This window comes from Oryx dammah, unplaced genomic scaffold, assembly GCF_014754425.2.
Source record: "Oryx dammah isolate SB20612 unplaced genomic scaffold, SCBI_Odam_1.1 HiC_scaffold_25, whole genome shotgun sequence".
NCBI lineage: Eukaryota > Metazoa > Chordata > Mammalia > Artiodactyla > Bovidae > Oryx > Oryx dammah.
In genome coordinates this window covers 45,623,357-45,695,445 of record NW_024070209.1, presented here as the reverse complement: position 1 = coordinate 45,695,445, position 72,089 = coordinate 45,623,357, and the positions used below count along the sequence as shown (strand labels likewise).

The 72,089-nt window shown below is 45.1% G+C and overlaps 1 protein-coding gene across 1 annotated transcript; it reads right to left on the bottom strand.

The window, feature by feature from the left end:
• Positions 1-28,119: 28,119 nt before the first annotated feature.
• SLC20A1 (solute carrier family 20 member 1) lies at positions 28,120-43,603 on the bottom strand. Its single transcript, XM_040224222.1, has 11 exons — positions 43,319-43,603; positions 42,196-42,811; positions 41,873-42,013; positions 41,596-41,681; positions 36,566-36,662; positions 33,932-34,051; positions 31,987-32,256; positions 31,306-31,864; positions 30,574-30,759; positions 30,108-30,192; positions 28,120-29,083 (listed from the first exon to the last, which is right to left on the bottom strand). The coding sequence occupies exons 2-11, from the start codon at positions 42,539-42,541 to the stop codon at positions 28,928-28,930; spliced, it is 2,046 nt and encodes a 681-aa protein (XP_040080156.1). The 5' UTR covers positions 42,542-42,811; positions 43,319-43,603; the 3' UTR covers positions 28,120-28,927.
• Between the last annotated feature and the right edge of the window lie 28,486 nt (positions 43,604-72,089).

The window sequence follows — 72,089 nt, the reverse complement described above, 5'->3', positions numbered from 1 at the left end:
AATTTCCACACATATGTGTTGATATATTTGTTTTTTCTTTCTGACTACTTCACTCTATATGATACTTTCTAGGTCCATCCACATCTCTACAAATGATACAGTTTCATTCTTTTTTATGGCTGAGTACTATGCCTTTGTATATATGTACCACATCTTTATCCATTCTTCTGTAGATGGACATCTGTTCTCAATCCTGTCCCTCCTTGGCTCAGCCACACAGTCCCTCCCTGTGTAACCCACACCCTACTCTGTCCCCTTACACTGTTGTCCGTAAGGGAAACAGTTTGTGTTTGATAGGTAGTTGCTTTCATTATAGAGTCTTCAGTAGAAAAAAAAATCACCTAAATTCATGGATCCCATGGAGTGGTCTCTTGGTTGGCTACACTCAAGAAAAGACATTCTGAGACTCTCTCCCACCCCCAGTAGATCAGCAGGAACCTGGCGTGGGGGTGGTCTCTCTGAATGTCAGCACTGGACCTGGGAACAGGGAGGGGAGGGCCTCCAATATGGGAACGGTGTGCCTCCCAGGGATGCTGGGGGAAATACTGCACTGCCAAGGGCAGAACCACTTTTCCCTGGGTGGTTTCACACATCACTATTAGCGTTCATATTATCATTGCTGTTTTTATGGATGCCTTCTCTTCTTGCTACTGGGCATTTTAAGCCTCTCTGGTGGGGCCAAGCCTCAGTGAAACTTGAAATTCTGTGTGCAGATAAGAAAGTCACAGGTCATGGAAGACTGGCCCACGGGTCCTTGAGATGGGTCTCTGGGAATCTATTTGTCTGGGCAGCTTATCAGGGAGACCTACACAGCCACGACTCCCAGCCCAGGCCATTCGGTTGGTGAAAGATAACTTGACCTGTCTCCTCCAGGCCTCACAGCCCTCTCCCTGCTCTGAACCCCACTGCACTATCTGGCACGTCATTGCACTAGAAGTGAATTGGTTCTCTCTCCCCCCTTGCCTTTGAGTTCCAAGGAGGATGGACTGCATCTCAGGCTGTGGAGGAGGGTTGGTAGAATTGGAGAATCAGCTGAGGGGCAGAGAGAAGGCGTGGGGCCCTTTCTCTGCTCTGCTAGATGCACTGTCGATTCTCTAAGCCTCTCTTTTCCCATCTATATAAGGGGAGAAATAAGCCATACTTACCTCATAGGGATTAAAGCTGCACGGTCCAATATGGTAGCCCCTAGCCACGTGTGGCTACTGAGAATTCGAAGCGTAGCTAGTCCAAATGGACATGTGCCCTAAGTGTAAAATGCGCACCAGATAGTAAAGACTTGGATCTCTCAATGATTTTTATATTCATCACACAATATTTTTGATGTGTGTGCTCAGTCTCTCAGTCGTATCTGACTCTTTATGTCTCCATGGACTGTAGGCCGCCAGGCTCCTCTGTCCGTGGGATTTCTCAGGCAAGAATACTGGAGTTGGTGGCCATTTCCTACTCCAAGACATCTTCCTGACCTAGGGTTAGAACCCTCATCTCCTTCGCCTCCTACATAAGCAGGTGGGATGGGTTCTTTACCACTGTGCCAGCCACCTGGGAAGCCCCCATATTTTTGATATATTGGGCTAAATCAATTATATTATTAAAATTAATTTCACCATTTCTTTTTACTTCTTAAAATGTAGAAATCTAGAAAAATTAAAATTGGGACTTCCCTGGTGGTGCAGTAGCTAAGACTCTACTCTCCCAACACAGGGCACCCAGGTTCAGTCTCTGGTCAGGGAGCTCGATCCCACATGCCATAGCTGAAGATTCCAGATCCCGCATGCCGCAACCAAGACCCAGCACGGCCAAATAAATATTTGTAAAATAATCATAATAAAAATACTGGCACCCCCTCTCAAGCCTGGTTTCCAGACACCACTTTTAAAAAAGAAAGAAAAATTGCAATTACATATGAGTTTGCATTATAATACTTCTATTGGAGAGTGCTAGTTTAGAAAACCAAGAAGGCACAGTAGACAGCTGTCTGGATTGACAAAGTCATTACCCTGTTTCTTCTCTTCCCTTCTCCCTGTCTTCTCACCTCAAAGACTGTGGACTTGAAAAATCCCCATCAAACCTAACAGTCTTGGAGTTTTTCAGCTGAAAAGGCCACAGAATCCAAACCTCCTCAACCCACCCAATGCAGATAAAGAATCTGAGATATGGAGCAAATTATTAGATAACCCCTGATGATCAACCAGCAAGAAAATCTTCTCCCCACGAGTTTGGGGGACTTTTCTGTCCCAGAAACTGCTTTTGTTTCTGTCACCCATAGATTCTTTCTCCGTGTCAGTCTATGCCTGGTTTTCTTCAGTGACCTAATAATATAAAGGAACTCTGGGAACAGACTTGTGGTTGCCAAGGGGGAGGAGGGGAAGTGGGAGACAGATGGATTGGGAATTTGCATTTAGCAGATGCAAAGTAGTATATATAGAATGGATGAATAACAAGGTCCTACTGCAGAGCACAGATTCTTTACCACTGAACCACCCAAGTGACACTAGGGGTAAAGAATCCACCTGCCAATGCAGGAGACAAGGGTTCGATCCCTAGATTGGGAAGATCCCCTGCAGAAGGAAATGGCAACCCACTCCAGTATTCTTGCCTGGGAAATTCCATGAATAGAGGAGCCTTGGCAGGGGGCTACAATCCATGGGGTTACAAAGTATCAGACACAACTGAGCACCCACACAGCAGAAGCCTTTACCTCATGTTTACTTTGGAGCAGAGGCCCAGTGAAGGAATAGACATATATGTAAGTCATTTGAAAGTAAGTTATCTGTCAGAGACATGTGTGTCCCACATGCTATTAATGGATAACAAGAATGAGTGAATGCTTTGGCACAAATCCTCACAGGGCTTGTCAGCCGACAACAGCAACTGCAAACCGTAGCCATCTGAGCCTCTAAGCTCATCCATCCACATTTAGGAGGTGGGAAAATGGAGGTCACAGAGAAGGAGGGGAAGGGGCTACGCAATCCCAGAGGCCAAGTTTGCAGACACTTAGGAGCACACTCAGTCCATCCCTGGTGAGTATTTTACAACCACATTGCTTGGAAGTTTTGAAATAACATTTATTATTCAGATGTTTTTAGAATTTTTGAAAACACACAGAAAAAAATCCCATCACCCAATTCCCCCAACCAGAAACGATCCCATCAACTGCTTAGGGTCTTTAAATATCCTTTTTTCTACCCATGTAAACATATCTGTAGCAGCTTCCCAGGTGGTACTAGTGCTAAAGAACCCACCTGCCAATGCAGAAGACACAAGAGACACAGGTATGACCCCTGGGTCAGGAAGATCCCCTGCAGAAGGAAATGGCAACTCACTCCAGTATTCTTGCCTGGGAAATCTCATGGACGGAGGAGCCTGGTGGGCTGGAGTCACAAAGCGTTGGACATGATTGAGCGACTGAGCACAAACATCTATGTACTTTTTCTTTTACAAAAATATGATACTACTACAACTTTTTAAAATATTTATTTGCTGCACCAGGTCATAGCTGTGGCATGCAAACTCTTAGTTGCTGTGATGTGGGATCTAGTTCCCTGACCAAGGATGAAACCTCACTCTGTGCATTCAGAGTGCAGAATCTTAGCCACTGGACTACCAGGGAAGTCCCCTAATACAACATTTTAAATATTTTCTCTCTAAATAAAGAGTAAACATTTTTCCAAGTGAAATATCCTTTTACACTATTATTACACTATCTTTAATGGCAACATGGTATTCCATTGAATAAACTGATTCCTGATTATTGGGCATTGAGGCTTCCTCTAGTTTTTCTCCATTATAACAATACTACAGAGACTTGTCTGGTGATCCAGTGGTTGAGATTTCTCCTTCTAGTGCAGGGGGTATGGGTTAGATTCCTGGTGGGGGAGCTAAGATCCCACATCCTCCAGGCCAACAAGCCAGAATATAAACAACAGAAAAAATATTATAACAATTCAATAAAGACTTTAAAAAATGCTACAATGAAAATTCTAGAACAAAATATATGGAATGAGTCCCCCACACACAGATCTTGGCAATGATTTATTTGATGACACCAAAAGCACCTACAACAAAAGCAAAAATAAACAAGGGGGATAACATCAAACTAAAAAGTTTCTGCACAGCAAGGACACAAATAACAAAATGAAAAGGCAACCTCTAGAAGGAGAGAAAAACTTTGCAAACCATGTATCAGATAAGGGGTTAATATCCAAAATGTATAAAGAAATCATACAACTCAACTGGAAACAGTAATAATCCAATTTAAAAATGGGCAAAGGGGGCTTCCAGGGTGGTGCAGTGGATAGGAATCTGCCTGCCAATGCAGGGACTCGGGTTCAGTCCCTGGTCTGAGAAGATTCCACATGCCACAGAGCAACAAAGCCTGGGTGCCACAACTACTGCTTCCACACTCCAGGGCCCACAAGCCGCAACTACTGAGCTTGGGTGCCGCAACGACTAAAGCCCGTGCACCTAACATAAAAGGGGCCCTCACACGCCACAACTAGAGAAAGCCTGCGCAAAGCAATGAAAACCCAGCTCAACCAAAAATACATAAAATTATTTTTTTAATGGGCAAAGGAACTGAACAGATGTTTCTCTCAAGAAGACTTATGAATGACTAACAAGTATATGAAAACTCGTTCAACGTCCCTAACCATCAGGGAAATGCAAATCAAAACCACGGTGAGATATCTCACATCTGTTAAAATGGCTATTAGAAAAAAGACAAGAGATAATAAGTGTTGATGAGGTTTTAAAGAAATGAGAACATTTCTACACTTTTGGTGGGAAGGTAAATTGGTAAAGTCACCATGGAAAAGAGTAGAGAAATTCCCTAAAAATGAAACTGCCATATGATCCAGTAATCTTACTTCTTAATATATATTCAAAGGAAATTAAATCAGTATCTTAAAGCAATATGTCCACTCTCATGTTTACTGCAATATTATTCACAATAGCCAAGATATCAGAAGCAACAAAAATGTCTGTTCGTGGATGAACAGATAAAGAAATTGTGAGATATTTTATCAACACTAATAAAATGGGTAAATATACATATATGATAAAATCTTTTTCAGCCTTAAAGGAAATCCTTGTTATACTGAGTGAAGGAAGTCAGGTAGAGAAAAATAAATGTCATATGATATAGTTTATAGGTGGAATCTGGAAAAACAGAACTTATTCACAAAACAGAAATAGAGTCAAGATGTAGAAAACAAACTTACCAGGTACCAAGGGGAAAAGTAGAGGGAGGGTAAATTGGGAGATTGGAATCGGCAATACACAAGCGGCAGCTGCGTGGCAAGCTACCCCACACCCAAGGTCAGGAGCGGTGGCCAAGAGGAGCTACCCCACAAACAAGGTCAGGAGCGGTAGCCAAGAAGAGCTACCCCATGTCCAAGGTCAGAAGCAGCGGCCGAGAGGAGTTACCCCATGTCCAAGGTCAGAAGCAGCTGGCCAAGAGGAGATATCCTGCAACCAAGGTAAAAGCAGTGGCTGCACTTTGCTGGAGCAGCCATGAAGAGATACCCCATGTCCAAAGTAAGAGAAACCCAGCTAAGATGGTAGACACTGAAAGAGGGCATCAGAGGGCAGACAGACTGAAACCACAATCACAAACAGCTAGCCAATCTGATCACATGGAACACAGCCTTGTCTAACTCAATGAAACTAAGCCATGTCATGTGGGGCCACCCAAGATGGTTGGGTCATGGTGGAGGGTCTGACAGAATGTGGTCCACTGGAGAAGGGAATAGCAAATCACTTCAGTATTCTTGCCTTGAGAACTCCATGAACAGTATGAAAAGGCAAAAAGATAGGACACTGATATATGAACTCCCCAGGTCGGTAGGTGCCCAATATGCTGCTGGAGATCAGTGGAGAAATAACTCCAGAAAGAATGAAGGGATAGAACCAAAGCAAAAACAACACCCAGTTGTGAATGTGACTGGTGATAGGAGCAAGGTCCGATGCTGAACAGAGCAATATTGCATAGGAACCTAGAGTGTTAGGTCCATGATTCAAGGCAAATTGGAAGTGGTCAAACAGGAGATGGCAAGAGTGAACGTTGACATTTCAGGAATCAGCAAACTAAAATGGACTGCAATGGGTGAATTTAACTCAGATGACCATTATATCTACTACTGTGGGCAGGAATCCCTTAAAAGAAAAGGAGTAGCCATCATAGTCAACAAAAGAGTCCAAAATGCAGTACTTGGATGCAATCTCAAAAACAACAGAATGACCTCTGTTCATTTCCAAGGTAAACCATTCAATATCACGGTAATCCAAGTCTATGCCCTGACCAGTCACACTGAAGAAGCTGAATTTGAATGGTTCTATGAAGACCTACAAGACCTTTTAGAACTAACACCCAAAAGAGATGTCCTTTTCATTATAGGGGACTGGAATGCAAAAGTAGGAAGTCAAGAAACACCTGGAGTAACAGGCAAATTTGGCCTTGGAATATGGAATGAAGCAGGGCAAAGGCTAATACAGTTTTGCCAAGAGAACGCACTGGTCATAGCAAACACCCTCTTCCAACAACACAAGAGAAGACTCTACACATGGACATCACCAGATGGTCAACACTGAAATCAGATTGATTATATTCTTTGCAGCCAAAGATGGAGAAGCTCTACACAGTCAGCAAAACCAAGACTGGGAGCTGACTGTGGCTCAGATCATGAACTTGTTATTGCCAAATTCAGACATAAATTGAAGAAAGTGGGGAAAACCACTAGCCCATTCAGGTATGACCTAAATCAAATCCCTTATGATTATACAGTGGAAGTGAGAAATAGATTTAAGGGACTAGATCTGATAGGCAGAGTGCCTGATGAACTATGGATGGAGGTTTGTGACATTGTACAGGAGACAGGGATCAAGACTATCCCCAAGAAAAAGAAATGCAAAAAAGCAAAATGGCTGTCTGGGGAGGCCTTACAAATAGCTGTGAAAAGAAGAGAAGCCAAAAGTAAAGGAGAAAAGGAAAAATATACTCATTTGAATGCAGAGTTCCAAAGAATAGCAAGGAGAGATAAGAAAGCCTTCCTCAGTGATGGGTGCAAAGAAATAGAGGAAAACAATAGAATGGGAAAGACTAGACACCTCTTCAAGAAAATTAGAGATACCAAGGGAATATTTCTTGCAAAGATGGGCTCAATAAAGGGCAAAAATGGTATGGACCTAACTGAAGCAGAAGATATTAAGAAGAGGTGGCAAGAATACACAGAAGAACTGTGTAAAAAAATCTTCATGACCCAGATAATCACGATGGTGTGATCACTCACCTAGAGCCAGACATCTTGGAATGTGAACTCAAGTGGGCCTTAGGAAGCATCACTACAAACAAAGCTAGTGGAGACGATGGAATTCCAGTTGAGCTATTTCAAATCCTGACAGATGATGCTGTGAAAGTGCTGCACTCAATATGCCAGCAAATTTGGAAAACTCAGCAGTGGCCACAGGACTGGAAAAGGTCAGTTTTCATTCCAGTCCCAATGAAAGGCAATGCCAAAGAATACTCAAACTACCACACAATTGCATTCATCTCACACACTAGCAAAGTAATGCTCAAAATCCTCCAAGCCAGGCTTTAGCAATATGTGAACCGTGAACTTCCAGATGTTCAAACTGGCTTTAGATAAGGCAGAGGAACCAGAGATCAAATTGCCAACATCCACTGGATCATGGAAAAAGCAAGAGGGTTCCAGGAAAACATCTATTTCTGCTTTACTGACTATTGCAAAGCCTTTGACTGTGTGGATCACAACAAACTGTGGAAAATTTTTAAAGAGATGGGAATACCAGACCACCTGACCTGCCTCTTGAGAAACCTGTATGCAGGTCAGGAAGCAACAGTTAGAACTGGACATGGAACAACAGACTGGTTCCAAATAGGAAAAGGAGTACATCAAGGCTGTATATTGTCACCCTGCTTATTTAACTTCTATGCAGAATACATCATGAGAAATGCTGGGCTGGATGAAGCACAAGCTGGAATCAAGATTGCTGGGAGAAATATCAATAACCTCAGATACGCAAATGACACCATCCTTATGGCAGAAAGCGAAGAAAACTAAAGAGCCTCTTGATGAAAGTGAAACAGGAGAGTGAAAAAGTTGGCTTAAAGCTCAACATTCAGAAAACTAAGATCATGGCATCTTGTCCCATCACTTCATGGCAAATAGATGGAGAAACCGTGGAAACAGTGGCTGACTTTACCTTTTTGGGCTCCAAAATCACTGCAGATGGTGACTGCAGCCATGAAATTAAAAGACGCTTACTCCTTGGAAGGAAAGTTATGACCAACCTAGACAGCATATTAAAAAGCAGAGACATTACTTTGTCAACAAAGGTCTGTCTACTCAAGGCTATGGTTTTTTGAAAAGTCAGGTATGGATGTGAGAGTTGGACTATAAAGAAAGCTGAGTGTGGAAGAATTGATGCTTTTGAAGTGTGGTGTTGGAGAAGACTCTTGAGAGTCCCTTGGACTACAAGGAGATCCAACCAGTCCATCCTAAAGGAGATCAGTCCTGGGTGTAAATTGGAAGGACTGATGTTGAAGCTGAAACTCCAATACTTTGGCCACCTGACGTGAAGAGCTGACTCATTTGAAAAGACCCTGATGTTGGGAAAGATTGGAGGCTGGAGGAGAAGGGGACGACGGAGGATGAGATGGCTGGATGGCATCACCGACTCGATGCACGTGAGTTTGAGTGAACTCTGGGGGTTGGTGATGGACAGGGAGGCCTGGCGTGCTGTGGTTCTTGGGGTCACAAAGAGTCGGAAACGACTGAGCGACTGAACTGAACTGAACTGAACTACTATATATAAAATAGATAACTAATAAGGACCTACTGAATAGCACAGGGAACTCTACTCAATGAGCTATATGGGAAAGGAATCTAAAAAAGAGTGGATATATAAATATGTATAACTATTCACTTTGCTGTACACTTGAAACTAACAACATTTTAAATCAAGTATGCTCCAATAAAAATTAATTGTAAAAAACAGGAAATCTTGTAATTTGCAATCATATGGATGAATTTGGAGGGTGTTATGCAAGGTGAATGGAGAAGGCAATGGCACCCAACTCCAGTACTCTTGCCTGGAAAATCCCATGGACGGAGGATCCTGGTGGGCTGCAGTCCATGGGGTCACGAAGAGTCAGACACGACTGAGCGACTTCACTTTCACTTTTCACTTTCATGCATAGGAGAAGGAAATGGCACCCCACTCCAGTGTACTTGCCTGGAGAACCCCAGGGACGGGGGAGCCTGGTGGGCTGCCGTCTCTGGGGTCCCACAGACTCGGACACGACTGGAGCGACTTGGCAGCGGCAGCACGCAAGGTGAAATAAACCGGACACAGAAAGACAGATATCGCATGCTATCAGTTATAAGTAAAATCTTGAAAAGTCGAACTTAGGAAAACAGAAACAAGAAATGGTGTTTTCCAGGGACTTGGGAGTGAAGGAAATGGGAAGATGTTGGTTATAAGGTACAGACTTTCAATTATAAGATGAATAAGTTCTATAGAGCTAATATAGAGTATGACAACTATAATTAATAATAGATCACAAACTTAAAATGTGCTGAGAGTAGAATTTTTTGTTTTTTGGCCATGCCCCACACCTTGTGGGATATTAATTCCCCAACTAGGGACTGAACTTGGGCAGTGAAAGCGTGGAGTCCTAACCACTGGACTACTAGGGAATTCCTGAGAGTAGATCTTAAGGGCTCTCCCCTCACCACCTCTTGCACACACAAAGGTGTTGGATATGTTAATTAGCTTGACTGCAGTAATCATTACACAAGGGGTGTGTGTGTGCTCAGTCGCTAAGTCATGTCCAACTCTTTGTGACCCATAGATAGTAGCTCGGCAGGCTCCCCTGTCCAGAGAATTCTCCAGTCAAGAATACTGGAGCAGGTTGCCATTTCCTTCTCCAGGGCATCTTCCCGACCCGGAGATCGAACCAGTGTGTCTTTTAGATTTCTTGCATCGGCAGGCAAATTCTTTACCACTGTGCCACCTGGGAAGCCCATACAAGGTATACATATATCAAAACACCACACTGTAAGCCTTAAATATGTCCAATTTTTTTTCCAGTCATACCTCAATAAAGTTGGGGGGGAAATCATTGTAAAATGATGTTTAATTTCTTCCAATGCTGATAAAAGGGTGGGAATAATCAACAAGGACCTACTGTATAGCACAGGGAACTCTACTCAATATTCTGTAATAACCTGTATGGGAAAAGAATTCAAAAGAGAATGGACGTATGTTTATGTGTAACTGAATCACTTTGCTGTACAACTAAAACTAACACAATATTGTAAATCAACTATATTCCAATATGAATAAAAATTAAATTTTAAAATACATAATGGAAAAGAATCTGAAAAAGAAGGAAAAAGTGTAGGGAATAGCATTAATTTTTGTCACATTTATTGCAACTCTAGTTGGTATTTTTTATAGTGCCTTTATGGTCTTACGGTGTTTTTCGTGATTATAGGGTGAAGTCTACCAGCATTTCCTTTATTGTTTCAGATATGTTTGTGTGATTTAAATAAGTCTTTACACAATAAGGATAAAAATTTTTCTGTGTTTTCTTATAAATTTTATTAAAGAGCTTACTTATAAAAATGTATATTTTACCTAACTAGAAATTAATTTTGTTATGATTCAGAATCTAATTTCATTTTTCTTTTTCCTCCTGAATGATTCTTCCTAATATCTCATTTATCCCAAGGTTTCTCACCAGTGGCACTTCTGATACTTGGGGCCAGGTAATTCTTTGTTTGGGGGTTGTCCTGTACATTGCAGGATGTTTAGCAACATTTCTGATCACTATCAAATTCTAGTAGCATTACACCAGTTGTGACAACCAAAAATGCTTCTAGAAGCTGCCCAGGGTCCCCTGGGAAACAAAATCACCCCAAATTGACAATCACTGATTTATCCTTCCCCTGAAATGATTTGAAATACTCTCTCGACCACAAAATACAATCTTATATATCATATACACTTCAGAACTTTCTATTCAGTTCCAATTATTTGACGTCTATTTTTATACTATATAAAAAAAGAGTCCCAAACTGTTTTCATTATTGCAGTTCTGAATGAACCTTTAATCCATTTACACTCTTGTTTTTTCAGTTTCTTTTCTATTCTTCACAGAGGATACTTTATCTTATTGAGTGATTGAATGGAAAGGAACAAAAGAGACCCAAGTGGAATCCAGGACATGGGAGGCACCGCCCCCCTGACCCTGCCGCCTCCGTCATGTCAAAGAGGCCCACACTGGGTGGAACAGGCAGGCATGGGTCTGTCTGAGACTGATAAGAGGAAAGGCGCCTAATAGGATCTAGAAGTCTCAACCCCAGGATCATCTGTTGAGACCCAAAGGGAAGGAGCTACAGAAGATAAAATCAGGAAGAGAAGGCAGCCTTTAGATCTGCTGTATTCCTAGGTGGGGCTGGGAGAAGAAAGTGAGGGAACAGGACAATTATGATTATTTACAGAGTATCTGGGTTTCCCTGGGGGCTTAAATGGTAAAGAATCCACCTGCAATATGGGAGACATGGGTTTGACCCCTGGGATAGGAAGATCCTTTGGAGGAGGGCATGGCAACCCCCTCCAGTATTCTTGCCTGGAGAATCCCCATGGACAAAGGAGCTTGGCAGGCTACAGTCCATGGGGTCACAAAGAGTCAGGCACGACTGAGTGACTAAGTACAGTACAGGGTATCTAGGCTTCTCTTTAAGGGCTTCCCCTGGTCGCTCAGACGGAAAAGAATCTGCCTACAATGCAGGAGACCTGGGTTCAATCCCTGGATGGGAAAGATGTCCTGGAGGAGGGAATGGCAACCCACTCTGGTATTCTCGCCTGGAGAACCCTGTGGACAGAGGAGCCTGGTGGGCTACAGTTCATGAAGTCTCAAAGAGTCGGACATGACTGAGGGACTGAGCGTGAACACCGCTGGGAAGGACGGGTCCACCTCTGTCTGCCAGGACTATTGTTGGGATAAATAGGTCAGGGCTGCCTCCTCCCTGGAGCCAACAGCCCAGGGGTTCTAGAATTCTGTCTCCCTCTACATCAGAGACAAAAAGCTCAGATCAAAGACTCGAATGACAGGTATCCCAAGGGTACCACTGAGAATGGTTTCTGTGGCAAGAAACAGGAAACTTGACTCAAACAATAAAAGAAATTTCTAGGCCCCAGTGACAGAAAGTCCATAGGGAGGCTTCCTCCAGCAGCTCAATGACATTTCAAGGACCTGCTTCTTTCCTGCGCTATTAGTGGCATACTTGGTTAAAGGGTTGGAACTCCCAGATGGATACCCAGAGCTGCCTGGTTCCCATTGCACTGTGTTGATAATCACACAACAGAAAACTCTTTGCCCTAGAATTCCCAGCAAAAGTCCTGATGTTCACTTTGATTAGACCATACTTGTTCACAGGTCCATCTGGGAGAAGGGTGTGTGTTAGTCTCTCAGTTGTGTCCAATTCTTTGTGACCCCATGAACTGTAGCCCACCAAGTCTCTGCCCATGGGATTTTGCAGGCAAGAATACTGGAGTGGATAGCCATTCTCTTCTCCAGGGGATCTTCCTGATCCAGGGATTAAACCCAAATCTCCTACTTTGCAAGCAGATTCTTTACCATCTGAGCCACCCCAGAGAAGGGTAGAATTGGCTTCTCTTAATCAGCTTAGAGCTGGGATCACTAAACCCTGGAACCCCTGGAAATCTGGGCTAGCTGGGAAGGGGAAGAAGGAAGAGGGAAGAGCTGCTATGTGTCCACTGCACCAGGCATCCTGGATGAGCCATGAGAGAAGTCTGAAGCCTGAAATTTGGAAAGAAAAACTTCTGTTATCAGAGAAATTTGTCCCTTACATCTTAGATTCATAGCATCATTTTCCTTATAACATCCTTATCATTTCTTCCCAAGGGCTTCCCTGGTGGCTCAAATGGAAAAGAATCTGTCTGCAATGCAGGAGACCTCAGAAAGATCCCTAGGAGAACGGAATGGATACCCATTCTAGTATTCTTATCTGGAGAATTCCACAGACCAAGGAGCCTGGTGGGCTACAGTCAATGGGGTTGCAAAGAGTCAGACACGTGTGAGTGACTTTTGCTGTATCATTTCTTCCCAAGTGCAGGATTCAAAAACCCTGTCAGCCCCTTAAAAAATGTAGACCCAGGGACTTCCCTGGTGGCCCAGTGGTTAAGATTGTGTGGGTTTGAGCCCTGATTGGGGAACTAAGATCCCACATGCCACTCAGTGTGGCTAAAAACAAATAATAAAAGAAATAGAGGGCTTCTCTGCTGATCAGGTGGTTAAGAATCTGCCTTGCAATGCAGGGAACACTGGTTGGATCCCTTGTCCAGGAAGATCTCACATGCCACGGAGCAACTAAGCCTGTGGGACACAAATACTGAGCCCAACCTCACTGCAAAGCCCATGCTTTGCAATCAGAGAAGCTACTGCAATGGGAAGCCTGTTCACAGAACTAGAGAATAGCCCCCACTTGCCACAACTAGAGAAAGCCCACACACAACAATGAAGACCCAGCACAGCCATAAATAATTTTTTAAAAAAGAAAAACAAATGTACCCAGAAAAATGCATGTGACCTATATCAGGAACTAGAGCCCCAGACAAAACCAGCGTCTCTCTGCCTGTTCAGTCCAGCCTCTCCATAAAGAACACTTTCAAGTTTTAAGTGATAGGGACCATGTCACAGTGTTTTGTCTAGGAAACACTTTGCAACTATCATAGCAAAAACCGCCCTGGTGCTGCAGGCTGGTCTGTCATAACCACTGTCCTTCCTGAAACGCTCAGCTTCTTCTTGATGCCAGGAGGGCTGCTGGGGAGGAAGCAGGCAAGGAACAAGCCCTGGCCTGTCAGCCCAGTGGCTTTGCAAAAGCAATGCCTGTAACAGCCTCTCTATCTTCTCCAAACATGTTTCTCATCTCCTAGTCCCAGCACTTTGGCGTCATCAAATAGATCCCTGGCTCTTACCCATGAACTCTGCTCTGTTTAACAGAAAGTTCTGAAAGATGCAGTGGCAGGAGGCGGGAGGGCAAGTCAACACTTAGCCTGTTCTGGCAACATGATGCCTCAAGGTTCCTACTGCAGTCAGGGTCAACCAAGCTGCCATAGACCATGGGGTTGCATAGATAATGCCAGAGTTGCATGCCAGGATTTCAGAGAATGGCAGTATTGTCAATACACTTACAGTTATGCCTGCCAATCAGACTGTGTTTAGTTTAACTGAACTATGGTTCGTAGATATGGGCACTCTTTCCAAGAGTACAAGATCCCAGCAATAAAACCCCAGACATGAGGCTTCCCTGGTGGCTCAGCAGTAAAAAATCTTCCTGCCAATGCAGGAGACGGGGGTTCGATCCCTGGTCCGTGACAATTCCATGTGCCTTGGAGCAACTAAGCCTGTGAACCACAACTCTTGAGGCTGTGCGTTAAAGCCCAGGAATAGCAGATACTGATCCCACATGCTGCAACTACTGAAGCCTGAGCGCTCTAGAATCCGTGCCCCACAACAAGAGAGCAGACCCCGTTTGCCACAACTAGAGAAAAGCCTGTACAGCAACAAAGACCGAGAATAGCCAATAAGTAAAGAAGACAAAACCCCAGAAATGGGTAACAGAGGCATCTCTACCATCTCTAAAGCCAACAAGAATCACCCTGTTCTTTATTTTCCTTCTCCTTCAGTTGCCACTTATCTTCAATGGCTTTAAAGACCCCAAAAGTCCAGGTCACAGATCTCACGGTCAGGCCTCTTTTCTCTGTAATAACTATCTCACAGAATGACCACAGAATAACTATCCAAACATCTCATCCCCTGCCACCCCCTTTTCCTTTTGCCTTCAATCTTTCCCAGCATCAGGATCTTTTCCAATGAGTCGGCTCTTTGAATCAGGTGGCCAAATGTATAAAATAGATAACTAATAAGAACCTGCTGTACAACACAGGGAGGTCTACTCAGCACTCTTTAATGACGAACACAGGAATAGAATCTAAAAGAGAGTGGACATACGTATGTGTATAATTCATTCACTTTGCTGTACACTGGAACTAACACTACACTGTAAATCAGGTATACTCCAATAAAATGTTTAAAACTAAAATTTTGTTTAAAAAAAATCTTCTTTTCAGTTTCTGTTTTCACTACAGCTCTGGCTATCTATTGCCACATAACAAAACTATTCCAAAACTTAATAGCTCAAAAGAAGCATTTTATTTTGTCCATAATTTGGAGGATCGGGAATTTGGAGGTGGCTGATTTGCTCTTCCCTGCTCCACTCAGTAACAGGTGAGGAAAGAGAATTAACTTCCAACGTGGCACACTCACATGACTGGCAAGTTGGGGCTGGCTATTGAGACTGGAAACCTTGGCTCCTCTCCATACATTTGCCTGGGCTATGTCACAACACAGTAGCCCCAAGGTAGTCAGAGTACCTTGTCCCCAGATCAAATACTCTAAGAGATGGGAGGTGGAAGCTGCCAGGTTCTAAGGGACTGTGTCTGGAAATTGCAAGTCACTTCTGCCAAATTCTATGACTCAAAGCAGAGATAGCCCACCCAAACTTAAGGAGAAGGGATGCTGAGAGTTGATGCCTATGGGAAGAGGGTCAGAGGATCTGTGGCCATTTGTTTCTTAAATTTATTTTTAATTGGAGAATAATTCTTCTATGATGTTCTGTTGGTTTCTGCTGCATAACAGTGTGACTCAGCCACAAGTGTACATACATCTTTTCCCTCTTGAGCCCCCCTCTCACCAGCCCCCATCCCACCTCTCTTCGTTGTCATAGAGCACTAGGTTGTGCTCCCTGTGTTATACAGCAATTTCCCATTAGCTATTTATTTTATATATGGTAATGTATACGTTTCAGTGCCACTCTGTCAACTCGCCCCACCCTCTCCTTCCCTCCCCCCACCCCCGACCTGATGTGTTGTGGCCATTACTGCCACGGTTGCCCTTTCCTTATGTCAGCTTGCATGCCAGTGCAACAGACAAGGCATTATCATTTCATAGTTCATATACTTCCTCTCTCACCTCAGCCTCTCCTATTCCTTCCAAAATCCTGGTCCTTTGCCCATCTGTCATCTCTCACACCTGCTGATGTACATCTCCAGTTACAGATTCAGAAGCTCTACTACACTGTAACTTAATGTCAGTCAAGAGCTTTGGCATCTGGTAGACCTGGGTGGGGCTTCTCAGATGGTAAAGAACCCACCTGCCAGTGCAGGAGATGTAAGAGACAAGGGTTCAATCCCTGGGTTGGAAAGATCCCCTGGAGGAGGACACGGCCACCCACTCCAGTTTCCTTGTCTGGAGAACTCCATGGACAGAGGAGCCTGGTGGGCTATGATCTATAGGGTAGCAAAGTGTCAGACATGACTGAAATGACTTAGTCCACATGCATGCATGCAGACTTGAGTGAGAATCAACTCTATTAATGACTTGCTGTGACTGGACAAATTACTTAATAGCTGACACTCAATTTCCTCACCTAAAATAAGAAGCCTACCTCATAAGATTACTGGGAGGATTAATAAACAACATATACGGCAAAAACTGTAAAATTTGACAATGCCAAGTGTTGGCAAAGGCATAGCACCAAGCTGAACTCTTTTTTAATTTCGTTCACGTATTTTTATTTTGGCTGCTCTGGGTCTTTGTGGCTGCACGCTGGTTTTCTCTAGTGGTAGTGAGTGGGGGTTACTGTCCAGTTATGGTGCGAGTGCTCTAGACTCATGGGCCCCTGTAGCTGTGGCACGCGGGCTTAGCTACCCCATGGCATGTGAAAGCTTCTTGGACCAGGGGTTGAACCTGTGTCCCCCTGCATTGACAGGGGGCTTCTTAACCACTGGACCACAGAGAAGTCCACTAGAACTCTTATATCCTGCTCATGAGGTCATACACTGCTTCAATTTTGGAGATGAATTTTGGCAATATATGATAAGATTAAAGAGGAATATATACTACAATGCAGCGATTCTATGTCTACATTTAGACTCTGAGAAACTCCTGCCAGGTACCCAAGGAAACCTATATAAGAATACTAATAAAAAGAGAAAAAAAAAGACTACTAATGGTAGCACTGTTTTTAATTGCCAAAGATTGGAAACCACCTCAATGTCAACCAAGAAAAGAGATAATAAACTGTAGCATGATCACACATGAGCCAGAGTTAAATATACTAACACAGAGGAATCCCACTACTACAATATATAAAAAGTAAATTATATGAAAATGCGTATGGTGAGAAATCATTTACAATTAGCTTGAAACATGCAAAGCAATGTTATGTCTCATTAGGGAAACAGGCATGGGTAGTAAAAGTAAAATGAAATAGAAAAGACTAAATTCAACTCTGAATGAAAAGGGGGGAAAGCAGTCCAGACCCTGGAATCTTAAACTATTCATGGGGTATAAGAGTTTTCATTATTTTATTATTTTTATAACTTTCTTTATGTCTGAAATATTTCACATCAAATTTTGAAAGTTTTAAAGACTGATTTATAGGGATTTTCCTGGAAGTCCAGTGGTTAAGATTCTGTGGTTCCACTGCAGGGGACATGGGTTCAATCCCTGGTCAGGGAACAAGATCCCACATGCCCAAGGCATGGTCAAAAATAAATAAATAAAGACCTATTTATAGTGAGTATGTGCACAACACTGGAGATGAGGCAAAGGCTCAATATGCAGTAGGAACTGTCATCATTTTCACTCCGACATCCCACCCCTTGTTATTTACTCAACCTTGGGACTCTCACTCCACCCTGAAACTAGAAAAAGGTGTTTCCATTTTTACAAGAGTTTAAATGAATGTGTGACTAAGGTCATACCTGTGTGTGTGCTCAGTCGTGTCCAAATCTTTGCAACCCCATGGACTGTAGCCCTGCAGGCTCCTCTGTCCATGGGATTTCCCAGGCAAGAAAACTGGAGTGGGTCACCATTTCCTCCTCTAGGGGATCTTCCCAACCCAGGGATCAAACTCATGTCTCCTGCATTACAGACGGATTCTCTACCACTGAGCCACCTAGGAAGCCCCCTAAGGTCATGAGAAGACACATTTATCTGGTTGCCTGAATCTGATTGGATTTTGAGAAGAGTCAACTTTTTTTTTCACCAAGGGAAAGAAATGAAGTTGACAAATATGCTATGTGATCAAACACTAACAATGGAAAGATTTTTCAAAAGTCCTGATTTGAAAACAAGGCATGCCAGTGTACCTAGTTCAGTTCCTTCACTCCCATTCAACAGACTGTAATAGAGAGCAGTCATTTACCCCAGGTGACCAGCATAGGCCATCTGTTTTCAGGTTCTGAACTCTGGAAGAATATTGGAATTCCCAAGAGAACTTTAAAAAATCCTGCTGCCATGGAACTTCCCTGGTGGTACAGTGGTTAAGATTCTGACTTCCAGTGCAGGGTGTGTGAGCTCAGTTCCTGGAATGAAGATCCCACATGCCACGTGGTACAGTCAAAAATATGAAATTAATATATGAAATAAAAATGTTGAAAAGAAAAATGAAAAAAAAGAAGAAAAAAACATAAAAATAAAAATCCTATGCCCAGGTCCCACCTATACCAATTAAATCCTAGTGTCTGACTTCTCTGATGGCCAAGTGGTTAAGAATCCACCTGCCAGTGCAGGGGACACCAGTTCGATCCCTGGTCCAGAAAGAGTCCACATGCTGCAGGACAGCTAAGCCCATGTGCCACAACTACTGAGCCCTTACACCCTAGAGCCTGTGCTCCACAACAAGAGAAGCCACCGCAATCAGAAGTTGCACTGCAACTAGAAAAAGTCCACGCCCAGCAACGAAGACCCAGCACAGCCAAAAATAAATAAATACTAAATTTTTAAATTATAAAAGAAGTAATATCTTTTAAAAAATCCCAGTGCCCCTGGAAGGCACCCAGGCCTCAGGTCTTCAAGTGAGTCCAATGGGCAGCCAAGGAAGAGAATCACTGGCCTATTTGGTCCTTTCAGGAAAATGATACCCTGAAACATCAGACACCACCTGTGAATTCAGGTTGCTTTCCCTTGTTCTTTCATATGTAAAACATTCATTAATTCGTTTTTATTCCTTCCAAAGCTTTTATCATTCAAGTCAATCATAGATCCAATTACAGAAATAAGAGTGCTTAGGGTTGGGCCTGTGACAAAGTGCCAGACACCTACACCACGTCTCTTCTACCCAGCTCTTAATAATACAACTCTGACTCTTACCTAAGCTGTAGTCACCCCACTGAAAGTCACATTTCCCAAAGGATGAGAGAGAAAAGAACTCTCTCCTTTGCAGGGCTTAATAGTCAGCCACCTGTTGCTCTGGCTAAGCCATGAGAAAATCACCATGGGAAAAGAATAAATGCAAAATATAGCAATACAGCATAACCCAAATAAAAGTACATCAGGTTGATCAGTTGGAGTTGTCATGCCCTGCTAAGCTAAGGAAAAACATAGTGTGGACCTTGGAACATCAGGTTAGCGCAAGTTCAGAACGCTGCTTGTGCACACACTAAGATGTTTTCCCAAGGCATAAGCAGGTCTATGACCTCCAGCTAGGTTATAGCCCATGTACAAGAAAATAACAAAGACAGTTTAAAGTAATCAATAAAATGGGAGACGTTACCAGGGACATAGGAGGCTGACTTCACCATAGCACAACAGATACTTTTCTGCTTGCCAAGACACTGAATAAAAGTGGTGTGGCTCCGAGAAACAGGGCTCTGGACCAAGAGGTCTTGAGTCCCCTGGTCCCATCTTTAAGACTTTAATTCTGTCTCTAGTTTCTTTTTCCCAAACTGTGTGTTTGATCCCTACCTGCTGTGCTGGCTGCAGCACTCCTTTACCAAAACTACAAACTAATAAATATTCAAGGAGTAAGAAAAATAGAAAATCATCATTTTATAACTAGTTTAGACCCAGGTTTTATCCCTGGATTAGGACGATCCCCCTGGAGAAGGAAATGGCAACTTACTCCAGTATTCTTGCCTGGGAAACCCCAAGGGGAGAGGAGCCTGGCGGGCTACAGTCCATGGGGTCACGAAGAGTCGGACACGATTGAGTGACTAACACTTTGCCACTTTAGTAATAACGGATTCAGGCAAGATTCATCAATGAATACTGAGGCCACTGAGTGAAAGACAGGTGCGGGGGGTGGGGTGGGGGGCACAAAACAGTCACGCAATCTCAAAGTTTCATGCCACAGATAAGGTATTCATTCTAAACACACGAGGAGAAGGGGACAACAGAGGATGAGCTGGTTGGATGGCATCACTGACTCAATGGACATGAGTTTGAGCAAACTCCGGGAGATGGTGAAGGACAGGGAAGCCTGGTGTGCTGCAACAGTCAGACATAACTAAGGAACTGAACACCAACCACAGCAACTTTGGAGAAGGAGAAGTCTGGAAGACGCCTCCCGTTGTGTTGGTTGCTAAGCAATCACATCTCGGCAAACCCAGCCCTCCCAACTCTGCAGTGCCTCTGGGCCGGAACTCTTCCAACCACCTGTGTTTGCCAGCTGCCGGTAGGGGGCGCTGTGAGGAGACCGCAGGGGAAAGAAACTACTTGTTTTGCTTCTTGTTCCACACATTTCATCACATTTCTTGTCTCCCACAGCAGTAGTTCTCCCTCGCCCCACCAGCTGAATTCTGTTCGCAGTTTTTACAGCCCTCACAAGAATCAGCCTCTTCACATACTTTTTTTTTTTTTTTTTTGCTGGTGTGTCATGTGACCAGGGATCGACCAGGGAACCAGTTCCCCAGCCAGGGATCGAACCCATGCCAGATGCATTGGAAGGGAGGAGTCAACTACTGACTGCTAGGGATGGTCCTGTTTTCAAACACGTCTTAGTCACTAACTGCCAGTATGCCCCTCTCAGGGCTTTGAGTCCCAGGTCCATGGGACTCTTCCAAGCTGAGACACCAGCAACATCATTGACTTGGGGAAGAAGTCAACTTTCTTCCCTGTTCTTGAGATTTTCGCTCACTCACAGTTTAACCTAATCCTAGTTGTACAAGGTACAAATATACTTAATACACTTTTCTTTAAAGGCAAACCACCAAAATTAAATCCTTCATTTCAGATTTTTAAAATACATAAAGGTAGAGATAAAAAAAATTACTTAGTAGTCATGCCATTCTCAAAAAGGTGTCTAGGGGATCAATGTCAAGTTAAACACTACCATGTCAAGAAAATATACAAAAATACATATATTTATCTGGAGGATGAGACCAGTTATTAATAATAAACACTTTTTAAGAAGTGCTTATGAAGGGTCAGACACAGCACACTTTACATGTATTATTTTATTTAATCCTGTGACATAAGTAGCATTACTATACCACCAGTCTTTAGACAAGGACCTGAGGCTTAGAAAGATGAAATGATTTCCAGGATATGAAAGCAGTAGAGCTGGAATTTGAAGCTCGATAGCTCTGGCTCCAAAGCTTATGCTTGTAGCCACCACACCATACCACACACAAGATGTCATCATTGCCTTTATAATCTCTGATTCCAATGGCAACTTCGAATTTAAAGTCCTTCTCTGTGGTCGACAATGATTCTACATGGACTATGACAGAACCACTCAGAAAAACCAAAGATCTTAAACAGAAGTGTCATATTAACTCTATACTCACAAGCTGACAGTATTTCCAAAAAGCTGGCAAGATCAACCACATTTAGACTGATGGAGAGCTTACCAGGAGCCAAGACCTCTACTACAGGAAAATTATCTCCTTTCCAAATCAGTAATGTCCACCTAAGACCCATTATATGACTGTTCAACTAATGGGCAATATTGACTAATATTCTCAGAATGTGCCCCCCTCCAGTTTTTTAATTGAGATTCAATTTAATAAAGGCTTCTAGAAAAAGACATCAAATCAATAGACAGTTGGTTCTTATGGGCTGAAACTGGATCTCTAATGGTCCTTGTACATAGCACAGACTTGCCCTGGGATTTCCAAGGCTCCATTATCTTTCGTGCTGTACTTAAAAAGTACTATTTTACTTTAGGAACCAAACCAGCAACTCAGCTGCCAACGATTATTTTGCAAAGCAGGACACAGTTACTTGAAAATTATATTTTTCCAATTAGCACAGTGGGAAACACGACGGAGGCATTCAGCCCAAGCCTGCAATTAGAGAACATTTGCTTGCTTCTAGAAATAGAATGAATGGGAAGTAGAAACCTGCTATCTAGGTCTTTAGCAAAAATCCTCTGGGAGGGGAGACCTTGCACCAATGTCAGCAGTCCCCAGAAAATAAACATCTTGCTCCTTTTCCTAAGTAGCAGGCGGCACTGCATCACAGTGTGTTCAGCTGAGATGAAACCTAGCATCATCTCTGAATGTAAGAAAAAGGGTTTCCACAAAAGCCCGGTCGTTAGAAAGGCAAAGATTGCTGCCAACAAGCAGCTCTATTTTTATTTTTATCTTTTTAATTTTTTATTATGTATTTATTTGGGGCCGCACTGGGTCTTCATTGTTGCACACTGGCTTTCTCTAGTTTGTGGGGGCAGGGGGCAGGGGGCAGGGCTGGCGTTAGTCTTCGTTTTGGTGCACAGGCTTCTTGTTCCAGTGGCTTCTCTTCTTCCGGAGCATAGGCTCGAGGCACAAGGGCCTCAGTAGTTGCAGCCCTCAGGCTCAGTAGTTTCAGCAACCTGGCTCCAGAGCACAGGCGTCAGCAGCTGAGTACCTGCGCCTTAGTTGCTCTGTGGCATGTGCAATCTTCCCGGAGCAGGGATTGAATCCATGACCCTTGCATTGGCAGGTGGATTGTTATTCGCTGTACCACCAGGGAAGTCCAGTGTTTTATTTTAGTATTTTAAAAATCTATTAATGAAGTCTTCTAAGTCTTCTGTCACAAAAGCAGACAGCACTTCAGCCATCTCCAGTTAGCAGGCACTGCTCAGATTTCACGGAGAACTCTTGCCTGGAAAATCCCATGGATGGAGGAGCCTGGAAGGCTGCAGTCCATGGGGTCGCTGAGGGTCGGACACGACTGAGCGACTTCACTTTCACTTTTCACCTTCATGCACTGGAGAAGGAAATGGCAACCCACTTCAGTGTTCTTGCCTGGAGAATCCCAGGGACTGGGAAGCCTGGTGGGCTGCCGTCTCTGGGGTCGCACAGAGTCAGACACAACTGAAGCGACTTAGCAGCAGTAGCAGCAGCAGCTCAGATTTCAAAGATCTCACTGTGTCTCAGTGAAACAATGGATGGTTAAACAATTTAAATCTCTCAAGCAGAGGCAAAGACAAAGGTAGAAAACAGTTAAAGAGAAACAACTTTCAGGGACTTCTCTGGTGGTCCAGTGACTAAGACTCCAAACTGCCAATGCAGGAGGCCCGGGGGTTCAATCCCTAATCAGGGAATGAGATCCCACACGCCATAACTAAGAGTTTGCAAGCCGCAGCTAAGACCTGGCTAGCCAAATAAATAAAAATAAAAATGCTGCATGCCACAGCTAAGATTCTGCTCATTATTTGGCTGTTAATTTTTTTTTAAAAGAGAGAGAAAAACAACTTTCACACCATGGGTTATGAGTTCTGTAACTTTCTTGAAATTTTGGAGCTCTACACAAGAATTTTGTGTGAGGCAAGAGAAAACCATTGACAATTAAGATATTTGCAAATCATACCTACTGCACAAACACAGTGGAGAAAGGGTTTAATGGACCGGACAGCTAATACCACTAGATTGTAGATGAAACACAACACAGCTTTTAATGAGTGAGTGTCTTAAATTTGTCACCTTTGGTCTCTAAGCACCTTGATGCTGCTTGAAGGTGAAAGGGTGAGGGCGGTTGAAAACAAATCCTTTTATTTCCTGCCAGTCAGGAAACGAACTGTTGAAAACTCTAGCTTAGCCTACCTAGAGCTGAGCCCAGCTTGCAAAAGTGATGGTAACTTTTGAGTAAACATGATTGTGTAACATTTATCTAGCTCTCAGTTACTATATTGTAGTTTAACCAGGTGACTTGACATTGACCTGTTTATCTCTCAATGATATTGTTCATTTCCTGTTCTGGTTACTGGTTTCATGGATTTGTCCACTGTGCCAAAAGTCAGCAAGTTACACAACTGTGTACAATATCCTTTCAATTTTTTTAAAAATCTAAATTTTATCAGCAAAAAATTAAAGTGGGGGTCAGCTTCCAACAATTTAACTTTTTTTTTTTAAATTTCACGTATTTACTTTTGGCGGTGCTGGGTCCTCACTGCTGCTCAGGCTTTTCTCCAGTTGTGGTGCTCAATCTTCTCTTGTAGCTGAGCATGGGCCCTAGGGCCTGCTGGCTTCAGTAGTTGTAGCACAAGTGCTCAGTGGTTGCAGCACACGGGCTTAGCTGCTCTGTGGCATGTGGGATCTTCCCGACCCAGGGATCAAACCCATGTCTTCAGCATTGACAGGTGGATTCTTTACCACTGAGCCACCAGGGGAACCCTAAAGTTTGTTTTTGTTTTAATTCTTGGCTGTCCTGACTGGGTCTTCATTGCTGCAAGGGCTTTTCTCTAGCTGCAGCCAGTGGGGACTATTCTCTAGTTACCATGCACGGGCTTCTCAGTGTGGTGGTTTCTCTCGTTTCAGCTGATGGGCTCAGTAGTTGCAGGTTTAGTTGCTTAGTTGCTTATGTGGGATCTTCCCAGAGCAGGGATCAAACCCATGTCCCCTGCACTGGCAGGCAAACTCAACCACTGAACCACCAGGGAAGTCTTACTTTCTCTTCACTGTTGAGAAATAGCTCTGGGAAGTCCCTACATATGAGGCCAGGCCAGAATCACTTCCTCTGGGACGTCTCCATCTTTTTCATCACAACCACCTTCCTCATTTATGCCGACAAGCTCACCTTCACTAAGTGCCTCTGACTGCCTATTTAGAATCTCCCAAACAGTAGCAGTATCAACTCCCCCAAGTTTAGATAATCAATTCACATCCACTTTGAATCCTGCCAAGTGTAGTGTGGTGTAATAAGTTTCTGCCACACTACAAATTACTGCTTCTTTCTTCCATGAAGCTTTCAATAGCTTCCAAACCTCGGCTTAAGCAATCACAAAATCTCCAGTTGTAGCATCTATAGTCTGTCCAAATCTGTTAAAAGCTGACATAACCTCTTGATCCATTGGCTGGATCAATGAAAGCTGTGTTTGATGGTCAAAGGCAAGTTTTCACACTTTCACTCAAGCCCCCAGAAGAATCTGGAACATAAGCCAACGGCAGTGCTAAAAAGCCTAGAGCATCTCTCTACCGCTGGGATCACTACTAAAAAGCTGTTTTCTGTGAGTGGACTGAATAAATGCTGCACAGCAACCAGACACCAAAAAGACTTTGAAAGTAGCGACCCAAGAGGTCATTCATCAGGTCAGTGTGCATCTGCTCCGTTATAAATGAGATCTGTGGACAAAAGAGCTTGCATTACAGTTTGCACTGTATGCAATTACTCAGTTAATATGCCAGGCACTGAAATCTGAACCATTACCGGGGGAACTGGTATCATTTACCTGAAAACCATGGTAATGGATGCATGCATTTGGAGTCTTGCAAAAAAGCAAGGTACTGAAAACAGGAAGACTAAAATACATAGTGACCACTCCCCGACTGAGCCCAAGAACTCTGAGCAGTTAGGCCTTTACTCCTTGAGATTCTTTCTCAGGAAGCTGCTGTATGGTGTTCTCCCCACAAACAAGGGAATAAAGCAAGAAAAACAAAAACATGGGCTCTTGGGGGCTTTCCTGGTGGTCCAGTGTTTAGGAATCCACCTTGTAAGGCAAGGGACACTGATTCAATCCCCGGTCCAGGAAGATTTCACATGCCCTGGAGCAACTAAACCTGTGTGTCAGAACTACTGAGACTGCGCTCTACAGCCCGAGTTCTGCAACGAGAGAAGCCACCACGATGAGAAGCCTGGGCACGGCAGCTAGAGAGTAGCCTCCACTCACTGCAGCCAGAGAAAGTCTGAGTACAGCAATGAAGACCCACCACAGCCAAAGAAATAAAATAGCTTTTTAAAACAAATTATAAAAAGAAAACAAACATTGGCTGTAGGAAATCCAACAAAGGAGATAAAAGAAATCCCCAGAATAGTAGAGGGAAATTTTAGGATGCAGACCTGAAACTTTTGTCTAGACTAGAACAGATCTGAGGCTCTGAGTGAGGCTATCCTAAAATACTGGGAGCTTCCCTGTTGCTTCTCATAGTCCTAAAAGGAAATTAACCAGTGGAAAGTTCCAGAATGACTGATGACCAACACTTAATAAAAAAGGGAGGGGAGCTTATTCTAGGGAAAACACAATGATCACAATAGATGCACTATGACTCAGCAGCTCAGTGATATTTTTTCAAATACTCTCAATTTTGATCTCCCCAAAATTAAGACCTAATTATACAGCAGAGGGAGGTTAGGGTCTGTGTAAACAGTTGAAGACTGAGACATTATGGGGTGTCAAGGGCCCCAAACTGAGAGAGCCTAGTAGTAATACAAATACTCAAAGTGGTTGCCTTTGGAAAGGAGATGTGGAGTGAGAACCCTGTACTTGACAAGCCTTGTTTAATCACTTGACTACTTTATCATGGATACATATAACCTTGATGAAAATAGCTTACTGAAGGGTTTTAAAAAAAAAAAAAAAAGGCAACATTTAGGCCTGAGAGAAACAGGCCTGAGTTCTCATTAGCCTGTGTCCCTCATCCAGAGAAGTTATAAAAATTGACTGCCCTGGGTTTTTGTTGTAGCACACGGGCATGTGGGAACTTAGTTCCCTGACCAGGGGATTGAATCCACGTCCCCTGCATTGGAAGGGGACGTTATTAACCACTAGACCACAAAGGAAGTCCCATGTGTTGCTTTATATGGAAATACAGATCCCCTCTGACCTCTTATTGGCTGTTGGGGTTCCTCTTCCCCAGACCTAGCTGCTCTTCTTTTGTTCTTGGTTCAAGGACTTCCTCAGTTGTCCTCTCCTGGGCCAAGGGAAAAAATCTTGAGGGTTACTATTCTCCATTTAATGTTATTAAAAACATAGCTTCTGGGTTTCTGAGGACGGTACCAGGAAAGGAAGCCAGAACCAAAACGCAAGAGGGTCTCCTGCAGAACTCTCAATTCTGAGCTTAATGCTAGGTCCCCGTTACTACCGCAGCTCCCACCTCCTTCCTCAAATGGTTACATGGGTACTTTCAGTCGGCCTGGGACTCTCCATTCTCTGCTAACATTGGTACAAATACAGAAGTTCTCTAGACCAGTTCCATGACCTGTAAAGCAACTATAAAACCTACTGCAAGAGGTCTTGAGAATGGAATGTATGTAAAAAGCTTAGTGCAGGGCCTGACATGCAGTGGTTGAGCATTTGTAAGTGACTCCATGGTAAGTACTTAACCACTGATCTACCTTCTCAGGCACAGGCCAGGTAGACATAGCCTTATTCTTGCTACTATCTGGCTTCCCAAAAAACATCTAAAACTCTGAGAACAGGACACACCAACCTAGTTGACTTTTTTAAGCCATGTATTTTTGCTTAACCATTCTGATCAAGCATGAAGAGATAATGTGTTAAGATTGAAAAATCCCAACACTGGGAATTTAAGGTTTTTTTGTTTGGCCACATTGCAACAGCATGTGCGATCTTACTTCCATGGCCAGGGGTCACATCTATGCACACACCCTCCTCCCCCAGCCGCCCATCACACCGGAAGCATGTGTGCTTTCCTGGACGACCAGGGAACTTCCCCAACAGAATTTTTTAATGAAGCTGAGCTACACACAACCCTCACTTTAGCCTTCTAACAGTGATACTAAAACAATCTAAATAAGGATCTGATAAAACAAGATAATCCATCGTGCCAACAAAATGTCCAAGACACGCTAGTATTAAAAAAAAAAAAAAGCTAGTCTGTTAGAACAGCCCCCGTGGAGTAATGTCATGTATATTCTGGGATCTTAAGAAATGCTTTAGGGAGGAGTGAGGAATCTGCTGCTAGGGGACAGTTCTCACCTGCTAAGATATCACCTTCTCCTAAGAATGCAGGAGGCTAACTGATCTGGGAACAAATGTGCATGAACAAAACCAGCAAGACAAGTTTTCTAAAAACAGTAGGCTTTTTATTTATTAAGAGGTAGACAGATGAACATGGAAGGCTGGCCCATTTTAACTTGCCCGAAGTTCATATTCCACAGCATTCATCCATCCTGCACTGTCAGAAATCTTAAAAGAAATACCCAAGACTGCCAGAAGGATTTTTCTTCCTACTTCTTCTTAGCAAGAATAGTCAATGAACTGCTTGCAAAGAAGGAACTACTAACCTAAATTTTCACCATGTCCAAAGACCCTATGAGAAGTTCCCACAGATGCCAAGAGAACCCGCCACTGCCGACTGGTGGGCAGGGTACAAGTGACTATTTCTCTAAGACTACTAGGGAAGCTTGGGTTACGGTGTTTCTTGTTAAGTCCCTGTGCGTGTTAGGGCAGAAGCTGGTGAAACCAATAAAGCAGAGCACACTCTGTCAAATGGCTCTGGATGGTTGTTTAAAAAAAAAAAAAGAAAGAAATCACGTTATCTTCAGAGACAACATTAAAACATAATGGAACTGAAGCCTGATGCAAAGAAGTAGAGAAATATATACAGGAATTCACAGCCCAGAGGGAAAAGGGACCTCAAGAGGAATCAGTGGAAACCTGGCTATTTTACATAGCTAATTTTGAGACAAGTCGTATTTAGCACGAAAGCAGTTACAGCACAAGTAGAGCTTCCCTCCCACAGCTCCCAATCTTGAAAGAGATTCTTTTGTCAGTCTTCGGTAACACTGCAGTCACTCTTCAAAGGAGCAGGAAATGTGTCAGGTGGTCCCAAACATTGACCTGAATTTCCATCACACACAGCCTCAAGCTCAGAGGATGATGTATTTGAAGACTGCCATGATGGCAGCGCTGATAACACCCGAAATGGGGACTGTGACGAACCAGGCCATAAAAATGTTGCGGAAGAGTCTCCAATCTACAGCCTTTTTGGATCGGAGCCAGCCAACGGATACAACAGAGCCCACCTGTGGGAGGAAACCACCAAGGAACTAGTTACTGACCTGCCAGGGTACTGTGCTAAATAAGACTTGTAACCTTATACAGGTAAGGAGCCCCAGACTACCAGACTGATCCATGAGAACTGGTTTGTATTAGGAACAAGATGCAGGCCGCATAAAATCCAAGCGCTGAATCTGTGCTAACTGGGATAAAACAGAATAGGAAAAGAAAATCCTCTTTTTCCTTCTGAGTTGCTGGAATTTAATGAACTATATTAATAACAGGGCTTCCCTGGTGGCTCAGATGGTAAAGAATCTGCCTGCAAAGCAGGAGACCTAGGTTTGATCCCTGGGATGGAAAGATCCCCCGGAGAAGGGAATGGCTACCCACTCTAGTAGTCTTGCCTGGAGAATCCCATGGACAGAGGAGCCTGATGGGCTACAGTCCACGGGGTTGCAGAATCGGACACAACTGAGCAACTGATACTTTCACTAATAATAAAAACTGCTTTAGTAACAGATTCTTCCTTACTGTTAGGTTTCCCAAAGATTCTAGAGGAAGGCTGCTATTAGACCTAATAACTAAATCATTCGCTTATCTCGCTAGAAGAAAAAGGACTCAAAGGCTCCATGATGAACCAACTTAAATTCCCTTAAGAAAGCCAGTTTCTTCCTTTCTCTATAGATATCCTACAGATCTTAGTCATCAAGCAACCTTAGGACTCGGTAAATTTCTCGGGTGCTCTGAGTACCTGCTTGCTTTATAGTGCCCTTCGACAGACCAACAAGCCTCACAGGCTTGCTACCTCAAAAGGGCTTTCACATTTTGGGGGATATAAAATAGATTACCTGCTTAAATAAAACAGACACAAGGAATTGCAAAATGGGTCTTTACATTCTTATAGTCATTTGTCCTACACCTGTGAACTCAGACACTCCCACAGCATAAAACTTTCTAAACCAAAGTATCAAAGGAAATAAAGAACAAAAAACACCCCTCCACATATCTACTAAAACCATTCAAAAGGCACAGTACCCTTTTACCACTTACTTTACAATGTGTCGTGCTGATGGGAAGACCAATATTCGATGCAATTACTACAGTGAGGGCAGATGCTAGCTCAATACTGAAGCCGCTGTGGACACAGACAGATCATTAGTCAAGAATGGAATTTAAACTGTGGTAAGTTAGCAAAAGTTCATACAATCCTGCAGTGCTCTATCTACCTAGGACAACTTCAATTTGCTCTAAACTTCTGAAATCTACTTTAAATCAGGCCATGAGATTCCTCTTCTGTTTTCCAATGTTTAAGGTTTTAAGGTTTTCTATAAGCCCACTATTAAGGCTTGCACTTCTACTTTGAAGAACTTAGTAAACTTAGTAACATCAGTATTGGCTCCATAAATACAGATAAAAGCCAAATATATATAGTCATTAAATCTCAGCTCACACATCTTTCTCATATGTTATCTTAAGAACAAAAAGCATTAGCCTGAGACCTGCTTTCCCAACTTACCTAGAGGGCGTGATGGGTGTCAGGTCCTTCCCCATGGTCTGGATGACTCTCCTTCCCCACACCCAGAGACCAATACAGATACCAACACCGCCATAGAGCAGAAGCCATATTGGTGTTGCTACTTTTGAGGAAACATCACCGGTGTCATAAACCAGATACAAAGCAACCAGAGGACCAATGGCATTGCTGGAAGAAAAAGAGAGCAAAGATGACTTTGCAGGCAAGACCCCATCTGTTAAATGCTTTAGTAAGTTTTCTAAAGCAAAGCTTTCATTTGCAAACTGTCTTTCAAGGGAAACAAATGGAACCCCCGCCCCCAACATACACAGCGGGAGACCACGAGAGTTCTTCTCAGAGGGAAGACCCCACGTTTGGTGGCCTGTCTTTCTACGGGCCCATCTGAAGCAAATTTGAATTTCACGAACAGTTTGCAAACCACAGAACTAGAATTAACAGCCTACAAATTCATTCTAGGGGCAGTAACTCTTATCAAAGAACTAGATCCCATCTTGGTAAGTGGCTTCTCTGTGAAAGATGTGTTTATCACCTACAGAAATGGAAACAAGCATTCTTTGTAATCTCTCTGAAGAAATTTTTCTTCCTGTTTGTACATCAATTGCTATTATCTCATTAAATCTGCATTATTCAATGTCCCACAAACCTAGTTTTACATAAAAGGATGATGCAGTATAAAAATAGAATGAGCGGTGCCAAGAATCCTGACTGACTGACCTGACGTCATTGCCACCATGGGCGAAGGACCCAAAGCAGGCTGTGAGGATCTGCAGGAACTGAAAGAGGAGAGACACTTCTGGCTTGTCCTGGTCACACCATTCTTCCAGGGAGCTAGTGCTCCCTTTCCTGTCACCCAGACCCATCTCTGCCTTGACACTCATGTCCACTTCCGACGCCGAGTGAATGTCAGACACAGCATTGCAATAACTGGTGTAGCTGTCCATTCGAATTCGCTTCTTGCTGTCTGCGTTAGGCCACGTCAGCTTCTCCATCTCTTCACCCTTTTGTTCGCCTTCTTTGGCGCGGAAGGAATCCAGAGGCATGCCGCAGATTGCCATGGTATAGGAAGTGTAACTATTATTGCGCCTCAAGGGTTTGTCACCAGAGTCTCCCATGCAGTCTCCCACCTTGGCAAGATGTAACTTATGGAGGAGCTCTTTGTACAAGCCGGAGTCTTTGTGCACGGTGTGATACTGGTAATGGCCGCTGGAGTTAATCTGGTTACTGACAGTTTGACTGAACTGAACGAGGTTCCCGTTTGGCAACTGCACAGCACCTGCCAAGATCAAAAGGCGCAAACACTCAATGCCAAGAGCATCAGATCCAAACAGTGAGCCCCGCAGTGGTATAGGAAACAGAGGGAAACTCGCCTGTCCCCACCAAGGAGAGTCCACGCACCGTTCATAGAGCCGTCGATGCTGGTCTCCTCTTTCAGGTCCACGCTGGGAAGCCTCTCTCGCTCGGGAGCTTCTTCCAGGTCTCCAAGTTTGAATGAGACCGTTCTCTCCTCCACCACAGCCCTGAGGGGCACGGTGGCTGAGCCCACCTCCGAAACAGGATTCCTTGTTTCGATGTCACTGAGTGACAACTTTGTTTCTTCATGGTCTTCTTTCAAGCTATTCTTTTTCTCCATTAAGGGGCTTTCAGAAGGACTAGACTTGATTTCTCCTAGAAAAGGATAGAATAATGTTTTCCTTTGGTTGTGACAAAACTAACTTGCTCATTTCCCCTTTCCCTCCTCAAAAAAAAAAAAAGAATCCATCTCAAAGTAAGGCCACATGTAAACTTAGGTGAAAATTCGGGATAATTTTCCTGTCTGCTTTATTTGCCACATCTCATTTCTCAAATGCAGAACATCCTAGTATCAGGGGTTGTAAACTTTATTCGGTGAAGGCCCAGACAGTAAACTCTGGTGGTCCAGTGTCTGAGACTCTGAGCCTCCAATGCAGGAGTCCTGGATTCGAACCTTGCTCAGGGAACCTGATACATGTGCCGTAACTAAGACCCAGTGCAGTCAAATTAAAAAAAAAAACAAAACTGAGCCTCCTGCTGATCCCTTCTGTAGTAGAAAGTAACTAAAGTAGGGAGAGGGCTGACTGGCAACTGAAAATTGCCTGAATTTAGTGCATGTTTTTCAAAATTAATAATGAATTTGGCTGCATTGGGCCCAAGTTGCGGTAGGTGATCTAGTTCCCTGACCAGGGATCAAACTCAAGCCTCCAGCGCTTGGGAGTGTGGAGTCTTAGTCACTGGACCACCAGGGAAGTTCTTGCATGTTCTTTTAAAAAAGGAATGGCCCTCAATTTCAGTCCATGAGTTCAAGCAACATGACTCAGCTCAATGCAGGCAACTCAAGGTGACTTGAATTTCCACCCCTATAAAACAGAGAGAAGTGCCTTGTGGTGCTTAAATCCCATGAGGTGGGAATGTTTTTCTGCTTCCGTACCAATGCCCCTGGGGCATTTAGGCATCCCAGTCAGGCAACAGACCAGGATATAAAACCTCAGCAAGATGTGTCTCATCTCCTAGCCTGAGGGAAAAACGAGGTCACAAAGTCCTGAAGGCCGCCAGACTGAGCGCAGAGCCTCTCAGAGGCTCTTCAGCCCAGCTGTATGACGCAGCACCCTGCTGCTGCCACTGCAGTCCATGCGGCTTTCCACTGCTTCCAAGAAACAACTAAATCACCACCCCAGCATCCGCAGATGAGAAGGGCAGAAAAACACGACTTCAGAGAGCTCAAACAGTGAGCACAGAAATACACGGTATAGAGACTGATACCAATCAAAACATTTTTCCATCTTTGATTCCACCAGAATACTCTGTATAGTAATTGTCTGAAGCAGCCCTTCATGTGTGCTCCAGTGCTGAGAATTAACCAAATCTTATATGAGCCTAGCTCTGAATACCTGAACCTGACTTAAGCTACACATGGTAGTCATTTTGGTAAATGTTTCCCTGAAGCTATCTCATACCTCTTATTTTTCATCAGTGAATCCTGATCCTCTCTATTAATGCAGACTACAGCCTCTCTGTATTTATCTAGCATATCACTGGCAAGTGATCAAGGTACAGTTAAAAAAAAAAAAGGAACAAGAGATGAAGTGCCTAGCCTGTCTGGCAGCCCAAATAAGGTCAAATGTGCCTCATGACTAGGTCTCAGGTCACATTATGTTAATAAGAACATCGTCTGGACAATAAACCTATATCCCCAAATTTCCATTTAAATGTTTCTGGCTTTACCCATCTATCCAAGTAGAAGATTTTTACAGATGGCCAAACAAACAAAAAAAAAGGCAAGCACATTGTGAGTAAGAATTTTTTTTTGCTATGATTTGTTACTTACGTTCAATTTTTCTCTTCATCCTGGGACATACAAAGAACCAGACGATAAGGGCACAGAAAACTGCACAGCCCACCGAGATGAGGATGGTACCCCACAGAGGAAGTTTGTCAAAGCCCAGCACTAGGAGATAAAACGGTGCATCTTGAAAACCCCAGGGCAATGGCCCCCCTTTAACGACGTGTAAACCCTCCTCTGGGGATTCCGCGGTTCCCATGCCAGCCCATCACCCTTCACTGCTGCTGCCAAGCCTGAGGCTCACAGGCTTCACTGTGCTCCTGGCTAGAGGTATTTGGGAGGAAAATCCCATAGCATCTGAAACTCACAACCGTCTGGCCTACTTTTAACCCCTGCTAGACTACCCATCTCCCAAGCTCCTTCACATACTAGGCTTTTTCCTTTCTTTGCTTTGAGGAGTGAAGGATCGTTAACACTGAGGATCTGCAACCAGCGAAGCAAATGGAAGCATTCCACTGCCCAGCCTCCAGCTGGAACGGCTGCACACACCAAATCCATGTGTTATGTTGGCACATGGATTTTAACATTAAAAAAGGCAAGTACCTCAGTCTTCACTTTTCTCCTGCTGCTATCATCAGTTCTCTGTGGAAGTTATCACATCCATTGTAAACTAGCTAGAGCAAGATTATCTCTTAGGATGCTTTATCAAACCAAGATACAGAAAACTGGGACATTATCTATCAAAAGATAAGAAAGGTTCAAAGGGCTGTCTTTCACAAAAGGAAAATAGTAGTAATAACGCTAACAAGCCACATCTTAATCAGACTTGCCTACTTCTCACATGGCTCAGAGATCATTAACTAGTCACCTGGTTATCACTTAAGTGCCAATAGGTTCCAAGCCACTAGCCTATATTAATGATAAGGGTAAAGCACCAAGATCATTATTTAGGCCTAAAAAGATGCTATAATGATCTGTGGTTTATACAAGAATATCTTAGGTACTTGTGACTGTTTTATTAGGTATTACTTATAAAATAGAAACTATTTTCCCTCAAAGTAATTCATATTTAAAAATCAGATATAAATGGAGGCCCCTTCAAAACTAAAGTTCTGTAGTGACAATCTTTCCATTTTAATTGTTATCAATTTGAATTATGCAGTCACACAAGGTAAAATATACATGAAAATTAATCAATCTATCACAATTTAAATTTGCCTATGTTCCAAGTCAAAAAGTGGAAATGAGACTGGTTTTTCTTGTAAATGATCCACCAAAGGACAAGACAAAAATATCCATGTTCCCTTTTTAAAGAATGATTGGAAACTTGAGTTTCTAATTTGATTGAACTAAAAGCTGCGCTGCTACCACATGCAACATGAGTGCTTAGAGCCTCATGGAGAATTTTTTAGTTTGACACGAAGAGCCCAATTTAAAGCTGATCGGAAATGCAGAATGCAAGCTTTTCTTTGCCTCTATCATTTGTTAAGGAGTGTAGTAACCCCTAATAAGATCAATAGTCTCATAAAGTCCAATTTCTTTCCTGATTATTCCAAGAATAAAGACAAGGTTAAAAATACTTCACTAAATCAAACCAACTTTGTAAAGCAATTATCCTTCAATTCAAAATAAATATTTTAAAAAGTTAAAAAAAGAAAAAATACTTCACTCCATTTTTGGTCAGTGACCTATTACTTCAATGAGATTTATGAAACAAGTTACACTCCATTAGTCAGAAATGAAATCAACTTAGTGGGCCATAATGAGCATTTTTAAAGAAGAGTATTTGCAATTGTGAGCACACAATACAGAGTAAGGATAAGTAGCTTCAAGATATTATTCCAGTTATCTTTCCCTCTCCCCGCTAACTCATCTCTATAAGCACACTCTGTCCTAGGCAACAAAGCACAATGTCTTTCTCCCAACGAGTCACAACCCAATGAGTCAGAGGCTATACAACCAAATGAACCTAAGAGTGAAACTGACTGATCAAGGCATAATACTCTCCTGTCTGACAAGTTACAGGTTATCCATCTTTTTCAGTGGCTAAATTGAACATGTATTATCCTAATTTAATCCGTGCTTTGCCTTCGTCCCAACATAAAAGTAACATTTCAAGCTTTATATTCTCACAAAGATTTTTCCTCTTAGCTGCATGAATTCTTCTTCCAAGTGCACTTAGAGCAGGTGTTAAATATCCCAACTCTTCTTATTCAAGCAGATTCAGGGGAGTAAATTTAGGACTGAGAAAACAAAGCAGCTCCAATTGGGAGAGAAAAATGAGAATATCCAGCAAACCAGTCATAAATGACTGATATTTCGAAGACAACATATAACTAATGACTCTTCGGCAGTCAGAAGTTGAGGTTAACATCAATTCCAGGTATTTTTAGCACAGGTAGGAGAGAGGGAGGGATAAGGTCAAATTATTGGTGGATCCTGTGAAGACTAAAGAGTAAAGGTCTGTAGTGATTTAGAATCTGAGCAGGTCTCTTTGGTTGAAAAACTATCTAGGTTAAACTCAGCGTACACTAGCCTGCAGCCTTCTGAAATGGGCGCAGGCCAGTCACCTTCTAGTAGATTTCAGCCCTGTAAAGCAAAAAGGGGTAAATTGGGCATTTAATGCAAGTTTTAGAAACAATTTTAAATTCACATTTAAATATTCTGATGTGTACTTACATGGTGCTCCAGTGTACATGATGGAAAAGAGGTTGATTCCAATCGTGCAGGCATAGAACACTGGCAAAGCTCGCAACCCATTAGGAACTGGATCCGCCTGTAAAATTATCATTATTGTAAAGATCAAGACCTTAAAAGCTGTAAAAAGTCAACCCATTTCCACTGAACCTTATCAAAGGGCAGCTACAGGAATCAGTACCAGCCAGTAACTTTCTCCGTGGTAGTCTCTGAGGACAAATGGTCTTTTCCTACATCGCTCCTGGAAGTCCCCCTACCAAGGCTGATCTACATCTATCTGAATTTAAGTTTGTGTTTGAATTTATGTTCGGGGGGTTAGTTGGGGTTTTTCTTGTTGCTGTTATTATCCCCTGAAGAAGGGAATGGCAACCCACTCCAGTACTCTTGCCTGGAAACCCCATGGACAGAGGAACCTAGTGGGCTACAGTCCATGGGGTCGAAAAGAGTTGGACAGGACTGATCACATTAACAAGGCTACCTATTACGGATGACTAGTGATGTCCTGGACGGTCAGTTTTAACCCCCAGCGCTCTAAGGCACCAGTCCCCAACCTTTTTGGCACCAGGGATGGGTTTCATGGAAGACAACCGCTCACCTCCTGATGTGTGACCCAGTTCGTAACAGGGGAGTGGGGACCCAGGCTCTAAGGTACCTCATACCTCATGTCCAGATAAAAATCTTAGCACACACCTGAAGATGTATTCTACATTTGTGAGAGAGGTCAAGAAACAGACTATGAGTTATTACAACATCTCTTACCCGACTTTATACCTGCAATGATTTCTCAAATATAAAACATGTAGAATATACTAGCGACAACCATCTTATCTAGACATTTGATAAATAAGCCACAACTAATGATTTACCAAAGTGCTAAGATAAAAATCAATCGTATATGAGGTCATCTCCTCATTCAACAGACTGTGTGCCAAGCACCATTTCGGGCACGAAAATATGGGAGTGAATGAGATAGTCTCTACTCTCACAGAGCTGACATTGAATTTCTAATACAGAATGATGCTCTGAAGAAAAAGGGGAAGGAAGCAGTGATGGAAGGAGGGGCACACTTTTATTTGGGGGGAAGGGGGTAGTCCAAAGACTATCATTGGAGCCAAGACACAGATGTGTTACATCAACAAGCCATAAAGCCATGTAGCCAGGCACACACCCAGGTGGAGAAACAGCAGCTAGAGAACAAGCTATCTGGAAGGCAGAATGTCCCAGAGACATCAGCAAATACAGAGACCCTGAGGCAAACGCTTGAATTGTCTTGAGGAACAGCAAGGAGGCCAGTGTGACTGGAAACAAGAGTTAAAAACAAGAGCACAGGGCTTCCCTGGTGGCACCTCTAAGTCCAACTCTTTGCAAACCCATGGACTGTAACCTGCCAGGCTCCTCTGTCCATTGGATTTTTCAGGCAAGAATACTCGAGTGAGTTGCCATTTCCTCCTCCAGGGGATCTTCCCAACCCAGAGTCTGAACCTGCATCTCCTGCATTTCAGGCAGATTCTTCACTCGCTGAGCCATCAGGGAGTCCCTGGTGGCACAGCTGGTGAAGAATCCAGCTGTCAATACAAGGCACACGGGTTCAATCCCTGATTCCTAGAAGATCCCACAGGCCTAGGAGCAAGTAAGTATGTGTTCCACAACTACGAAGCCTGTGCTCTAGACCCTGGGAGCAACAACTACCAAGCCCATGTGCCACAACTACTGCCACGAGAAGTCACCCCCAATGAGAGGCCCATGCGCAGCAACAGACCCAGCACAGCCAAAAATAAACTCTAAGGAAAAAAAAAGGGGGGCACAGATCTTAACACACGGGAAGGCTAAACCTCAAAGATATTGTCAGCCTAAAGGTTTAATGCTATCTTAGATCCAATGGAAAATCTTGGAGAGGTAGAGACAAGGTAAAGACTCATCAATAATTCATGAGAAGACTGAGTTAATGGCTTAAGATGAAGTAACCAGAAAGCAGAGGTGCCATTCCCAATCAGCAGAGATGATGGGCCCTGGATGAAAACCACCTGAACATGAGCTCCCCAATCTTCCCCAATCTGCAGCCTAAAAGAATGCAACAGATAAGGGACCTGACAAAATCTGAGCCAATAAAACCTAAGCATCCCTGAGCCATTCAATGATGTGGGCCCCACCCCAAGGGTAGTAAGGTTATGAACCTGAGCTGTATATACCTTTTTCTTCTAAGAATAATCTGTGGTTTTAAGAAATTCTTCAAGGAACTTAAGACTCCCCCTGCTCCACACCCACATCAAAATCCATGAGGGTTCCAGACATTATGTAGAGGCTTCTCTTCCTCCCTCCCTTCTGTTACCTCCGAACTCCACTCAACCACTCCCCCGAGGTAACCAGCGCTGTTTTATGAGAATGTTTACCAACATTTGACTCATTTAAACACAAACCTAAAACTTTACCTCGAAGTAAACATCTCATCACCTCGCTATATAGGATGGGAAGCGGGGAGTGGGGGGGGTCTTCCTAACTCATTTTCAACCAGGACAGTTCTTTTTTATACACTGGACATGTCTGAAAAGATGCCCTAGATAGATTTAACATGATTTCTGACAGAAGGGAGGAATACTGAAAGACCCATCTTCTTTGACTGGAATTCAAACACTCAACAGGAAAGTTTCTTTGCCCCATCCCTTGTTTACTGTCCCAGTCCTTAACTTTTGCTCTGCTCTTCCCTACCAACACCCTCGGAACATTCAGAAGACTGAAAATGTCTAAAAGCCCTTGTAATGTTATTAATTTCCAAAACAGAATTTTTAGTTGAAAAGTATCTTAATGGTCAAATATTTAGATTTTAACAGCCAGGACCACCAAAGGTTATCATTCAGAGATGTTAAAGTCTAACAGTAACCAGAAATATTCAGTCTCATCACCTAAAAATTCATTGGTAGATTAGAAACAAGGGCATGTGCCTGCCCCTGGGGAGAGGGAGGGAGGGCCAGTGGCGATTCTCCAAGTTCACCTTGAATAGTTTTAAACACAATTCCAGTCATTCTTGATTATGTCCATCCTCATACCCCATGAGGAATATATACAAGTTAATATAGCTAACTTAAGCTCTCAAGAACTGAGGGTAAAAATACCTGGCATGTGTTCCCCAAATGAGAGGTCTGAGCAGCTGAAAATCTCACTCTGTACCTGAGAGCATGACCATTCCCCCTCCAGAAAAGAAGTCTATTTTGGTTTGGAGACACACAAAGCCTCTGCAGAATCAAAAGAATCAGACCCCTGTGTAAAACCTTTATGTGCAAAGCCTTCCCTGGTGGCGCAGTGGTGTGCCAATGCAGGAGACACGGGTTCAATCCCTGGTCTGGGAAGATCCCACATGCCAGAGGGAGCAACTGGGCCTGTGCACCACAACAGCTTGTGCTCTAGAGCCCAGAAGCCCCAATGGCAGAGGCCATGGCAAAGAGGGGCCCTCACATTCCAACTGGAGAAAGGCTCTCGCACCTGCAAAAACCCTGCACAGCCAAAGATAAATAAAATTATGGAAAAAAAACTTTTATGTGCAGGAATTCCTAACAGGGGGTTCTATGAATTCTGCGTTCTGATCCCTGGCTAAGTTGCCCTCAAACTGAAGCATCCTATTATATTCTACAGCAGTGGGGAGTGGGAGGGGTAGGTGCAAATCATTACCTGCTTCCTTAATAAGACAATTTTTACTCTCCAATTATACTAAGCTATAGAGGTTTCAAGTTTTCAAAGTACTACATTGCTATCTTTTGCCAGACTCAGGCCATGGTAAACAGATTAGTGAGTCACTTTATACCAATCATAGAATTTCTATAGAAAGTACAAATCCTCCCAAGAGAAGCTTAGAACTAGACCAAACAAATGGCTCAGTACATTCTTACCACTTAGGATTAAGCTACCTGTCTCCCTTCACTCAGATTTCTTAAGTTTAGAAGAATTTAAGCACTTTCAATGGACTGTTAAAAGAGTCATTCACCTCAGGAAAAGGACAACTTTGTTTACTGAGAAAAAAATGCATTTATTTTTACTGTAACTCAGTCCAACAACATCCCTTGTTGTCTACATTTATTCTGGAGCCAGCATCAGACTTCATGATTAAAGAAATGCTATCGGGTCCCTTAAAAGGGATTTTCAAAGGGACGGGAAATTAAATGGCTATCTGGAATTTCTCTGCCAAGAAAAACTAAACAGACTTTTGTGATTTTTACCTTCACTGGTTCCTTTTTACCTATTCTGAGATATTAAAGTCAAGTCATTGTGAGAGGTATGAGTCCCCACCATGAAGTTCATAAACTGGTTTCAATAATCAACACTACACAGATAATTAGGTAGGGACCCAAACTATTCCATTTTAACTGGCAGTTAAGAAAAAGCCATCCAGGGCACTCTAGCTTACAATTCAAACTGGTTTGAGATAGAGAGGCAGATGGACTTGTGGACACAGCAGGGGGAAAAGGGGAAGTTGGGACTAATTGAGAAAGTAGCATTGACATATATAAACTACCATGTGTAAAATAGCTAGTGGGATGCTGCTGTATAGCCCTAGGCCAGTGCTTTGTGATGACCTGGGGGTGGGGAGGTGTGATCCAGGCTTAAGGAAGAGATATAAGTAACACTCATGGCTGATTCAAGTTGTTGTACAGCTGAACATGATATTGTAAAGCAATTATCCTCCAATTTAAAAAAAAGGGTGGGTCTGCCTATGATGGCGGTTTTAACCTGCATACAGCTACACAAAGTCACGCCAAATACATTAATTTTTTCCTGCTTTCAATCTCTTCAATTTCTTGACATCCCTTACTGTTCATTTAATTTCTCCTTTCCAAATGCCTTCTTGGGTATCGAAAACTTTCTTCTTTCCAAGAAGTTAGGTACAAAACAATGTTTCTAACTCTCCAAGGTCACACTCCTACACACCTATCACACTTGTAAAAACGCTATGGGTTTGAATACCACTGAATGTGACCTACTCCAGGTCATGTGAGGGGTGGAGGTGGGGGAAGAAAGATTACCTTACGGAGGATGAATGCACGAACCAGGAAGAATAAAATCCCAGACATAATACCAGAAAGCAGAGGAGAGACGAACCAAGACAACACTGGAATAGAACACATTAAAAGAAATGTCAACTAATGAAAATCAGGAACCCAAACGCTCCTCCCTCTCACTCCTCCCTTTTCAAAACTTTAATCCATCCCTCCAACTTGACACCATCTACTTACTCCTACACACAATGCCTCCTTCCTTGTGGTAACACGACAATAAAAAGACATTTAGAACGAAACGTACCAATTTTTATCAGTTCAGACCACTTGACACCTTCCTGCCCCTTTGCCACCAAGGAGAAACCAATGGTTGCACCGACGATACAATGGGTTCCAGAAATGGGCAGCTTCAAGAAGGAAGCCACTAGTTGCCACACCGCAGAACCTGAAAACACGTCAAGTTCGATTAAGACACAAGGCAGAATTCCGGTAATGTACGCAGCCCATATTACTGAAGGTAACCATCTGAAAAGCTTCAGAACACAAGAATGGAACTACCGATGATAGGAATTCACTAACCCTCCAAGAGGACAATCGGGGCGGGGGCGGTGGTGGTGGAGAACTCACCAAACATCGCACTGACGGAGCCGGCCATCAACAGCTTTTGGGTCGAGTTGTACATCTCCACGTCAATCAAGCCCTTCCTGATCGTCTCGCTCACTTTGGCCCCCAGGAGGACAGAGCCCACTGTCTCAAAGATACTAGCTAAGATGCAGGCTTGCTTGAGGGTCACTACACCTGATCCCACGGCTGTACCAAACGAATTTGCTACATCATTGGCTCCCACGGAGAATGCCAGGACGAACGCAATAATAAAGCCCAGGATGAGCATCCATAGGTAGTCCACCAACGGACCAGAAGCGGCAGTAGCAGCAATAGCAGTGGTAATGAGCGGTGCCACGGTCGTTGCCATTCTCTAGAGTAGTGGTTCTTGAATGAATCAGAGAATTACTGAGCGGCGTTCAAGATGTGTAAACAGAATATGAGGTATCAAAAATGCTATAATAAATAATATATATTATATAAAATTAAATACTGTAAACTACGGCACAGAAACCGAGCTGGGGAGTTACTGCTATACGTTGCGTATGGGCATCTGTTGTCTGGGGTTTCTTTGGCTCTGGAGGGCTAGGAACACGGAGCAGAATTCCATGGCGGAGAAGAGAAAGGACGCAAGTTCATCCTGGAAGAAGGGAGAGGAGTAACAATAGCAGTGCGCCCTCGGGGGCCGGCCCCGCACTCCGCGCCGACCCACTGGGACTGGGGGCCCCGGCCGGGCCCGCCGTCCGCGATCCGCTGTTCCCCGACCCGGAGAGAACGCGCCGGGCACGTGGCGCCGGGGACCACCTCCGCCCGCGCGCGCTCAGCCCGGCCCGGCCCCCGAGCAGCCGGCCCCCGCGCGCCCTCCCCGCGAAAACCGGAAAAGGGCCGTTCCCGCGCGCGCGCCACCAGCGGACCGCCAAAAAGGCCCGCGGGCGGGCGAACGAACAAAGGGGGGGCCGGGGGGAGGGACCGCCGGGGGGGGGGGGGGGGGGGGGGGGGTGGGGTGCGGTAGGGAGGCGGGCAGCGACAAAAGCAGAACCCCACTGCGCCGCCCGCCCCGGCCCAGCCGGCCATCCCCAGCGCCGCCGCGCCCACACTGGGCCCCAGAGAGAAGAAAGAGCCTTTCCAAGGTGGCGCCTCCACTCACCAAAGAAAACGAGGAGCTGAACGGGAGGCGAGGTCCAGGAGGCGGGCTAGAATCGCGGACACACACACACCTTTTATCGAAGACCACACGACCTGGGGCGGAGGCTCTGGGGATGGCTCCGCTGGGCTGACGACAGAACCGGGAAGCAGCCGCTGACGCCTCAGCAGCGAAGAGAAAGCACGCAACGCGCGCCGGCAGCCATCACTCTGGCAGCGCACGCCGCCGGCCCCTACTTATAGCCGGCGCCGCGCCCCGCGTGACCCGCCGCGCCTCGCGCCGGCCAGGAGTCCCACCCCCGGGATGACGCAGACCCCGCCAGCTCGGCCGGATGAGCCAGACAGCGGCGCTCATTGGCCCGCCCCGCACTGTGGTCACGCCCCCAGAGGGGAGCTTGTCCACGTGGGGAGGGCCAGCCCCTTCCCTGCGGCCTTGCCTCTGCGTCTTGGCACTGCCTAGAGTCAGCAGCGGAGGCCGCTGGGGACCCTTACCCGATCCCTGGAGGTCATCAAGCGAGGGTTATAGAGGCCACGACCAAGGTCATAGTTCCTCCCTCGCGATCGCAGTAATACGGAGCTGTCCGAGCCTCGAGCCGCACTTCAGCGCACTTGTGACTTGCTGCATCGGGAGGCCACACCTGGCCAGGTTCCCTCCCTCCCGTCATCCTGGTGACGCTGCAGGGGAGCTCGCGCCCTGGGGCTCCGGATTCGGCCCCGGCACGTTGTCGCACCTGTGACTTGCCCTTGGCCAGACAAGCACTGTCCCTCGCCCGGGGAGGGAGAGGGCTCACGTGGTCGCTTTACTCCCGCAGTCATGCACTTGGGTGAAAACAGTACTGCTGCGGAGTCACGAGAACCAGGTTGTCTCCCAGTTATGGCGCAAAGCCACAGGGTGGCTGTGGGTCATTAATTTCCCCGCGGCAGACCGTTTTCTCCGCCGGGGCTGAGGTGCCTGGGGAAGGACTCCTCCGGATTCAAATCCTGATTCTTGCTTGCTGCAGTGTGTCACCTTGAGCGACTTTCAGATCTCTTGCGTAATCAAGAATGTAAATTGTTAACAATTATACTTACCTACTGGCGGGAATTAAACGAGTTAACGAGTGTGAATGGAACTAGAACTCAGTAGGTGTTCAGTGAATGCTAATTTCCGTTTTGTGGTTTCCGTGAATATTCCTGTTTTCTGCTGTAGAAAAGAGTGTGGTGTTCTCTTCGGACCCCCGGAAACTTTACTATTTTTAGGTAAATTGATTTCGGGGGGCCCTACGTGGCATATATAATGTAGTATTGACATTAATAAGATTTGCCTTGCACATTTGGGGGCATTTCATTATTCGGCTTAAGATCAACACTAACCACTCATGCAGGGGGAGATTAAGGTCGTAGTCTCTTGTTAGGGTTTCTAGTGAGATTAAAGAATTCCCAACAAAAATATTTACCAGGCTTAGAATGTTCTGGAGCCCTCCTGGCCTTTAGCCATCTCTAGCAGCTGGGCACTGAATAGCAGGAACAAAGACTAAATCATTGCTAAGTCTGGCTCATCTGTGGAGGCTTAAAACTCTACCTGAGTTTCCTCTGACCTATCTAGAAAATCTGGTGGAGTTATATGAGTAACTTACAAAGTTCTGAGTCCCAAGGTCGTGGCCAAAAAAAGGAAGTGGGCAATGTCCAGGAACACTGACCCTGGAGTGCAAATCTGATGTAATTCTGGCCCCTTAAATTGTACACCTCCCTCCGCCTTTACTTCATTGCAAGGTTATGAAAAAATAAAGGACTGACATGTTACAGGTCTTTACTGTTCTACCATTTTAAAACAATAATTTCCAAAGCAAGTTATTAAGGCGATTACCTAGAACTTTCCCTGGTAAGTGTTTGTTTTTTCATTCTGCCCATGGACTGCTAGTACCCAGTCTGTGGTACTAGCCCTTTAAGTTGGCAAACACTTGTTGGACAACCTCTGTTGAAGGCGGCGGGCAGCCATGGTGAATATCCAGCAAGCTGAGAGCACAGGCCAAGCCGCTTGGTGGGATTTGAGGAGAGTGCTAGGGCAAAGGTTCAGGCAATTGCCCTTGCGATGCATGTGAGTTCTGAGCATCTTCAGGCTGTAGAAGGGCTATACCCTTCCTCCTCAGGGCAACATTCATAGCGCCTCTGCCAATGGGACTGTCAGGAGAGGTGAGGGTTGGGGTGGGTCCTGGCCATCTCATCTGGGGAGAGGATCAGTAGGGTGTGGCCCTTAGAGACTTGGACTTCTCTTGGCTGGAATGCCTCATCCTCTCATGGGGAGGAGAGGTAGGGTTCTGTGGAGAAAAGTTTCAGGGCCTTGAAATGGAAAAATAGAGGAGGTGTGAGCATCACCAGTTCACAAACAAATGGCACTGGTTCTGACCTTATGGCTGAACACAGGAAAGAGGGCAGAGATCCCAAGGATAATGTTTCTGTTAGAATCAAGGTGTTGGACATGCTCTCTCGAACCCTAGCAAGGCCATTTGGTCTAGTGGTTAAATGTGTAGACAGTTAACCCGAGCTACCTGCTCTGCTACTCACTAGTCTCTTGACCAGGGACAAGTACCTTCTCTATCTCTGTTTCCTTATCTGTTTAGGGCTTCCAGGTGGCACTAGTGGTAAAGAAACTGCCTGCTAATGCAGGAGACATAAGAGATGTGGGTTCAGTCTCTGGTTTGGGAAGATCCTCTGGAAGAGGGCATGGCAACTCACTCCAGAATTGTTGCTTGAAGAATCCCATGGAGAGAGGAGCCTGACGGGCTACAGTCCATAGGTTTGCACAGTGGAGAGGTTGAGAGTTGCTACTTTGTAGGGTTGTTGTGAGGACTCAATCAACGTATGTAAAGTCCTTAGAAAGGATGTCTAATCCATGGCTGGTTCAATCTCCAAACTCTTAATATAACAAATAGGGCCTTCCCTGATGGTCCAGTAGCTAAGTCTCCGTACTCCCAAGGCAGGGGGCCTGGGTTCAATCCATGATCAGGGAACTAGATCCTACACACCATAACTAGAAAATCCTGAGTGCTATAACTAAGACCTGGAGCAACCAAATAAATAAATAAAAGTAAATATTTAAAAAATTCAACAACTAGCTGAAGGCCTACTGTGCAGAGCTCATATTTAAAGAGATGTGTGTGTCATGTGTCAGAGCTGCCATCCAAGCCAAACTCTTTCACACTTCTCCCACTGCTGATAAAAGAAGGGGTGGAAGGGAAACAGTCTTGTGGACACAGTAGGGGAAGGAGAGGGTGGGATGAATTGAGAGAGTAGCATGGAAACATAGACATTACCATCTTTAAAATAGATAGCCAGTGGGAATTTGCTGTATGACACAGGGGCACAACCCGAGTGCTCTATGACAACCTAGAGGGTGAGATGGAGGGAGCTTCAAGAAGAAGGAGACATGTATACCTATGATTGATTTCTGTTGATATATGGCAGAAACCAGCACAATATTGTGGAGCAGTTTTCCTCAGATTGGGCTTCCCTGGTGGCTCAGATGGTAAAGAATTTGCCTGCAATGTAGGAGATACGGGTTCAATCCCTGGGTCCAGAAGATCCCCAGAGGAGGGCATGGCAACCCACTCCAGTATTCTTGCCTGGAGAATTTCATGGATAGGAGCGTGATGGGCTACAGTCCATGGGGTTGCAAAGAGTCGAACACAACTGATCCACTAACACTTTGACTATCTTCCAATTAAAGATAAATAATTTTTTAAAGAGATTAAAAGAACTTAAAGGTGAAAAAAAAAAAAAATGGGACCCATGAGAAACGGGCCCACTGCCAGGAACCTAGGGACGGCAAGATAGGGTATGGTATGTGGCTCAGGGCAGGTGAATGGGCTTGCTGGCTTAGGAATAAGAAGCCTAGGCCTGGCCCAGACTCTGACCACTTCTGGGATCTTTGGTGAATCCCTGCCACATTGCCCAGGAGCTAAGGATCCATCACTCACCCTCACTTCCAAAAGAATTGCATAAGGCAGCCTGCTGAGTGCCAGTGAACACCAGCCTGGGCACTGTGGGCTAGGAGTTTTCTTGGAGATGATTCCCTCTATCACTGACTCCACATGAGTGGAGTTGAACTGTTGAGAGCTGGGAAATCTGACTCACCAGCCCCACCAGATGTGCAGAGGGACAGACAAAAGGAAGAGGCAAGGCCCCTTGTGTACTCTCTGAGCTCAGAGAGACTTGCAGTCTGAGGTCACCATTCACTGGGCAGGAAGGAAGCATCTAGGAAATGATCTGCTCAGAGGAGGAGGGAACTGTAGTGGAGGATGGGAGCACTGTGGAGCCAGGCCCCAGTCCAAGGAAGTTTCAGAGACCATTCATTCCATTCATTAGGACTTGGATGGGGCTTGGGCAGGGGGGTAGTGGGGAGATATCCAGGAAAGAGAAGGTGGGAGCCTTAGGGTAAAGGAAAACCACCCCCTCCCTACCCACCACTCCCCTGGACTTGGCTGCAGTCACAGATGAGTGAAGTTGTAGTACCTACCCTGTTTACTCAAAGCCAGGCACCCTATCGAGAGCTCTGCATGCATTATCTCATACGACGCTCCAGTAAACCTCTCTTGATGTACTTTTACCTTAATTTCTCTTTTTTTTAAACTTCTTTCATTTTTGAGAGAGGAATCTTCACCTCCTACTACTCCACCATCTTGATCACTCTTATGCTTTTTTTGGTAATACTTATTTTTATTTATTTATTTGGCTGCATCAGATCTTGGTTGTGGCATTCGAACCTCTTAGTTGCAGCATGTGGGATCTAGTTCCCTGACCAAGGATCGAACCCTGGGCCCCCTGCACTGGGAGGACAGAGTCTTAGTCACTGGACCAACAGGGAAGTCCCCTTTTACCTTATTTTACAAAGAATCTGAGGCACAGAGAATGAAGCAACAGTTAAACCAGAAGAACTCCACAAACTTGGAGTCTAAGTGCGTTTTCCCTGGCTGTCAGTAAGTGCAGAGGCAAATAGGATACCCTGATGTGGTAACTCTTCTTTGCACTTAATGTATCTACTTCCCCTTTCTTTCCTCTTTCTTTTCATTAAGTCTGTTGCTTTTACAGCCTGTATTTTAAGCCTCTTCCAACCCTGTTAGAAGAGAAGAAGGCAATTTTAGGAGACCTGACTTCAAGATTGCTCCCCTACTAGGAAGCCCTTGTATAGCACAGGTAGCTCAGCTCCATGCTCTGTGATGATCTAAAGGGGTAGGATGGGGGTGGTGGGAGGGAGGCTCAAGAGAGAGGGGATATATTTATACTTATAGCTGAGTCACATTGTTGTACAGCTGAAACCAACACAACATTGTAAAGTAATTATATTCCAATTAAAAAATAAATTTAAAAATAAAATAAAATTTGAAAAAAGATTGCCCCCACCCTTTCCCCAGAGTAAGAAGAGGCAGGAAATCAGAGCACATGTTCTTCCCAGAAATAAAGTTGATACAGTGGCCTGACCTTGTCTTAGAGTTACTGAAAACCCTGTTCTCTTCAGACTTCTCAAGAAAGAAAACCAGGCGGTTCCCTGGTGGCCTAGTTGTTAGGATTCCAGGCTTTCACTGCTGTGGCCCTAGTCACTTCCTCCAGAAATAGGTTCAAAACAGCAATTCAAGTACAGACCACACATCACCATCCTCACACTACTCTCCCACCTGCTCTGCGTGTGGCTGGCCTCCATCTTCAAACATTTCCTAATTCCCCATCTAACAGCACTGACCACCCAGTATCCTCGGCTCTGCCCTGAGAAGGTCCAGGGAAAGTTCCAGACAGAGAGGGGAGGTAGGGGAAGAGTGCTTTCAAGCACCCGCACAGCGAGGCTCTGATGTGGAGACTCATTGGTTAAGAAGGGCCTCAAACCAGCAACTCACAGCAATAAAGAGCTTTATTTTGGTCGTGTTGGGAAAACAGGTCAGTCTGTTCCTCTGCCAACACAAGGGGTGGGGGACCGGTCCACCCACTCTAGATTTTTATATGTCTCCTTCCTGACTGCTCCCACCCCTGGTCTCTTCCCTTTGGTTTTGAAAGGGAAGATCTTTGCACTTGGGCAAGATGCGGCATACAACCCAGACAGAGAGGGCAGAAAAACACAGTTCTTAAAGCTTGAAATGGTCCCGAAACAAACTTCTGGACAGCCATGTGTGCCTGCACACTTCTTCAATAAGGCCTGTCCGGAGACCTCAACCAGGACTCCGTTTTCCCCAAGACCCAACTTTCTCAGCTCTTGCCAGAAAAGCAGGGAAGAAAGGCAACTTGCTGGAAACTCAGGAACTGTGTGTAATGATGCTCGCATGGCAGAAGGGGAAAGGGGTCAGCCCCTCGCCACCGCTGCCAGACAGATGTGCCTTCAGTCTGAGAGGGTGAGTGGGCAGCAGGATGTGAGTCATCCACAGGGCAGTGCCGTGCCACAGACCGGGCAGCTGGTAATGGTCTCAGTCGCTCCGTTGCTCCCCCAGCTTCTCATCGTTTCACTCAGGCAACAAATAGTCTAGCGAGGGTCTGGCAGAGCAATAAGACTGACTAGAGCTTTTGCCCTCACAAAACACAAACTGCTTCTCACACCCAGAATTTTATACTGAGGAGTGGCCCTGAACACGACAGTCAAAGTCGACCTTCCACCCACCTCAGCAGCTGTACTGACCCACACAGTTAGTTCATCATCCAGGTCACTCTCATTCATCGTTCTGCTCGAAAGCAAACATTTACAGAGCACAGGAGGCTGTCCCCTGCCCTCCATGGGCACCCCCTAAACTGACTCAGGGACCCTCACTCACCTGATCTGCTCAGCAAGAGAAACTACTCCAGGAAGAGCACCCCCCACTCCCAGGGCTCCATGGGTGAAGCTGGAGAAAAAGCTGTCTTTGGAAGAGCAACCAAGAGCCTGGGCCTGTGTCTGGGGGCTCCGAGGGGCTTCAGCTGTTGGGAACGGCTTCGTAGGAGACTGAAGTCCTAACAGAGTCCAGTTTGTTCATTTTTCAGTGGGGAAATCCATTTCTCTTAGCCTCTAGCTAGAGCCTTGCTCCTCAAAGTGTGGTCCTCAGACCAGTAACAAGGGAGTTGGCAGAATCTCAGACCCTCCCAGATCTGTAGAATCAGAATCTGCTTTTTTTTTTTAAATTTTATCCCCTGGTAGTCTAGTCATCCAGACGTCATGTTCCCAATTCAGGGGGCCTGGGTTCAATCCCTGATCAGGGAACTAGATCCACATGCCACAACTAAGACCTGGTGCAGCCAAATAAATAAATATTAAAAAGAAATTTATAAAGGAACAGTTGATTTACAATGTGTTGATTTCTGCTGTATAGCAAAGTGATTCAGTTCTATATGTGTGTGTGTTTCATATTATTTTCTATAATGGTTTACCACAGGTTATTGAATATAGTTCCCTGTGCTATACAGTAGAACCTTCTTGTTTATCCATTCTATATATAATTGTATGCATCTGTTAATTCCAAACTCCCATTCCTTCCCTCACCCACACCCCCCTTGGCAACCACAAATCTGTTCTCTATGTAGAATCTGCATTTTAACAAGGTCCCTGTGGGACTCATAGGCACGTTACATTTTAAGAAGCAGTTACAACAAGAATAATGACTTGTTATCTGGAAAGTTTAGGAAACAATATGGTAGTACCTTCTTCAGTCAGATGTTGAAAAGCCACCACTGTTTCATAAGCCTGATTTTCCTCAGCAAACACTCAGACCATTTTAGCTAAGGAGGACTTCACAGTCTCTGGGGTCAGACTATATGGAATGAGCACCCCACTGTACCATTTTCATGCTGTGAACTTTGGCAAATTCCCTTACTTCTCGCTGCCTCACATTTCTTTTCTCTACAGTGGAGATAATAGAGTTGTTCTCAGGATTAAATGAGCTTCCATTCTGGCTCAGTGGTAAAGAATCTACCTGCCAATGCAGAAGACACGGGCTTCATCCCTTGGTCAGGAAGATCACCTGGAGAAGAAAATTACAACCTACTCCAGTATTCTTGCCTGGAGAATCCCATGGCAGACTGCAGTCCGTGGGGTCACAAAAAATTCAGACACCATTTAGCAACTAAACACACACACACAGAGCATTAAATAAATAAAGTGCTTGGCATGTACCTGCCATTTAGTGAGCATGAAATATGCTTGGATACTAATTGGATTTAGGTGTCCCCCAGTTTTCTATACACTCCACTTACCATCTGTTAGGATGAAATGCTTCTGGACTTGGTGGTCTCATCCATTATGCAAAGATGCTTCGCAGTTTTCTATAAGTGACTTTATTTCTGGAGGCAACCTACTGGTACCCCTCCCCAAAATATATTCATTTCAGGACTATCCATTTCATTTATTCCATCCCCACCATCTGCAGGGAATTTTTCTGCTGTGACTTTGGATAATGACTCTGATGATAATTTATGAATACTTTGAATATGTGTATGAAGAAGCTGAAGTTGAACAGTTCTATGAAGACCTACAAGACCTTTTAGAACTAAGACGCAAAAAAGATGTCCTTTTCATTATAGGGGACTGGAATGCAAAAGTAGGAAGTCAAGAAACACCTGGAGTAACAGGCAAATTTGGCCTTGGAATATGGAATAAAGCAGGGCAAAGGCTAATACAGTTTTGCCAAGAGAACGCACTGGTCATAGCAAACACCTTCTTCCAACAACACAAGAGAAGACTCTACACATGGACATCACCAGATGGTCAACACCGAAATCAGAGTGATTATGTTCTTTGCAGCCAAAGATGGAGAAGCTCTATACAGTCAGCAAAACCAAGACCGGGAGCTGACTGTGGCTCAGATCATGAATTCCTTATTGCCAAATTCAGACTTAAATTGAAGAAAGTGGGGAAAACCACTAGACCATTCAGGTATGACCTAAATCAAATCCCTTATGATTATATAGTGGAAGTGAGAAATAGATTTAAGGGACTAGATCTGATAGAGTGCCTGATGAACTGTGGATGGAGGTTTGTGACATTGTACAGGAGACAGGGATTAAGACCATCCCCAAGAAAAAGAAATGCAAAAAAGCACAATAGCTGTCTGAGGAGACCTTACAAATAGCTGTGAAAAAAAGAGAAGCCAAAAGCAAAGGAGAAAAGAAAAGATATACCCATTTGAATGCAGAGTTCCAAAGAATAGCAAGAAAAGATAAGAAAGCCTTCCTCAGTGATGGGTGCAAAGAAATAGAGGAAAACAATAGAATGGGAAAGACTAGAGATCTCCTCAAGAAAATTAGAGATACCAAAGGAACATTTCATGCAAAGATGGGTTCAATAAAGGACAGAAATGGTATGCACCTAACTGAAGCAGAAGATATTAAGAAGAGGTGGCAAGAATACACAGAAAATACTATACAAAAGATCTTTATGACTCAGATAATCATGATGGTGTGATTACTCACCTAGAGCCAGACATCCTGGAATGTGAACTCAAGTGGGCCTTAGGAAGTATCACTACGAACAAAGCTAGTGGAGATGATGGAATTCCAGTTGAGTTCTTTCAAATCCTAAAAGATCATGTTGTGAAAGTGCTGCACTAAATACATCAGCAAATTTGGAAAACTTAGCAGTGGCCACAGGACTGGAAAAGGTCAGTTTTCATTCCAATCCCAAAGAAAGGCAATGCCAAAGAATGCTCAAACTACTGCACAATTGCACTCATCTCACATGCTAGTAAAGTAATGCTCAAGATTCACCAAGTCAGGCTTCAGCAATACGTGAACTGTGAACTCCCAGATGTTCAAGCTGGATCTACAAAAAGCAGAGGAACCAGAGATCAAATTGCAAACATCTGCTGGATCATGGAAAAAGCAAGAGAGTTCCAGAAAAACATCTATTTCTGCTTTATTGACTATGCCAAAGCCTTTGACTGTGTGGATCACAACAAACTGTGGAAAATTCTGAAAGAAATGGGAATACCAGATCACCTGACCTGCCTCTTGAGAAACCTGTATGCAGGTCAGCCACAGTTAGAACTGAACATGGAACAACAGACTGGTTCCAAATAGGAAAAGGAGTACGTCAAGGCTGTATATTGTCACCCTGCTTATTTAACTTCTATGCAGAGTACATCATGAGAAATGCTGGACTGGATGCAGCACAATCTGGAATCAAGACTGCCAGGAGAAATATCAATAACAGATATGCAGATGACACCACCCTTATGGCAGAAAGTAAAGAAGAACTAAAGAGCCTCTTGATGAAATTGAAACAGGAGAGTGAAAAAGTTGGCTTAAAGCTCAACATTCAGAAAACGAAGATCATGGCATCTGGTCCCATCACTTCATGGCAAATAGATGGGAAAACAGTGGAAACAGTAGCTGACTTTACTTTTGGGGGCTCCAAAATCACTGCAGATGGTGATTGCAGCCATGAAATTAAAAGACATTTACTGCTTGGAAGGAAAGTTATGACCAACCTAGACAGCATATAAAAAACAGAGACATTACTTTGTCAACAAAGGTTTGTCTAGTCAAGGCTATGATTTTTCCAGTGGTCATGTATGGATGTGAGAGTTGGACTACAAAGAAAGGTGAGTGCTGAAGAATTGATGCTTTTGAACTGTGGTGTTGGAGAAGACTCTTGACAGTCCCTTGGACTGCAAGGAGATCCAACCAGTCCATCCTAAGGGAGATCAGTCCTGGGTGTTCATTGGAAGGACTGATGTTGAAGCTGAAACTCCAATACTTTGGCCACCTGATGCAAAGAGCTGACTAACTTGAAAAGACCCTGATGCTGGGGAAGATTGAGGGCAGGAGGGGAAGATTGAGGGCAGGAGGAGAAGGGGATGACCGAGGATGAGATGGTTGGATGGCATCTCCAACTCAATGGACATGAGTTTCTGTAAACTCCAGAAGTTGGTGATGGACAGGGAGGCCTACGGTTCATGGGGTCGCAAAGAGTCGGACACGACTCAGCGACTGAACTGAACTGAGCTGAATATGTATATAGGGCTCTTACTCTCCTGGTTCCAGGTACCTTCAGAAACTTTGTTTCTGTCTTTCTTTCTTTCGGATTTATTTCTGGTTTTTCTGGGTCTTCCTTGCTGCCAGCAATCTTTCTCTAGTTGTGGTGAGTCGGGACTACTCTCTAGTTGCAGTGCACGGGCTTCTTATTCCTGTGGCTTCCCTTGTTGCAGAGTTGGGGCCCTAGGCACACAGGCTTCAGAAGTTTCGGTGTGTCGGCTCAGTAGTTGCAGCTCACATACTCTGGAATGCTGGCTCAGTAGTTACAGCGCACCAGCTCTCAAGCTCCGGAGTAAGAGCTTAATTGCCCCTAGGCATGTGATATTTTTGTTCCTGGACCAGGGATCAAGCCCGAGTCCCCTGCATTGGAAGGAGGATTCTTAACTACTTGACCACCAGAGAAGTCCTGAGAATCAGTATTAGTACCTTACTGTACAAGGAAATGAGAACCTGAGAGCCCATGACAACACAGCGAGTAGGGGGGCAGAACCTGGAATGCTGGCTGGCACAGGAAGCCCTAGCAGGCTGGGAATGAATGAATGACTCCAGACCCAGTGTTCTTCCCACCACTTAGGCTTGCCTCCAATGAAAACCAGAGGAGTGACTTTTAGGGGTACAGCTTTCAGGCCAGACAACAGAGAGACCAAAAAGAGAGACCTCAGTTCCATTGTTCCCATGTGCATGCTAAGTCGCTTCAGTCGTCTAACTCTTTGCTACTCTATGGGCTGTAGCCCAGCCCACCAGGCTCTTCTGTCCATGGGGGTTCTCTCCAGGCAAGAATACTGGAATGGGTTGCCATTTCCTTCTCCAGTGTCCCCATGAGAATTCATGTTTATCAGATTTTCATTATCAAACTGTGCTCACTGAAATGATCAGGCTAAATAATACATACACATGTTAAAAACTATACCGTACATGGTGGGAATGTAAATTGGTACAGCCGCTATGGAGAACAGTATGGATAGTCCTTAAAAAACTAAAAATAGAGCTACCATGTGACCCTGCAGTTCCACTCCTGGGTATACATACAAAGAAAACCATAGTTCGAAAAGATACGTGCAGCCCAATGTTCATTGCATCACTGTTTACAGTAGCCAAGACATGGAAGCAACCTTAATGTCCATCAACAGAGGAGTGGATAAAGAAGTGGTGCATACATACAATGGAGTATTACTCAGCCATTAGAAAGAATGAACTAATACCATTTGCAGCAATGTGGATGGACCTGGAGATTATCATACTAAGTGAAGTAAGTCACACAGAGAAACACAAATATCATATGATATTTATATGTGGAATCTTAAAAAAAATGATACAAATGAAGTTATTTACATAATAGAAACAGACCCACAGACTTAGAGAAGGAACTTATGGTGGGAGGAGGAGGGTAGAGAGGAAGGATAGTTACAGAGTTTGGGATGGACATGTACATACTGCTTTATTTTATAAGGATAATCAACAAGGACCTACTGTATAGCAAAAGGAACTCTGCTCAATACTCTATAATAACTTGAATAGGAAAAGAATTTGAAAAAGAATAGATACATTTATATGTGTAACTGAATCACTTTGCTGTACTAAAATATTGTTAGTCAACTATACTCCAACATGAAATTTAAAAAATAAATTAAAAACACTACACCCTACAGAAGAGTTTTGAGTTAAAAAGTGCCTCTGCTTGAAACCTCAGTTTTCTAATCTAACCCCCAAAGTAACTACTATTGAGTTCCTTGTGAACTCATGACATTAATATAATTAAATATGTACAGCCTAAAAAAAAAAAAACTATTTATTTACTTGGCTGCACCAGTATCTTTGTTGCAATGTGAGGAATCTTCAGTTGTATCATTCGAACTCTTAGTTGTAGCACATGGGATCTAGTTCCCTGACCAAGGATTGAACCTGGGCCCCCTGCATTGGGAGTGTGGCATCTTAACCACTGGACCACCAGAGAAGTCCCTAAGGATGTACATCTTTTTGTATGTCAATCATACCTCAACCAAATGGTTTCTTAAAATATTCCTTGTAATACAAACATAGAAAGTATCTATGTTTTTCTCTGATATAAAATATATACCTTTTTTTTTTCCATGCAGCTTGTGGGATCTTAGTTCTCCAACCAAGGGTTTGATCCCAGGCCCTGAGCAGTGAAAATGCAGAGTCCTAACCACTAAACTGCTGGGGAATTCCCCCATTTTTCTCTTTTTCATCAAATGAAACCCTACCACACACAGTTATACAAGTGGTTCTTTTCACTTAACATGTTTAGCTACCTCTGCACGTCATCATATATGTATGTATGCTCAGTTGTGTCCGACTCTGCAAGCCTATGAACTGTAGCCCACCAGGCTCCTCTGTCCATGGGATTTTCCAGGCAGAAATACTGGAGTGGGTTGCCATTTCCTACTCCAGGGAATATTCCTGACCCAGGGATTGAACCCGTGTTTCTTGCATCTCCTGCTTTGGCAGGAGAGTTCTTTACTACTAGCACCACCTAGATATGGAACTCCTTGATTCTTTTAAAAGCTGAGTAACAATCGATCATAATGTGTGTGAGTGTGTGTGTGTGTGTGTGTGTGTGTGTATTCTAGCACAGGTGGAGTAGCTGGGTCATAGGCTACGTGAATCTTCTCATTTATATGGTATTGCCAAACTGTACCATTTAGACACCCACCTGTGAGCCTGTAAGAGAAAATGCCAGTTTCAAGGTTCAGGATGTTTCAGATCTCCTTCGGGTTACATGTAGTCAGTGGCCTAATAGCCCATCTACATCTCCTTCATCAATATCGACCTCCCTCTTTAGCATCTCTGAACTTGCAGTAAGAATGAAACTTTTAGACTGTCATCCTCAGCAGTTAAATTTTTTTTTCCCCTTCTGGCTCTTGTAATTCCTGCACAGATCTGTCTTTTCCTTCACACTGTCCCTTCCAATCTAGACCAAGTCCACTCTCCATCCATCTGTCCGTCCTCCCTTCCCTCCCTGCACTCTCCAGAACAGCATCCCCAGCCCAGCCCAGCTGTGAACACAGTCGTCTCCTTCCCCTCAGGGTGTGTGTTTGCTTTTCCAGTGAGGTCATCCTCGCAGTCACCTCCTTGCTTGTTGATGTTCCTATGACCGCGGGGCCTGTTGGCATGGTGCTTGTTATAGGGTCAGTGTGGGTAACCAGGCTCTGAAGAGACAGATTCTGCCACTGGAAACTTTAGAACTGTAGCTACTTGCTGCCTCAGCCCAGGCTGGCTGAGAACTTGCTGCCAAGAACTCTGATGATTAACCCAGGCCTCGCCCCCACCTTCCTCGCGGTTACCCACTTTTACTTCCTGTTTGTCTGTGCTTGGGGCGCCTAAAACAGGGGCCAATCAGAGGGCTTTACTGATGTTTTCAAACCTTTGGACAATATGTAGGCACTGTGTTTGATGGGAGCTTCTGAGAAAGGAGGGAGGAATCCAGGGCAAGATGGAAAAGGAATCATTACTGGTGTTGCTCTGGGTCCCAGTCCCGAACTAAGAACACCCTCCCTTATCCTAGTGGCTCAGACGGTAAAGAATCTGCCTGCGATGCAGGAGACGGGTGTTTGATCCCTGGGTGGGAAAGGTACCCTGCAGGAGGAAATGGCAATCCACTCTAGTAGTCTTTCCTGGGACATCCCATGGACAGAGGAGCCTGGTGGGCTACAGCCCATGGAGTCGCAAAGAATCGGACATGACTGAGCGACTAACACACACTGCTATCCCCAAGAGTGCCTCACTGTGACAGGGAAGAACAAATTCGGACTCCATGTTGAATATGTTTCTTTCATTTTAACCTTTGCTTCTAAATGCTTTTGTTCTGATCATCACTCCCTGTAAGCATACAGAATGGCCTGTCACAGGGAACTCTGTTCCTCTGCCTGAATATTAAAATGGCTTTGTTCCGCTCACAAAGAGGCAATCTGACCCTGCCTACCTGTGAATGGCTGCAGAAAAGAAGAATTGAACACATCCCTACCCCGAGGCTAGCCATTCCAAGAGATATTTTGCAAGACTTTTACTGTACTTCCTTTTTACTTTTTACTCTACTTTTTACTCTACTTCCTCACCTCCTCCCCTTCTCTGTTCTAGAAAAGAAACTGGCATTCAGACATCATAAGATGGTTTTGGGGGACCCTATTTGTGTTAGTTGCTCAGCTGTGTATGACTCTTTGTGACCCCATAGGCTGTAGCCAGCCAGACTCCTCTGTCCGTGGGATTCTCCAGGCAAGAATACTGGAGTGGATTGCCATTTCCTTCTCCAGGGGATCTTCCCGGCCCAGGGATCGCCACGGTTCTCTTGCATTGCAGGCAGATTCTTTACAGTATGAGCCACCAGGGAAGCCCTTGGGAGACCCTTGGGGAACCCTAGTCCACCATCTTCTCGGTCTGTCAACTTTCTGAATAAAGTTGTTATTCCTTGCCTCAACACCTTCCAATTTATTGACCTATTGTGAAGCAAGCAGAGCGCGCTTGGACTTGTAACATCACCTGACCAGCCGCCTGACTTCCCTCTGCTGCCTAAGCCCAAGAGTGAGAACCACGGACAGTGGAGGGGATCCAGGACAGATGGGGAAGGATGAAGGATGGGGGAATGCAGCCTATTGTGAAATCCAAGCTTGGTATCTCCATCCACCCCCTCCACCACACCTGGGTCCTTTCTTCATTTTATCCTCTCTCCTTAGTAGATTCAGTACTTTTCTCACCACTATCTCCTTCTGCCTTCAAACTTCCATAAATCTCCTTTTGTTCTTACTGTCACTGACACCAAGCAGGACCCTGCAGGGTACAAAATCTCCTCTTTCTCTTGTTTGTAGAAAAAAGGCTTTAGTCTACTAGAACATCCCTGAGTTCCAGAGAAGGAACAAGTCATTACTTAGGGAAGTGAGGAAATGCAGAAACAAAGGAGAAGCAGTTAAAGGAGAAAAGTAATGACAATAGCTCAGTGATAAAACAAGGTCCTAGTTCCTCCTTAAGGGATATACATCACAATCTGACACTATCTTAGTTTTCTGCCGAAACTAAGACCCCGCACCCCGCCCCCGACCCAAGTGGAGGATGACAGCTACAGGCTGACCTCAGACTAGGTACTAGATCCCCAGACCAGCTGGAACCAGAAGGTAGATGACTAAGATTCCTGAAACATCACCTGGTTACTTCACAAACCAATCAGAAGAAAGTCATGTCCCCTGCAGCCCTCACCCCAAATGTTGCCTTTGAGAATCCTTCCCTGAAATTCATGGGTATGGGGTAGGGTGGCATGTGGGGTTCAAGTCTTACTATGTGTGTGTGTGTGCTCAGTCACGTCAGTCAGGTCTGAATCTTCCTATGGACTGTAGTCTGCCAGCTCCTTCTGTCCATGAGAGTCTCCCAAGAATATGTGAGTGGGTTGTCATGCCCTCCACTAGGCTGCTACTGCTACTAAGTCGCTTCAGTCGTGTCCGACTCTGTGTGTCACCAGAGACGGCAGCCCACCAGGCTCCCCTGTCTCTGGGATTCTCCAGGCAAGGACACTGGAGCAGGTGGCCATTTCCTTCTCCAGTGCATGAAAGTGAAAAGTGAAAGTGAAGTCGCTCAGTCAGGTCCGACACCTAGCGACCCCATGGCCTGCAGCCTACCAGGCTCCTCTGTCCATGGGATTTTCCAGGCAAGAGTCCTGGAGTGGGGTGCCATTGCCTTCTCCTCTAGGGAATCTTCCTAAACCAGGGATTGAACCCACGCGTCTCCTACATCTCCTGCATGGCAGGCAGATTCTTTACCCACTGAACCTGGGGCCCTGCAAATGAATGCTGTACCTTCCTTCATCACAACTCTGTGTCTGGGTAAATTGGCTTTGCTGTGCTGTGGGCGAGCAGATCGGTGACATCACTTCTATCTACCACGCGCTCCTAGAGATAAAAAGCCTCTTCTCCACCATGCTGTCTGTTTGATTGTGAAATATGTGGTTATCTTCTCCACACCCGCCAAAATTTCTGCCATGCCCTAGCTCTAAAACTCCAGCCTTTGCTCTGCTCTGCTCTCCCTGAATCCTCTGTACTTGATGATGTCAGTGGACCTCTTTCTTTTGATTGTCCTCTCCGCTGACATCAGTGTGCTCTCTCCTCCAATTCCACATCGGTCTCGTTCTCCAGGGCCTCTCTCTTTTCTGCACACCCCCTTCTCTCTCCCAACATCTCCCTTCGAAGTCTCAGTGTAGCCCCTAAATCACCACCTCCATCTCGAGGTCCACAGATCTAAATACCAGCTGCCCATTTCATCGATCAAATGAATTTCAACCACAATTTCTCACGCCTACCCCAAGCAGCCGCCTTCTGACGACTTCATGACTCAATAGCTTTCCCAGGTGGCACTGGTAAAGAACCTGCCTGCCAGTGCAGGAGACACAGAGACTGGGGTTCGATCCCGGGTGGGGAAGATTTCCTGGAGGCAATGACAACCCACACCAGTATTCTTGCCTGGAGAATCTCAGGGACAGAGAAGCCTGGCGAGCTACAGCCCATGGGGTTGCCAAGAGTCAGGTACAACTGAAGCGACTTAGTATGCAGCTGTTTCTGAGATGCTCTGAAGCCTCAAGCTTAGTATTCTTGGATCCTTCTTCAGCTTCCACAACACCCAGTCTTTACCTCCTTCAGACTTTCTCACAAATTGGTACCTCTTTTCAGCTCCCCGCCCCACCCACATTTCCTGGATTCTTCTTTGCCTCCATCATCAATCCCTTATGCTAACATCTCAGAGGTGCCCCCTGCTGTGTGTGGAATGAAGCCCAACCCAGCGAATCTTCTCCAGGCTGCCCCTCCTGTCTTTCCCATTCCTGGGACATTCCTCCCTGCCCTCCATCCTGACACTGCTCTTCCATCGAGGCTCAGTATGCAACTCTCCCCTACACATTCCTCTATGGTAATCTCCATGGGAGATCGCTCATCTAAACTCCCATATATCTGGATCTGGCACACTCAGCCCTCTTGGCCTGTGTGTTAGTCTTGTTTTCCCAGCCATGTCAGAAGTTCCTGGAGCATCTTCGTGTTTCTTAGGATGAGGCCAGTAAATTCATAAACTCAGGAGCAAGACAAGGAAGGCAAATAAAGAAGGCAGAAAGGGGACGCAGGACATATGTAAAAGATTAGGAGGATCCCTGTGGACCGTCTTAGCTCAGTCGGTAAAGATTCTGCCTGCAATGCAGGAGACCTGGGTTCAATCCCTGGTCGGGAAGACCCCCTGAAGGAGGAAATGGCAACTCACTCCAGTATTCTTGCCTGGAGAATCTCATAGACAGAGGAGCCTGGCAGGCTACCGTCCATGGCGTCGCAAAAGTTGAACACAACTTAGAGACTAAATCATCACTGTGGACCAAGCAAAGCCCATCTGCAGGGGGATGGCACTGTGGGCCACTGGTTTGAGACCCTCACCTAGATGCCTTGCCTGAGCTAGCTAGCCTATGAATATTTCTTTTATTTCTCTGAAGCAGCATCTAGCAAAAAGAGGGGAAGGGTGGCCTGATTTCCTTGGCCTGGCATAGAGGGTGCAGCCGGCCTCAACAGCTCAGAGGTGTCACCTCCCTTTCTCACCCAGCCCATAGTGCCGCACCCGATGTCAGGTGCTACCCCTTGGCTCCAGCTTCCTGTGAGGTCTAAGCAGCAGAAGCTTTTCTCACTCACAGACTAAAGAAAGAGCCGCCCGCCCCTCCCGCTGCTCGTGACCCAATCAGAGCCAGCCTGACCAAGTGCACCCTGGGAGCACCTACCAGGCGGCATGAACATCCTCTGAAGCCTTGGCTGAGCCTCCTATCTGCCCCAGCTTAGGTGGCAGGACATACAGGACTGGTGTGGGGAGAGGAGGTAGGGTGGAGACAGAAGGACTGGAGGGGAAAGGCAAAGGCAGAGAGAAGACAGGTGGTGGGAGATGGGGTGGGAGGGGCCACAGTGGGGGTGGAGGCTTGGCAAAGCACGTGTAGAAACCCAACTAAAATACTTTTTTCTTGGGCTGCACCAGGTCTTAGTTGCGGCGCATGGGGTACTTAGTTGTGGCATGTGGGATTTAGTTCCACAGCCAGGGACTGAACCTGGCACCTTCCATTGGGAACTCAGAGTCTTAGCCACTGGATGACCAGGGAAGTCCTGAAACCCAATTTGACTCCTCCTGTGGCCACTCTCTCACACCCACTCCTTTCTCACTCCCTCCTCCCTAAGTCTAGCCACTCACCCCCAGTCCTAGCCTCACCCCACTTCCAACCAAGCTACACAGGTGCCCAGACTAATCAGCTAGACCATGACTTTCATGAAGACTCCCTCAATGACTGCTGCCTACAGTAGGGTACAATCCAGAAGGTTCTGGCGGCCTGGCACTCTCCTCTGTCCATCCTGCTTTCTTGTCCATTGAGTCACCATGGGAAAAATCTAGTCGGCCCAGTCTGGCTGTTTCCCACCACCTCCCTTCCCTGCTCTGAAGGCAGCAGCCTCAAAGGTCACTTGAGAAAGTTACTGACTTCTTCACAAACGTTAGCTGCCACCTACATCCCGTCATTTCCCTCTTCCCAGAAGGCCTGGGTGCAGTAATGTGTGTATGTGTGCCTGAGCGTGTGTGTTCAGTCACTCTGTCGTATCTGACTCTTTCTGACCCCATGAACCCTTGTCTCCTGAATTGGCAGGCGAATTCTTACTGCGAATTCTTTACCAGGTGCGGTAGTGCGTGCATGCTAAGTCGCTTCAGTTGTGTCCAACTCTTTGCAACCCTATGGGCTGTAGTTCACCAGGCTCCTCTGTCCATGGGTTTCTCCAGGCAAGAATACTGGAGTAGGTTGCCATGCCCTCCTCCAGGGGATCTTCCCAACACAGGGATCGAACCTGCATCTCTTACGTCAACCTGCATTGGCAGGCAGGTTCTTTACCACTAGTGCCACCTGGGAAGCCCAAGAGCAGAGTGGAGTAGTTCTAAACCCACGAATAAGAAGAAACTGGAGCTCAGAAGGTGGCAGGCCATTCCTGAGACTACAGGGCTTATGAGCAGCTAACCCTCCTATGCTCCTTCCTGGAGGCCTCCCCACTCGGACCTGCCTTAAATGAGCACCATGAGCTCCTGGAGAACAAGGTGCAGGTTCCCTTTTCCATGTGACAAACAATGCAACAACAACTAGAGGGCAGAGCCAGGTAGACAGTTACGAGGAACATTCATTAGTTTTGTGTTTGCTTATAATCTATCCTGTTGCTGAAATTCATTAAAAAAAAATTCAACTCCTCCCCCCGCCCCACCCTGGCATCACAGGCTGCATGCTGCTGCTCCCCCTGAAAGACATTGAAAGAGCAAAAGACACAAAGCAAGTGGAGCCCAGACGAAGGCAGCGGCCTGCTGGAATGTTCTGGAATGTTTTGATCCAGTTTCCTTTCGGAGGTGGCAGACCCTCTGTGTAGTGGAGCTCTGTGTTTGTGGTTTCTGTCTTCATGGAAGCTGTGTGGTTACCTGGAATACTGAACCAGCAGAATCATGACTTACATTTTCCGACATCATGTGATTTATGTACTATTTATGTTTCAGGATCTCTGTCATTTCCGACAGTTGCCAAAACATTTTCTACCGGGAATATTGGTACCTTGGAGTGGGAGGTGGAAACCCAGCACTAACTGCCTCCTGCATAGACTCATGATCTGCTCAGGGTGAGGCCCAGCAAGAGACAGAGGGAAGCTCCAAGGCCCCAGGGTTGACTGTACCAGCAGGGAGGGACCTGGGTCACATTCAGACTCTTGATGCCTGGCCTCCAGTTGGTGGTCATCCACCCACCACTGAAATCAGGGCTGCAGGAATGTCAGTCCTCAGAGGTGCCTCTGAGTGCCAAAGTTCACTCTGCACCCCTGGTTGAAAGTCTTGATTCAAGTTATGAGCTTTCTATGCAAAGTGAGGAGATAACTGAGTTTTGAAAATTCACCATTGAATTCCACTCACTGCCCTGGGCAGCTCCTGGTAACCTACTCATAGCAGCCTGTCCCCACCTGCCTGTCCCCACTGCAGCCCTGAGTCCTCAGGCCACTCCTGGCCCAGTAACAATCAGGAAGAGATGGCACCAGGGGACCCCGAAAGCAGTCCTTCAACTCCTTCACACATCGCTCTCCTGTGCTCCCGCTTTATCAGGCCAGCATTGCTCCAGGCACTCAGCTGAGCAACAAGCCATGTGAAAAAGAATTGCCTCACAAACCTGTGTGATAAAAGGCAATCACAGAGGTATGCACAAAATATAGGTGAGGCCCTGAGCACCATGAGAGGAAGTCTTTGTGAGCTGGAATGCTTGTGCTCAGCTGTGTCTGACTCTTTGCCACCCCATGGACTGCAACTTGTCAGGCTCCTCTCTGTCCATGGAGGTGACTCTGGTAAAGGAATGAAGGGAAGATAGAAAAGACTGGATGAGAAAGCTGCAAAGGGCAGGTCCAGGCCAGAGCATGATTGCAACATGTAGCCACTAAGCCCATGGAGAAGGCAATGGCACCCCACTCCAGTACTCTTGCCTGGAAAATCCCATGGATGGAGGAGCCTGGTGGGCTGTAGTCCATGGGGTCGCTAAGAGTTGGACATGACTGAGCAATGACTTCCTTTTCACTTTTCCCTTTCATGCATTGGAGAAGGAAATGGCAACCCACTCCAGTGTTCTTGCCTGGAGAATCCCAGGGATGGGGGAGCCTGGTGGGCTTCTGTCTATGGGGTCACACAGAGTTGGACACGACTGAAGTGACTTAGCAGCAGCAGCAGCAGCCACTAAGCCAACCTGGGCCCCTGCTTCATAATGAGGCCAAGACCCTTATCTACACGTCAGAGTTGGCAGAGATCCTCATTTGTTACAGCTTAATCCTAATGTGATCCTGGCTGGAAGGGAAGCCCTTCTCTTCTGCTCTCAGACTGTGGCTTTCCACCTGCAAGTCCCAACAAAGCACTTAGGAATAAAATGGAATAAAGGAGAAAATATCAGAGAAGGAAATGGTAACCCATTCCAGTACTAGTGCCTGGAAAATCCCATGGACGGAGGAGCCTGGTAGGCTACAGTCCATGGAGTCACAAAGAGTCGGACATGACTGAGTGACTTCACTTTCACTTTCATCCAACAAGAGTTAAGTGCTATTTCTTGAAACTCTTGTTTATGGTTATATTAATATATACACATAATTGTGGTTGTGTGTGTGGATGAATGTGTAAATTGGGTTGTAATGGAAAAAAAAAACACTTTTTTTTTTTTCAGATCATTTATTTGGCTGTATCAAGTTTTAGTTGTGGCATGTGGGATCAATTCCCAGACCAGGGATCGAACCTGGGTGCCTTGCATTGGGAATGTAGAGCCTTAGCCACTGGATCATGAGGGAAGTCCCTGTAAAAAAAAATTTCTTACTGAGGGTTGTGGTTTTAAAAGCTGAGGAAACCATTGCTTTAAGGGAAAGCATCCATCTATCAACTATTAAACAAAGACTATCAAAAATTGAATCTTGTTCTAGGTAGAGAAAAAAAGCAAGACTTGGCTCTTTCTGAATTTGGGGATGAAAAGACAAACACACCAGTAGGACAGGATGAGAAAAAACCCACAATAACAGAGGGGTGTGCCCAGGGGAGGCAGGCCACGGCCTTGCCAGTGTTCTGGTGCTCCCAACTTGGGGTGGGGGTGTGTGAACACAGACCTGCAGGGGCTGGTGTGGCCCCCCAGAGCCAGGGGCTGCTCACTCGGAGGTGGGGAGGGAAGCAGGGTCAGTGCGGCTGGGCAAGAATGGAAGGATCTGAGGGGAGCTGAAGACTTTCCCCTCTGGGAGATGTGAAATTATCCCTATTGTTTAGAAGGGGATGGCTCGAGGCAGGGGGTGGGGGTTGGGGGTGGGGCAGCAGTTTGAGGACCAGATGTTGCGTTTGTCCCTGGTTCAAGGATTTTTCAAATTTACATGAACGTTGGTCCAGATGAAAACTTAGTCTACAGTTAACCATTTATTAGTCTGATAGGACTATCAATATTTTGCTTTTCTTCATACTTCTGCCTTGGGGTCCAGCTAGACCCAGCATTGGTGTCTGCCCGCCAGGCTTGTTTCTTCTCTTATCCCTGCTGAGGACTAAACCCTCCAGCAGGGGATGGGTTCAGGGAAAAAAATGTGTTAGCCTCTCAGTCGTGACTCAGTCCCAAGTCTGCAACCCCATGGACTGTATCCTGCCAGGCTCCTCTGTCCATGGAATTATCCAGGCAAGAATACAGGAGTGGGTACCCATTTCTTCTCCAGGGGATCATCCCCATCCAGGGATCGAACCCTGGTCTTCTGCACGGCAGGCAGATTCTTTACCATGTGAACCCCCAGGGAAATCCAAGCCTACCCCCTAACACCCCTCCTTACACACCTGGGGGCTGCCTGCAAACTAGCTGAGAAGAATGCAGCAGGGCTGATGGTCTGATTTTCAGCTCAGCATATAGGGACTGGCCTCTCTGCTTGTAAAAGTAGAAATGGAAAAAGCAACTTTACACAAATAAAAGTTAATTTAAAGGTAAGATAAAGTTTCAAAAAACAAAGTATAAATAGAAAAGCAAAAGTAACCAAAGGGACTAAGATTCTATTTCCCCTTAAAGCAAAAACAGTTTTTGTCTGCAGATCCAGAATATACTGTGTGCCTTTTCCTAGTCAGGGGCTTCCCAGGTGGCACTAGTGGTACAGAACTCGCTTGCCAATGAAGGAGACCTAAGAGATGCTGGTTTGATCCCTGGGTCAAGAAGACCCCCTGGAGAAGAGCATGGCAACCCATTCTGATATTCTTGCCTGGAGAATCCCGAATGGACAGAAGAGCCTGGTGGGCTACAGTCCACAGGGTTGAAGAGTCAGACACAACTGAAGTGACTTAGCAGCAGTTTTCTAGTCATCTCTCTGAGCCCAGTAATTAGAAAGGAACTAGGCAATATTAATATGCAGCAACCAAAGGGCTAACTTTTAAAAGAAAGTTTTATTTTATATTGGAGTACAAAATGACCCTGATGCTGGGAAACACTGTAGCATTACCTACTCAATGGATTGTGGAGGACAGGGAAGCCTGTCGGGCTGCATGAAGTCCATGGGGATGCTAAGAGTTGGACACGACTTAGCGATTGAATAATAACACAATTGATTAACAATGCAAAGGGCTAATTTGGGGGGGTTGGGAATCCACTTTCTTTCCATTATACTTTGAACTTTTTTTTTTTTCTACTTTGAACTCTTTTTAAGAGGTACCCTAGAGTCGTAAAGTGCCCTTCTGTGTTGTCTATTCTTGTGCAAAGGCTGGTCTTTTCCTTGGCTCTCCACATGCCAAGTCCCTCTCCACACCTCTGGTCCCAGTGGGTTCTGTTGCCTGCAATTCGTTTGCCCTTGTTTTACACCTACTTGAATTCTGCCATCAAAATGCCATTCAAATCCCATCTCCTCTAGGAAGTCAACCCACAAGGAGGACTTAGCACTCCTAAAATTTTTTATCCTTTTAAATCTTTATGAATAAGGGGCTCATTCATTTCTCTATTTTTATAGCTTTGTCATGTTAAATGTTTATCACTGAGATCACACATTCCTGGAACCCCAAAGACACCAACTTATATTTCTGCGCCTGTCACGGAGCTGAATATATAATAGGACATCAGAACTGAGATCTATCACAAATCTGATACAAAATCTGACTTCAAGACTCTGGGACCTTGGGAGCTTCCTTAATGCCACTGGGGTATGACTTCCTGTCTTGTAAAACTAGGATGGTAATAGTACCTACAATTTAGAGATGCTTCAGAGGTTAAACAAAACTATAGGTAAATGTTTAACACACAGCACGGGATAGGTTATTTACTATAAATTGGTAAGATAGAAGTCATAGGACTTTGCTTATTTCTCTATCCAGTCTTAGGGTTTTCCCCATCCTTGTGAGTTTTATTACATTTTTACTTATTTTTGAAATATGTAATATTTCAAAATAATTACAATGGTTCCAAAAGCAAGTCAGAACAAAAAGCTATTTCAGAGAAGTGTCATTCTTCTCAATTTCCTTCTTCCTTTTATCCTGTTCCCACTATGCCCTGCAGGTAACTAATTTCATTAGGGATTTTTTTTTTTGTCCTTATTTCCTCCTCTCAAATGATATTCTTAAGACTGTGCTCTTTTGAGACCTGATTCTCGGGACCCTAGTCATCTTTACACTTCAGCTTGGGAGGTGTTGCAAGCAGGCGCTCCATGACAATGGGGTTAGTTGGGGCTAATCCTCAAGGGATTAGTCATGGTGAGAAAGAGCTGACATTCTTCACGGGACTGTTGTAAATACTTGCCCCAGGTCCCAATATATCTCTGTGACTAGTAAAGGGACCACAGCCCTATTCCTGCTATTTGGGAGTTCCTGCTACTCCCAGAGGCTGAAGGCAAAGTGTCACGCCCTAATGGAGTATCCCCACAGAGCCCAGGTGGCCTGTCAATCCTCCCATAGAGCGCAGGGCCTGACTCAAAAGTATATGATTGGATTTTTAAAAATAATTGATTATTTATTTATGGCTGTACTGAGTCTTCGTTGCAGAGAGGGAACTTTTCCTAGCTGTGGAGAGTTGGGGCTACTCTCTACTTACAGTGAGTGGGCTTCTCATTGGGCTGACTCTCTTGTGGAATGTGGGCTCTAGGGTGTGTGGGCTTCAGTAGCTGCAGAGTGTCGACTCAGTACTTGTAGCTCAAGGGCTCCACAGCACAGGCTCAGTAGTTGTGGCACACAGGCATAGTTGCCCCACTGCAAGTGGGATCTTCCCAGACCAGGGATCGACTGCACATGGGATCTTCCCAGACCAGGGATCGATCAAACCGGTGTCCCTTGCATTGCAAGGTGGATTCTTCACCACTGGAGAAGTCCCTTTAAAGAATTTTATTTAATTATTTATTTTTTGGCTGTGCGGGGTCTTCCTTGCTACGCAGGCTTTTTTCTAGCTGCAGAGAGCCGGAGCTACTCTCCAGTTGCGGTGCACAATTTACTCATTATGGTGGCTTCTCTTGTTGCAGAGCATGTGCTTCAGGTCAGGCAGGCTTCAGTAGGCACACAGGCTTAGCTGCTCTGAGGCATGTGGGATCTTCTCGGATCAGGGATTGAACCTGAACCCGTGTGTCCTGCATTGGCAGGCAGATTCTTTACCACTGATTCACCAGGGAAGCCCCTATGATTGCATTTAAAAAAAATCCACACTCAAGCATGTGCAGTGACCTTTGCTCATGATGGGAAAGCAGCCCTTTATGCTTCTAATCCTTATTTCTCCTTGGGATCTGAGGGATCAAGTTTGAAAAGCTCCTAAGCACTTCTCCATAGGACCTCGTTTAAAGGAGGAAAAAAAAAAAAACCCTGAGTAAATAAAAGGGCCCAGCCATAGGGAGGCGGCTAGAGGAAGCGGAGGCCCAGAGGCCCACAGCTAGAGGTATTCATTGGAAAAAGCAGGGGGCGGAGAGGCTCCTGACTCTGAGGAGTCAGGCTGGCCCCAAGTCAGCTCCGAGGTTGTGACTCACCACAAGGAAAAGGAGTGCCCTGTGCTCTGGGGGAGGCTGCCTGCTCCAAACAGGGGAGCGGTGGCCAAGGAAGGAAATGAAGCAATCCAGGATTGATGAGTAGCCTTGGGGCAACCCGAGCTGGGAGCCCAAGTTGTCCCCAACTGCTGCCACTCCATATTGTTTCCCTGCTCCCCCAAGGAACAAACATCATGGAAGAGAGTGGATTTGCCTGGGAAAGGGAATCGGGCCCTGTTCTGGGCAAATAGTTCCACCTTTCTTTCCCCAAGCTGGGGAAGACCTGGCAGCCAGCATCCTGACACAGCCCAAAGCCATGCTTTATTTTACTTGTAGTTAGAAAAACACTTGGGGACTTCACTGGTGGTCCAATGGTTAAGACTCTTTACTTCCAATGCAGGGGGCACGGTTTCAATTCCTTGTCTGGGAACTAAGATCCTTTATGCCACATGGTGTCTCCAAAAATGATTAATAATAATAATTAATTGTTTCTTTTTTTAAAAAAGAAAAATAGTTGAATAGAGGTGACTTTGCACAAATCTGGGCTCTCCAGTTCACCATGGCCACCATCTCACCCTAAGTTGGCATCACAAATTGAGGCTCCACTCCCCACCTGCCTCTGAAATTATTTGAAATGTCAACTCCTGGACAAGCAGCACCGCAAGTTCCTCCCACCTCTGGGGCTCTAGGAGTCTGTGTCCTGGAACAAAACGATTTTTCAACGGTGGCTAGAAACAGGGTGAGCAGGGTGCCCTGCCTGGGATGAGAAGGAAATGATCCTTCGCTCAGCAGGCTAGAGAGGACAAGCCTGGCAAGGCACCAGGACTGAGCCTACACAAGGCAGAAGCGACACAGCTTAGAGAGAATTCAAAACAGCATCTCTGACACCTCCCGGTGCCTCCTGTCTCTCTAGGGTATCGCTGCCAGCAAGTGGGCATCACGCCCAACCTGCAGTGGGCAGTGAGGGGGCTAGGTTCCCATCTGTCTGGTGTCCTAAAGCTGGTGGCTGGAACCATAGTGTCCAGGTTCTGGCCGCCCTCTGCTGGGCAAGTACAGAAGCTGCTTCCCAAAGAAAGAGGTGCCCCTCTCTCCTGGAGCCCCCTGAATCTGGGAGGTGGGAAAGGCATTCTGCTTTTCCACCACCTTCCCAGAAAAGCTGGAGAAGGTATCAGTGCTTCCTGAAAAATCTCTAGTAAAAATTTCAAGTCACTTAAGTCCTCTGCCTTTAATCAGAATGACTTTTCTTGACATAGGGTCTGACCCCATGATATGCCCACTAAACATTAATGGAATAAATAACTAGCTCACCAGTTACCCACCATAGAAACCACTTCGGAGGGACTTGCCTGGTGATCCAGTGGCTAAGACTTCCAGCTCCCAATGCAGAGGGCCTGGATTTGAACGCTGGTCAGGGAACTAGATTCCACGTGCTGCAACAAAGATCGAAGACCCCGAGTGCTGCAACTAAGGCCCAGTGCAGCCAAATAAGTAAATATATATTTTTAAAAATAAAAATAAGGAAACTGCTCCTGGCTTTGTCCAGGAGAGCAGGTCCAGTGTATTGGCCGTCTTCCTGAAATTCCTAATAGATAGATCCTTCTACCTAGCTCTCCCAGTTTCAAGCTGCTTCTACTGGAGATCCAACGTGGCCTCCTTTCTTTGGGACCCTGGAGGCATCTTTCTGGGCTTCCCCGGTGGCTCAGTGGTAAAGAATCTGCCTGCCGTGGGGGTCAAGAAGATCCCCTGGAGAAGGTAACGGCAACCCACTCCAGGACTCTTGCCTGGAGAATTCCATGGACAAAGAAGCCTGGTTGGCCACAGTAGGGTCTCAAAGAGTCGGACAAGACTGATCAACTACAACACTCACACCAGGCATCTCTCTTCTAATCCCCTCAACTCAGCTCTCCATTCCCAGCAGTGAAAGTGAAAGTGAAGTTGCTCAGTAGTGTCTGACTCTTTGAGACCCCATGGACTGTAGCCTAACAGGATCTTCCATCCATGGGATTTTCCAGGCAAGAATACTGGAGTGGGTTGCCATTTCCTTCTCCAGGAGATCTTCCCAACCCAGGGATTGAACCCAGGTCTCCCTCATCGTAGGTAGACGCTTTACCATCTGAGCCACCAGTCACGCTGGGTCTAGTTCACAGCTTCTTTCCTTCTCGCTTTCTTTAAATGTTTCCTCTGTCTCTGTTTTGGACACCAGGGTTCTTCATTTGGACATTGAGATAGTCTCTTCTGCCTGAAGCAGCCCCAGGCCTTTAATGGGGCTTGTTTTGTCCATTAATTATTAACTGTTGTTACTTGACACTTGTAAATAATGTAGGCCAG

Bases quoted from the DNA above. Each gene is read 5' to 3' on its own strand.
- SLC20A1 (XM_040224222.1), bottom strand. From the start codon at position 42,541: ATGGCAACGACCGTGGCACCGCTCATTACCACTGCTATTGCTGCTACT. The intron at 32,257-33,931 runs GTAAGTAACAAA...ATCCTTTTCTAG, and splicing joins GATGAAGAGAAAAATTGAAC to GAGAAATCAAGTCTAGTCCT. The intron at 30,193-30,573 runs GTAAGTTGGGAA...CTGTGTCCACAG, and splicing joins ACACCCATCACGCCCTCTAG to CGGCTTCAGTATTGAGCTAG.